Consider the following 63,328-nt stretch of genomic DNA (forward strand, 5'->3'; position numbering starts at 1 on the left):
AGTCCTGACAGTCCCTTCGACTCAAAATAAACCAATATCCCGAAATAGGCATATATGTTACTCTAGTAAATCCAACAGTTCACTGAACTGAGACATGTTGTGCTGAGAGAAGTGATGAGCACGAGCAGTTGATACTGAGCATGCGCGCACTACCGAACGTACAGGTATACAGCGGTTCTCGGATCACCAGTACAGAACTGAGAACTGTTTCTTTCGGACACGTTCGATACGGAGAACCGATGAGCTGATGAGCTGAGCATGCGTGCAATTTTTTCAGAGGGACGAAATGCATGTTTCTTAAGTATTTTATTGAACATCAATAAGTGTAACAAAATAAAACATGTTAGAAACATGTTTATCACATAGGCTACTACCTTTTCACTGTATTATTTTAAAGATTGGAAACAATGAATGGATTATAAAACTAAACATTTATTATTATACTAAAACATTATTTTCAGGAACAGATCATTTAATTTCTAAGTAAGTTGATATACATTTTTGACGTAAACTCTTTCCAAGGTTTTAAAGGGTGCAAATTAAATGTTTATAATGTGTTAATCAAAACATAACGTATTAAACATAGCCTACTGGAGTCAGACATGCATCAAGTTTTTAGTTTTGTCGACTGAATTAGCCTAGTAAGGTTTCAGTAGTTTTCAGCTCACACACAGGCATATGCTACGGTTCTCGAGTCAAGAACTGGTTGTTGCAGCAGTTCTCGGATCACCAGTACAGAACCGAGAACTGTTTCTTTCGGACACGTTCGATACGGAGAACCGATGAGCTGGAGAGACTGCGCATGCGTGATCGCACCGTCTCTGAACCGAACTTTCTTTTGGCCAACTGATGCTGTGTTTATATACTGCGTGCTGTGCTGTTACATGAGCACGGGTGAACCAAGGACTTGAATGAGGGGCCGAATGTAAGTTTAAGCGGCGAAATGTAAGTTTATTTAATTACAAATAAAATAAAAATGATGAAGACCAGTTTATTCACTTTAAGACATGTAAAACATCCGCGTTTGCGCATTGCCTTGGGCCTACTGGGTTCATTTTCAAAACGTAAATGTAAGAAACCTATCCAAGATGATTATGACGATGAGTACTATTATTTAACTGAAGTTATGATTACAAATGCCTTTATTTGAATGTATATTTATACGCCGGGATGATAGAATTGACGTCATTACGTGATGACGTAAAAGAACTGGTGAACCGGTTTTTTGAACCGGTTCATTGAAACGAACTGTCCGAAAGAACCGGTTCGCGGAAAAGAACCGGACTTCCCATCACTAATGTCAACTAACTCTCATTAGAGTATTAGTAGACTGTAGTAGACTGTCAGTAGACTGTTAGGTTAGGTGGTAGGGTTTGGGTTAGTAGAATAAGTTGACGTGTAGTCGGCAAGTTACTTATAGTCAGTAGAATGTCTGTTGGGGTACCAACAAAATAAAGTGTTGGCAAATATTAAGCAGACAGTCTACTAATCCTCTAATGAGAATTAGTTGACAAAGTTACTTATAGAATGTCTAAAGTGGACTATTGAAATAAAGTGCTACCAAAGTAATTAATTATTCTGTTCTCTTGTACTACAGGATAACAGTTCATCCTTTCATAATATAAGGAATGCATAATTCACTATCCTGTAGGCTACTTACTAATAATAGATTGGTCTGAATAAAGAATTATTTAAACAATCTTCAAAAGCACTAATTTTCTTAACCTGGTTTTGTTGAATCATTAAATTTTAAGGCTAATTAAATTTCCGTTTTCTCTCACACATACATTGTGTAAAACCAGCCAATCAGATGAGAGCTTGCCAGATCAAGAAAGCGCTGGTTTCTGGTTTTATAATATGCTTATATACAAATATATATAAACTTCAGAAATTATACACATAATAATATGAACTAATAATATGAACACTAAGATCTACATACCAAGCTTTAGCTGGAATGGCCTCTATTCCAACTTGCACAGTCAGGAATTGACTAACAATAGGTGCTGTGTAGTCTTTAGTCTTGGTCTAGTATAAAGGTACGGGTGACAGCAGTCAGTCAACAACCAGAATCAGCTTCAGCTTCTCCTTTGTGGAACTACTGAGGATCAGACAGCGCAACCATGAAGGGCAAGGTAAACTTAATTCCAGGACCCATTACATACAGTTTCACTCACATTACTTTGATATAAGTTATATAAAGTGAAAATTCATTAAAGATTAACTTTATTTTCAGGTCATCTTCTACGAGGACAGGAACTTCCAGGGTCGCTCTTATGAGTGTATGGGTGACAGTGGTGACTTCTCCTCCTACATGAATCGCTGTCACTCTTGCAGAGTGGAGAGCGGATGCTGGATGATGTATGATCATCCCAACTACATGGGAAATCAGTATTTCTTTAAAAGGGGCGAGTACGCTGATTACATGTCTATGTTTGGAATGAGCAACTGCATCAGGTCCTGCCGTATGATCCCAATGGTGAGCTCCATGAATGTATTGTTTTGTAATACACCCAAAGCCACATCCTAGAATCATGAAGCAAAAACCTGTAGGACATACATTTGCAGGACATAGTTGAAAATTCTAAAATCCATCAACTCAAAGCATCCTTTCAAAATGATTTATGAGGCAGAACTACACAGTTCTTGTTATTTGTTTACATTAGATGTTGCTTCTACGAACTAAACTTGAAAATAATGGACTTCTCTTTCACAACAGTACAAAGGCTCCTACAGAATGAGGATCTATGAGAGGGATAACTTCATGGGTCAAATGTACGAGATGATGGATGACTGTGACAACATTATGGACCGTTACCGCATGTCTCACTGCCAGTCCTGTCATGTGATGGACGGCCACTGGCTCATGTATGAGCAGCCCCACTACAGAGGCAGGATGTCCTACTTCAGGCCTGGAGAGTACAGGAGCTTCAGCAATATGGGTGGCATGAGATTCATGAGCATGAGGCGTATCATGGACTCCTTTTACTAGGGTTTATATTAATAAAATATTTTCTCTACAACACTACACATTCTGTCTTGAAAATCATTGATGTCAATAATATTTGCATTAGTAGCCCACAAACAACACCTCATAAATTAAACAGATCTATAAAGAATTTATATTATATTTCTGTTATATTATATAGTAAGATAGCAATCTAATAGGCTACTGTAAATATGATGGATGCAGGCTTTCAAATGACAAGGTCCAATCAAACATAAAACCCTGTTCATAACTGTGAAACTACAGACTGCATGAATGTCCTTAAATGTCCATATGGCAAAACTAAAGGGATAGTTCACACCAAAATCATTTACTCATCGTCTGTCATGGTTCATCGATCTGTGTGTTCATTTTGTGTATCTGTTGGTTGTTGTGGATGTGGGGTCTGAGTGTGTAGTGCTTGTTTGTTGCTTAGTAACCAGCTGATCACTTAATCAGTCCGCAGCTGCAGTAAGCAACTTCTGCTGTTAGCTGCCTATAACTAGCGGGAGTGATTATTGCTTGGTGTCGGTTCGTCACTCTTGTTTGTGCTCTCTTACCCAGTTCCGGTGCCTGAGTTTCCGGAGTTATTTCCTCAATCTCGTCTGTGTTTCCAGAATTCTGGAGATCATTTGGAGTTCTCCTTATCCAGTTCCAGTTTGGCATCTGCGCTGGGTTCATTCATATCACTCATCCTCTCCTGAGAATTTGTATCCTGGTCGCCCGCCTGCTATACGTGGTGTTTTGAGTATTATCCCTCTTTCAACCTGTCTTCAATAAACTGCTTGCTTGCATTTGGATCTACGACTCTCATTCTGACATCGTCATGTTATTCCAAACGTTTATGACTTTTTTCTGTGGAACACAAAAGATTATATTTAGAAAAAAATCCTCAGTATTTGTTTTCCATAAAATAGAGTCCAGAGGGTTTCATTAATTTGACATGCTACTCGACATAGGACGTACGGACAAGCCACAGGCACTGTCTGGACACAGGCACCGTCTGCCCCGATTAGTAGGCTATCATGAAACATGCCTGCTGAAACCATACGTTAAATTTTAATATATCCTGCTCACTTTATGACTTAAAATAATCTAAAATCTGAAGAATATTAAGTGCTTTACCTTTATTTTATTAATTACATTAGTATTAAGTGATCCTTAAAAGGTTTACAAATTCCAAAGTTAAACATTTTCAACACTTATAAACATAATACTTTTAATATGATATACATACAAATACTCATTAGGTAACGTTGTAAAAAAACATCAGTTAGGATTAGGGGTGGGTTTATGCGATAGAATATACAGTTTGTACAGTTTAAAATCATTATTTCAAATGAAAAGTCCCCAAAAACATGGCTGCCCACTGCTCCGGGTGTGTGTGTCCACAGTTTGCAGTATGTGTGTGTTCATTACTCACTACTCCTAATGTGTTTCCACTAACTTGAATGGGTTAAATGCAGAGGACATATTCCAAATATAGGTGACTATACTTAGCCTTCACATGTCACTTTCATGTCACTAAAGTGTTACCCAATTTTTATTGATTCAGTTTATGCAGAGTTCTACACTGAACAAAATTATAAACACAATACTTTTATTTTTGCCCCCTTTTTTCATGAGCTGAACTCAAAGATCTAAGACTTTTTCTATGTACACAAAAGGCCTATTTATGAAAACCAGTCAGTATCTGGTGTGACCACTATTTGCCTCATGCAGTGCAACACATCTCCTTCGCATAGAGTTGATAAGGTTGTTGATTGTGGCCTGTGGAATGTTGGTCCACTCCTCTTCAATGGCTGTGCGAAGTTGCTGGATATTGGCATGACCTGGAACACGCTGTCATATACGCCGATCCAGAGCATCCCAAACATGCTCAATGGGTGACATGTCCGGTGAGTATGCTGGCCATGCAAGAAATGGGATATTTTCAGCTTCCAGGAATTGTGTACAGATCCTTGCAATATGGAGCCGTGCATTTTCATGCTGCAACATGAGGTGATGGCCGTGGATGAATGGCACACAATGGGCCTCAGGATCTCATCACAGTATCTCTGTGCATTCAAAATGCCATCAATAAAATGCACCTGTGTTTGTTGTCCAAAAAATACGCCTGCCCATACCATTACCCCACTGCTACCATGGGCCACTCGATCCACAACGTTGACATCAGCAAACCGCACACCCACACAACGCCATACACGCTGTCTGCCATCTGTCCTGTAGAGTGAAAACCGGGATTCATCCGTGAAGAGAACACCTCTCCAAAGTGCCAGACGCCATCGAATGTGAGCATTTGCCCACTCAAGTCGGTTACGACGACGAACTGCAGTCAGGTCAAGACCCAGATGAGGACGATGAGCATGCAGGTGAGCTTCCCTGAGATGGTTTCTGACAATTTGTGCAGAAATTCTTTGGTTATGCAAACCAATTGTTGCAACAGCTGTCCGGATAGCTGGTCTCAGACGATCTTGGAGGTGAAGATGCTGGATGTGGAGGTCCTGGGCTGGTGTTGGTTACATGTGGTCTGCGGTTGTGATGCCGGTTGGATGTACTGCCAAATTCTCTGAAACACATTTGGAGACGGCTTATGGTAGAGAAATGAACATTTAATTCACGGGCAACAGCTCTGGTGGACATTCCTGCAGTCAGCATGCACATTGTATGCTCCCTCAAAACTTGTGACATCTGTGGCATTGTGCTGTGTGATAAAACTGCACATTTTAGAGTGGCCTTTTATTGTGGCCAGCCTAAGGCATACCTGTGCAATAATCATACTGTCTAATCAGCATCTTGATATGCCACACCTGTGAGGTGGATGGATTATCTCGGCAATGGAGAAGTGCTCACTAACACAGATTTAGACAGAATTGTGAACAATATTTGAGAGAAATAGGCATTTTGTGTACATAGAAAAAGTACATAGAAAAATGGTGGCAAAAAAAACAAAAGTGTTGCGTTTATAATTTTGTTCAGTGTATGTTTTGGATGAATAAATTGGTTGGGCCCACCTGCCCTTACAAATGAGCCACGGCTGGGTCCAAGTACTTTTAAAGGTACAGAATTCTGGGCTCTCTATCGACATCTGAAACTAAATACTGCAAGTTGCTTGGGAAGGTATACCAGTAGATACTTGTGATAACATATCAGAGCAGCTAGCTACAACAACAGTCACTAATATTAAGAAGTCCCACAAGACATACATTTGAAAAAAAATCTGTTCTTAAATAAATTTTAAGATGGATTTTTCTAAATCACATTTATTTGTATATCACTTTCAACATACAAATCGTTTCAAAGCAGCTTTGCAGAAAAATGCATTACAATTTAGAATGATCTGTTATCAGAGGTAACTATTATGTATTTCAGAAATGTACATATACAAATCACAGTTAGTTAAAATGTATTAATTTAAACAATGTAATATTTTAAGACAGAAACAATGAGCTCATTGAAGTTATGAATACTTTTTTGTTAACAAATGATTATGACAGAAAATTGGTGCATGTTAATCCATGGTCTTAATAACTGAATTGTAGCGGTCTCATCTCGTGCTCTTTCTTTTCTACACGCAGCTGCATAGTAAAAATTCCTGAGGTAAATTAAGTAAAATAAAAAAATTACAGAGCCTCAGCTGCTTCTTGCCACTTTTACTTTGTCATACCTACTGATACCTACCTATCTTTGCAGTGCCCTTTGAACTTAACACGTAGCGAACGGTCCACTTACGGTCGAATGGAATGCATCTTTAATCTAATAAATGTTGACTGCTTTGGTAAACCGAATTAATAACTTCACCACTTCCTGTGTTTTTTTCTGTGACTAACCGACTAATATAATTTTGGTTGATTAAGCCTCTTCTCGTCGACTAACTGTCACATGTGCACTGGTCCTCCCTTACTGCTGCACTCCCTCACTCACACACAGGCTACATTTCCCAGCATCCCTCCTGGTTCTCACCATGCACTCATTCAGTAATCACATGCACCTTACTCTCATCAGCGCAATCATCAACCAAAGCATTTAAGCACACACCTTAGTAGCATTCATACATTAATGCATTTGGCAGACGCTTTTATCCAAAGCGACTTGCATTGCATTTCAAGGCACACATTTTACAGTCTTATCAGTTCTTGCTTTCCATGGGAATCAAACTCATGCAAGCGCCAACTCTCTACTGTTTGAGCTACAGGAGAGCTACAGGAAAATTGTCTGGTCTCATTACAGACTATGGACTCCTTACCTGATAGACATTACATCCGATTACTTCCCTCCAGTTAGGGATTTCCTGATCCCAGTGTCCATTCTCCTCTGTTACTCCCAAGATCCTCTAAGTCACTTTCCATCTTCATCATCACTTCCCCGGGACACCATCCACTCAGTCACTCACCTGGATTTTACCTACCAGCAGCAACCGAGGTGTGTGTGCTTCCATTATCCTGGATCCAGCCAACACAATCTCCAAAGCATCCAGCAAAGATAAGAGACTGATTAATCCATTTGAATTCACCATTCAACCGGCTCAAAGTCTCAGTCATTTACCTTTTTGTTTCTTCTCTGCTGCTGCTTAAAATAAATGGTTAAACATCATCTGCGCTTCTCTTCTCTGACTATACTTGCCGTTACACTAATGTTTAGTCACCTTTTAGGGGTCAGCCCTACTATGTACAGTACTATGATCTGTCACACTTATTTTAATCTAATTTAGCGGTATAACACTAAATTGGATGATACTATGAAAATTTGGATGCATTCAATTTAACAATGCTAAAAAATAAACATGGTTACTTCTACTTTATCACTCTGCAAAGATATTAGAAAATAACAAGGAAATGAGGGGGGAGGGCAGAACATGATGTAACTACTGGAAATGCATTTTTTATTAGAAATAAACTCCAAGCACAATACTTAAACAGAATTTACAGAACTTAAAAAATAAACCCTACCTCAAAGACGTTTTAGAAGACAATACATCTTAAAACATTTTGTAATCATAGAAATGCTTTAATAAAAATGAAAGAATCGTCTCTCTTGTCTGTTCAGCGTCCAGTGATTTTACACTACTATAAACACATGAATTATTTGATAAACAAAACAAAAAATTACTAATTTTATTATCTGCCAATTACCTACAGGCAACAGAAACTGTCCATAGAGCAGCTTGTATTTAACTTGTATTAAATACAAAACAATCTTTTTATTCATTATGGCCTGCAAAATATTTGTTATACTTCTAATTTCCAAATGTAATTGTAAGCAGTAACATTCCTTATTCCTTGAATAAGTAAATTAGTTTTAAAAAACGTAATTATTTCAGTAGTAGTCAAGTAAAATAAAAATTAAAAATCCTAAAACAAGTATTGTAATGAGGTACAATTATACTTTAAAACCTCCTTCACGTGTGTTTAGTTAGTATAGTGCTTCATAATTACAATTTAAAGTTCAGAAATTCTAGAGTGACAAATTTGAGTAGTAAGGTCTAGATACTGTGCTTCAGCTTGAATGGCCTCTATTCCAACTTGCACAGTCAGGAATTGACTAACAATAGGTGCTGTGTAGTCTTTAGTCTTGGTCTAGTATAAAGGTACGGGTGACAGCAATCAGTCAACAACCAGAATCAGCTTCAGCTTCTCCTTTGTGGAACTACTGAGGATCAGACAGCGCAACCATGATGGGCAAGGTAAACTTCATTACAGCTAAGATTTCCACTCAGTTTAACTCCAAAAACATTTGATTTGTTAAGTTTCACTTTAAACAACTCAAAAGATCAACTTTGATTTTTCAGGTCATCTTTTACGAGGACAGGAACTTCCAGGGTCGCTCTTATGAGTGTATGGGTGACTGTGGTGACTTCTCCTCCTACATGAATCGCTGTCACTCTTGCAGAGTGGAGAGCGGATGCTGGATGATGTATGATCATCCCAACTACATGGGAAATCAGTATTTCTTTAAAAGGGGCGAGTATGCTGACTACATGTCCATGTTTGGAATGAGCAATTGCATCAGATCCTGCCGTATGATCCCAATGGTGAGCTCCATGAAATTTTTGTTAGTAATAAACACTTTTTAACAAACTACTTTTAATTGGAAACACAAAGCAGAGAGCAGATTAAAATTTTTGGGACATTGAAGAAAATTTTAAAATCTCGAAAAGACAACACTTTCAGAGAGTTTCGCTACACTGTAAACATAACTGACTTCTCTTTCACTACAGTACAAAGGCTCCTACAGAATGAGGATCTACGAGAGGGAGAACTTCATGGGTCAGATGTATGAGATGATGGATGACTGTGACAACGTCATGGACCGTTACCGCATGTCTCACTGCCAGTCCTGTCATGTGATGGACGGCCACTGGCTCATGTATGAGCAGCCCCACTACAGAGGCAAGATGTCCTACTTCAGGCCTGGAGAGTACAGGAGCTTCAGCAATATGGGTGGCATGAGATTCATGAGCATGAGGCGCATCATGGACTCTTGGTACTAGTTTTCTAGTATTTTCTAGCATTTCTTAAATTAATAAAATAATTCCTCTACAACACTGTCTTGAAACATCATTAAATGGCAATAATATTTTTATGAGCAGTCCACAAAAAAAAAAAAAACATGCAGGCCTTGCAAAATTTCAAAATCCCTGGTAGCCCTTCAGGCAGGCACACTTCAGATTTTGGTAGCACAAAATAAATTTAACTAGACTGAAAAAAAGACATCAATCAAAAACATTTTTAAAACACAACAATAGTATAAAAATAATCAAATTACAATCATCGATACAAATATGCATTTGGTTCTAACTGAACTGAAATTCATCCTGACCTGTCTTTTTGGCTGAGAACTGAAATACAGGCGTAAATCAATGTGCTCTTACCATTTTTACACATGCACACAGGTGTTTTCTTCACTGCATGCAATCTCTATCACTTAGCAACAGTACATTAAGTGAGAACGACACTCCTTTACAGGGGGTGGCAGCACCAGACAGCAGTCACTTTTGACACCAGCATGTACACATGACACTAGTTCAACACACATGAGACATTAGCAATGGATTTTACATAAATAATTATGACATATTGGCCACAGACAACAGCATTAAGAAAAAAAGGGTGAGATATGCAGCTGACATAACATCCTGTCGCACAATGAAAAAAATAAAATAAATTGTCACTCTCATATCCAATTCACAAACTTTGGATTCAGGTTCAAATTTCAATTAAACACAGCTCATTGTTTTGTTATCATGATTATTTGTGTTCCTCGACTCTCAAAATGTATTTTCTTCAGAGTCTTGTGCCAACCACTTACAAAGATCTCAGACTCTCAAACTCCCCATGCTAAATATAGTCAGAGGTTGCAATGTTAACCCTCTGGGGTCTGAGCTGTTTTCTGGGCCCTGGAGGTGTTCTGGCATGCTCTGACATTTGTGCTCATTTCTGTTACTTGTGACATTTTCATGGCTAAAGTCTGATTACACTGTATTCAGCACAAACTCTGCTACAATAATATATCAGCAGCATGTATGTAAAACTTTGTAGTTTTGAGATAATGACATTTATGCGTGGTTTATGAAAATACAAAAAAAAAATTCACTGAAATAAGGCCATGAAACCCATACTGATTATTTCTTCACAAGACTTTTGAAAATTGTATCACGTAGCCTAGAATATTTGCTCCAAAACTATGTGAAAATCACCCTGACTGCTCATTCAGATAAGACAATATATTGATTTAAAATTTGTACGACATGTTTTGTGTGAGAAAGCACTATGCGGGAGGTGTGATCACGTCATTAATATGTAAGCTTTTCAACACCTGAGAAAGACAAAGACCCTCCCCTAACGTCCCTATTAGGAGCTGTAACGAATGTGCAAGAATCATGATTCTGTTTTCCCTGCACACAAAAACTCCATAAACCTTGTCATTATAAATTTTGGGGGAAAGCTTTTAGCTTTTAACCTGGTAGATATAAATCACTAACTGGAGCCACCTGGTCTATGACTAGACCACCCTCCTGGGGTGTTTACGACACTCACTGCATCTCAGAGACACTCCAGAACCTGAAACTAACATTCCTCTCTGCACCAAAGAGATAACGAAACTTTCTCCTGCTACGTGACATCACACCCCCCCACACACACAAACATCCCTTTGTGTTTGAATTAGGATAGAATATCCTTTAATATATGTACAATTACATTATGCATGTGTGATTAGTTTTTGCTTTATAATAGAGGTGTAGTTTTCTAATGTGTAATCTTGAATCAAAAGTGTTTAGTTTAAGCTTGTCCATTTAGCTTGTCTCTGGCAATTGTTTTCCCCCCACTTTGCTGTTTTATAACCTTAATGGAATGTCAGCAAGCCAGGAATCTCACTGAGATTCTGGCAGTGGAGCAGAATTAATGTGTTAATCTTTACTCCTACTTAAATCCTACATTTTCTACGTGTATAACCACTTAAGAAATGTATAAACATGGATTTGATTTTCCCGTGTCATAGTAGCCGATATCAGGGCTTGATAGTCGTGTGAGGAAACTTTAAATGTGTGTAATTATGCATATCTCATGTAACTTTGCATTCCTATAATCTCCAAATGACGTGTTTCATATCTCTGTAATTCTCTCAATCTAACGGAGTTGAATTTCGATAACCAACCAAGCAGTAATTTGTATCATTTGACACATTTCATATGTCGTGAGCAAATCTTCTCAAATTCGATCTCACTCATGACTCATTCCAGTGGGCGTTGCCTGCAGGACAAAGAAACTTCTTCCCGCTCTGAAATCTCTGAAGGTTATTGGTTGTTCGCGAGAATAGAGGCGTCAACCCATCTTCTCCATAAAAGACAGACTCAGGAAATCTTCGGGGAGCACTTTTTACGAACCCTTTCATCTTCGGACTCAGCGAAGCACACGCAGCAAGCAACTTCAACTCAAAGAAAAAGACTCTTTTGAAGCGCAAGCCCTGCAGAAACACACGCACGCTGCTCTTAACGACACACGCACGCACGACTCTGCGTTCTTCAGCAACAAAGAGAACCATTTTGCAAGATAAGTTTATTGAACTTTTAATGTGATTTGATTCCTTGTTGTCTCAAAAGGTTACATATGTGAGTTTTGCCATTCTGTGATCTCTCTCGGATCACAGATTCTCATCCTCTCTCTCTCTCTCTCTCTCATCTGTTATCCGTTTGGTCTTGTAATGTTTACGTCCGTATGTTTCTGTTGTAAATATACTCTGTGTATACTCGTAGTTTCGATGTAGTATTAGTCCAATTATTAAAATTCCATATATCCTTGATTGTCTCTGTTTTAAATGCCCATATAACCAAGTCAATGAGATGTTTCGATCTTAAGCTACATGCTTTATCTTGTTACGATTTCAGTAACCTAAATTTTATAAGGACAGGAGAGTTGTTTCAATGGCCAGAAAACAGCTTTCTTTGAATTATAAGAAGTGATAACTTGATTGAGAAGTTGATAAGTTAATCTTACGGCTGGTTGCTGGACAAACAACTGTTTGATAATTACATTAATTTCCATTAAGGATTATCTCAAATAAATCGATCTGAGATAAGACTATTGATATATGAATGAGGAATTATAATTCGCTGTAATTGATTATTCATATGCAATCGATCTATTTTCAACTTCGATAAATTTTATGTAACTGTAAATATTTAATATATTAATCATATTCATGATTAATTATTAAAATTCCCTATAGAACATTTGAGCTATTTGTTAATGTACAACCCAGTGTTGCTACAGAGCCATCAGGCCCTATCATTCTGAGCAACCTTGCACAAAGAATGAGGAGATTTTAAAAAGAATGGCTTTTTGATTGTTTGGATTTATTTACAACACAACATAATCCAAAGATACAAAACAAATGACAAAAAAGCACTTATTGAAAACAATGATCCAAAGACAAAGACCTTTGTGCCATTCCTAAAAACATTGTACATACCTTTCATTTCCAAGGTGTTTGATTTTCACTTTACCATGTTCATGTACAGAGACTCATGTGAATATTGAAGTCAGCAGGACTCAGTGGCATCTGGGCCCTGAAAGAAAAAAAAAAGTGAACATACTGATATCAAGAGAAAGGCCTGCACAATTTTGGGAATACATTTTAGATTTTTCTGGTTAAAATTGCTTTTTAAAATTCACAGAATACACACACACACACACACACACACACACACAAATGTTTCCAACAATATATAATATAATGAACACCAGGTTTGTTGTGCCTTGTAGGCATAGGCTATGCGCAGTGCTGCATAAAATAATAATAAGATTATTTCTCTATTATTACCTCCAAAAGATTTCAGTAACAACTAAGCTAGAGAAAAATATAATGATTATCATATGTTACTTCAAATGTTTCCATTCGTTATGATGATATGAAATGAGATAATAGTAAAAACATGAAGCCGTTTGGTGCATTTTGCTTTTCAAACGCGATCGCGTTCCAAAATATGAAACATTACGGTTACCATATACATATCTACGTTTGAGCAGATATCCACAAACACAGTAACAGTAAACACGGGTCTAAATATTATATAATATTCACCATATATCTAGCGACAGTTCAACTGCAATGTGAAATTTATGCAACAATAACAAACTAATATTTAAGAATTTCTTACCTTACATCTTTCTTGTCTTCAAATCGCGTTCTTCTTCTTCTGAGGTAAATCCAATGTAAGCTCACGGCGCGTCTTTCAAACTCGACGAAAAGCAGAGACTTGTGAAGTTTTTTCGTGCTTTGTTTTTGAGGTAACGAGCGCGTTCGCGTTCCATGTGGAGATTTGCATGTTAATCTCTTTTGCGTGCGTGGGCGTGGTCAAATTAAAAATAATGAGGAAGCGTTTGAGAAGCTGGACATCTTGTTGGTTTTATACAAATTACTTAAACAGAGAATATTTGTTTTCAGTTTGAATCCGATCATTTAAAAGTACACACTTAAATGTTTATAAAGGTATATGGCTCATAAATGTGTGACAAGTATTCGCTGAGTTTGGTTTCAGTTTATAGACGTGCTCAAGAAAAAAAAGTTCACCGCGACGGGGAGGCAGAAAGCACACCCTGTTTATTTTCTTTATTTGACAAAAGCACAATGTTTTTATTTGATTGTAAGTGGACACATACAAAAGTAGAAATATCACAGATTCTTTTTTTATATTTCTTTTTTCTGTATGACCATAAATGACGGAGTAATTTAAGTTTATTGTGCTACAATGTGACGAAAATCCAGCAAAAAGCGCGGGCGCGTTTGTCGACCCCAGAGGGTTAACTAAAGCCATATGAAGTTTGGTTGCCTTTTTAAAGCCTTAAGTTCTAACCTGGATCACAAATTTTTCTTAACCCTAGTTTCCTAACAGTAAAATAAAGGGTCAGACAGCATGCAATTTACTGCAGTAACGTGTAACGTGTAAAGTGTAACACCGGCCCGAACAGCCCTGCACTCACCAAGACGTCGAAGCCATTCTTCGCCGCCCCTGGCAAGACTTCCATCTTCTTCCCCGGCCTCCTCCTACCGCTCGGCCGTCCCGATGATCCCACCTATCGGGAAATGGGCCGTAGCTGTATTGAGGCAAGCGCTGGGTAATTCAGACATACAGGCTTCGCGAAAAATGAACAAAGCGGAGCTGTATGATCTGTACGTTTCCTTACAGTCAACTACCAAGACTACCCACAGGCAGAGCAACGCCCACAGGGCCCAAAAGGCGCCTGCCCAGTCACCACCGTCGTTTTCCCGCACAGGATCCGGCTCGCTTCGCCCATCGAACCGCAGCAACAGGCCTTCAGCGAGCCTGAGCCCCCAGATTCTGCCATGGCAGGTCCACTCCCACCTCTTGATGAGGCCCAGCCCTCCACCACGGCTTCTGCTGCCGCAACGCCGCATGCAGCCGGGCCCAGCGGCCTCCCCACAGCCACTCAGTTTTATACTTCCACTGTTCATAACCCTTTTCCTTTTCAGTGGCCTCCAGCTCCCAGCACAGGCCCAACCATTTCAAAGTTTTACCCAACAGGTTACAACCCCGCCCACTTCCAGTGGCCTGCAGCTCCAGTAGCTCAAACAAGCGCGGGCCCGCATCCGCTTGCAGCTCAAGCCCACACTTCACCCTTCATATCCTCCAACTAACTTTCCTTTTCAAGCCACAGCGGGTCATCCAAGCGTGAGGCCGCCGCCGACATTCGCAGCCCCGGCTTATACCCTTCCCAGCTCTCTCATACAACCTAAATCACCATATTCTCTCTTCACCGCAACACCGATGCCCGTTCTGTCCAACGCCGTCGCCATGGAACCACTATCAGTATCCCAAAACATCCGCACACAGATCCTCTCAGGTGCGGATGTAGACCTTTCTTCTCTTCTCTCTCTACTCCCCGCAGCCGAACCAGACTGCCAAATAGATTGCGGGGATTTCTCCGTTACCCTGAAAAACACAAACACTCACTCATCTTGCGTTCTTTCATTTTCTGAATTTTCAATTGCTTTTTCTCGTTTCACTGAAATGATCTTTTCAGCTTTCCCCCACAGGCGGCGTGAACTGAACGATTATCAAGCAATCATAGCCGAGCTCGCGCTGTCCTATGGGGTGGGCACTTCTTAACGTACCATAAACTTTTTTCAGCCAAAAGTGCCGTGCGAGTCGCACAGTGGAACCAGTGCACATACTGGGGCACACTCGACCCAGATCTCCACAGCAGGGTGTTTTTAGGTTGCAAAAACTTTACTTGCGCGGTCTGCAGGTCAGTGGCGCACTCAACTGCATCGTGCCCGCAAGTTAACCCTTCCTCTCTTTCCTATTCGGGAACAAGCACCGCTAAATCCAGCTACGTGTCTGGTGCAGCAACCACCAGCACAAACCAGGACTTCTGTTTCGACGAAAGCAGACAGCCCTGTAACCATTTTAACTCGGGTAAATGTAACAGAGCGTGCTGCTGGTTCATGCACATCTGTAGCTTCTGTGGCGGCGCTCATTGTATGTCCAGTTTACAAATCTGTGAATAAAAAAATCTAAAAATTATTTGGCGACTCCTGTAAATATTTCGCGCATGCACTTCGAAGTAGCTCATCACCCGGACACTGAATTTACTCATTATCTGCTGTCAGGCCTAAAAAACGGCTTTAAACCTGGCCTAGAATGCCCGCTCTCCCAAAACATCATATGTAATAATCTTCAATCCACCCTCATAGAACTTGAAGTTGTAGACAAACTGATCAAAAAAGAAGTCGAGTCAGGCTTCATGATCGGCCCGTTTGACAATCCTCCATTTAATCTGTTTCGTATTAGCCCCATTGGAGTGGCTACAAGAAAATTCTCGGGTAAAAAACGCCTTATAATCGACCTGTCAGCCTTGCACAATTCCCCGTTCCCAGGCATAAACAGCTTGATCCCTCTCGATGAATTTTCACTTAAATACTACGACATAGATCAGGCTGTCGACATGATCAAAATTGCAGGTCGGAGCACTTGGCTTGCCGAAATCGACATTACATCTGCTTTCAAAGTAATGCCTATCCATCCAGATTCATGGCACCTATTCGGAGTTCGCTGGCTCGGGAAATATTATTTCGCAGTGCGTTTAACTTTCGGATGCAAAAGCAGCCCTAAAATATTCGACATGCTATCAGAAGCCGGTTGCTGGATTTTGTCGAACAACTACGCCGTTCCCCACCTCATTCACCTGCTAGACGATTTTTTTATAATCTCGCCTCCCAATGCTATCCCAGCCGCACACATCCTCACAGTCCAAAACGTTTTTTTCTGAGCTAGGAATTCCCATCACACAGGAAAAAACAATGGGCCCTGCAACATCCATCGAGTTCCTAGGAATTAATTTGGATTCAGACAAATTCCAAGCATCCCTGCCCAAAGAGAAAATCGACCGAATAATTCTCGTCTCTTCTACTCTCCTTGAAAAATCAAATTGTTCAAAACGCAAACTCCTATCCCTGCTTGGACATTTAAACTTTGCAATGCGCATCATTCCGCAGGGCCGCCCCTTCATATTTCATCTCCTCTCACTCGCGTCCTCTGTCCACTCGCTAGAGGACCTCATTTCCATAACTCAAGCATGTCACAACGAACTCAGGCTATGGTTAACATTTCTAAACCAGTGGAACGGCCTATCCTTTTTCTATAACAACCTTGTTTTGTCCCCCACCGATATCAAACTGTTCACAGACGCCACCCCCTCAATCGGTTTCGGGGGATTTTTTCAAGGTCGTTGGTTTGCGTCTCCATGGCCACCGCAGCTCCAGGACATATCTCAATCCTCAGCTCTATTCAAGCTTTACCCTCTCGTAGTAGAAGCCTTTCTGTGGGAGGAAGAATGGGCCGCAAGTAGCATTTTAGTGCATTGCGACAACGACGCAACAGTGCATTGCATTAACAAAGGCCATTCCCATTCACCTGCTCTTATGCCACTCTTAAGGCGTCTCACCTAGATTTCAGCTTGCGACCGATTCATCATAATTGCTAAACACATCCCTGGGTCAGAAAACCAAATCGCTGACTCCCTGTCTCGTTTTCTGTTTCAGAAATTCAGGATGCTGGCTCCAATGGCGGATAAATTCCCAACTCCAGTACCTCGCTATTCAGAACTAATATTCCCATAACCCACCCGTTAAAACCCCTGCTTGATGCATCGCTCGATACTATCCTCCAAGCAGTTTCTCCCAGGACCCTCCAATCCTACGTGACTGCTTGGAGATGTTTTAAAACATTCCATAGTCTCCTATAACATGCCTTTCCCCGATTTTTCTCTTCTTTCAATCACATCTTTTATTTCCTACCTTAATAGCGTTAAGGGCCTTCAAGTCGGGTCCATCAAAGGTTACTTGAGCGGCCTCCAGTTTTTCCATAAATTGATGTACAGCGCTCCTTCCCCTGAGATAAACAATTCACAAACCTCCCTCCTGATCAAAGGGATTCAAAGATCCCAGCCCACCCGCCCCGACGCCAGACAACCCATAACGTTAGACATTCTCACCAAATGTATTCACGCCCTCCGCACAAGCTACCAGCCCCTCAGTACTGCTCGCACACTCGACGCCATATTTATCCTAGCCTTTTTTGGTTTTCTTAGATGCTCGGAACTCGCTATCACTTCCAAATTCGACCCAAAAATCCACCCCACCATCTCAGACTTGTCAGTACTACATGGTGAAACAATCTCATATTTGATTAAACAAAGTAAGACCGACCAAATCAAAAAAGGTAATTTCATCTACATTTTTAACCTCTCATCACCAATCCAACCATACCAGTCAATTCTGGCATATCTGCAATGGAGAAGCTCTCAGGCTAAATCTCCTCTGGAACCCCTGTTCATAGACGAATCCAAAAAACCTGTGACAAGTTTTTGGTTCCAGAAACACCTCAAATCTGTTCTCCAACAGTCAGGCATTCCGGCAAAGAATTTTTCAAGTCACTCATTCCGTATCGGGGCAGCAACTTAAGCAGCCCAAAAAGGCCTCTCCCAACAGCAGATCCAAGCCCTTGGGAGATGGTCCTCAGATGCTTTCCAAAGCTATATCAGGACCAACCGGTTCCACATTAAAAAAGCTCACCAAACCCTCATTGATAAAAAAAAAAACTCCCGGTCAAGCACACATGTTCCTCTTTCCTGCTTTTTCTTTCTGTCCAGCGCGCATTTGGTCTCACAGCGGACGCAGCGAGAACTTTCCCGGTAGAGCACTTATGTTTTCTCTTCCGTCCAGCGAGCATTTGGTCTCACAGCGGACGCAGTGAGAAAATCTCCCGGTCAAGCACTCATTTTCCTCTTTCCTGTTTCCTCTTTCTGTCCAGTGAGCATTTGGTCTCACAGTGGACGCAGCGAGAACTTTCCCGGTAGAGCACCTATGTTTTCTCTTCCATCCAGCAAGCATTTGGTCTCACAGCGGGCGCAGTGAGAAAATCTCCCGGTCAAGCACTCATTTTCCTCTTTCCTGTTTCCTCTTTCTGTCCAGCGACCATTTGGTCTCACAGCGGACGCAGTGAGAACTTTCCCGGTGGAGCACTTACGTTTTCTCTTCCGTCCAGCGAGCATTTGGTCTCACAACGGACGCAGTGAGAAAATCTCCCGGTCAAGCACTCATTTTCCTCTTTCCTGTTTCCTCTTTCTGTCCAGTGAGCATTTGGTCTCACAGCGGACGCAGTGAGAAAATTTCCCGGTCAAGCACTCATTTTTTCCTCTTTCCTGTTTTCTCTTCTGTCCAGCGAGCATTGGTCTCACAGCGAAGAAAGAAAGGCGCAAACTCTCCCGATTGGTCGTTCCAAATTACAATTGCTCCCCGTTCGCAGGCCAGCAGGGCCCGTCAGTCCGGCGCAGTGAGCCGCCATCATGGGTCCTCTTGGCCAAGCATCCAGGCCCCTTCTCGAGATGCCAGCCCGCCAAACTCAGCACTTTTGGGGAGTACTCTGGGTTCGGGCCGAACTCCAAGCTCGGAGCCCTCCCCCCGGACAGCACGCCAAATATGCATTTAACTTTACCCCCTCAAATTGTATGTAAGTGTGAACTGAAATTATGTTTTATTAAAAAAGTTCGGGAGGAGCATGTTCAGATAATTAACACAAGTGGAAAGCACTCAGCAATCAATGGTAAGAGGTATATATACACTCAGCAGTCTCACCTCAATCCACTGACAGTTTTGCAGCATCCCCCCACCACCCCTTCTCCACGCTTCTAGCCCTAAACACTTACATACGGGGGGAGTACTCTGGGTTCGGGCCGAACTCCGAGCTCGGGGCCCTCCCCCCGGACAGCACGCCAAATACGCATTAAACTTAACCCTCTCAAATTGTATGTAAGTGTGAACTCGTAAATAACTGATTAAACTAATAATAATAAACTATTAAATAAAGCCTAATCCTTATATGGTGTAATAAATTATAAACTTCTGATGAGTAAGTTATTTTCTTTCTTACGTAAGAAAACATACTCGGTTACTTTCGTAACCTCGGTTTCCTAAGAGATAAGGGAACGAGTACTGCGTTTTAAACGCTATGGGAAAACTCCTTTCTCAAGAATAGCCTTTATTTTAAAACGCATTGCAGCTGCACAGCAAGAGAGCATGACAGCTCGATAGAGTGAGCTGATAGGCTGTGCTGCAGCAACTGCACGAACCTATGGCAAATCAGCAAAGGTAAACGGTCCAATCGGAGCACTTGGCACCTTGCCAAAATGAGCGTGCCAAAATAGGCGTGGCTGAAGAGTATAAATTCAGAGAAAATTCGCCATATGACAGGTTTAATCGACGGAAGCAAAGCACCTGATATAAGCAAAATAGCACGGCAGGCAACGCAGTACTCATTCCCTTATCTCTTAGGGAACCGAGGTTACGAAAGTAACCGAGTACGTTCCCTTACGAGAACGGTTCTCTCGTACTGTGTTGCAAACGCTATGGGAACCCCATTTAAAACGCCAGGCTATTCGCCGGTGACTACTCTGAATGTGTCCAGGGAGACCCGGGACTAATAACAGAGTAGTCTGATATATCATAGACCAGAAAAAAAACAATGTCTTCAATGGGGATCCCGCTGGACCATAACCACGAGGAGGCAATGCCTCTTGTGGAATGAGCTCTTACACCTATGGGACACGAAAGGCCCAGAGAGGTGTAGGCCAGAGAGGTGGCATCTACAATCCATCTTGACAGTGTGAGTTTCGTGACTGGCAGCCCCTTGGTGCGGCCCCCGAAACAGACAAAGAGCTGTTCAGAATGTCTGAAAGAGGCAGAACGCTCCAGATATATTCTCAGAGCTCTGACAGGGTAAAGCGTGAGGGCATCGCTATCTTCTTCCGACATGGGAAGAGCCGATAGGGAAATAACCTGGGCTCTGAACGGAGCTGAGAGCACCTTCGGTACATATCCATGTCTTGGTTTAAGGACGATTTTGGAGTCATTGGCCACGGAGCTGTCGTGGACAGCTCCATCAGCTCTGGGAACCAGACCTGGGTTCGGCAGAGGGGGGCTATGAGAAGGACTGCACACTTAGTGTTCTTGATCCGTTCGATGACCTGAGGGAGCATCGAGACTGGAGGAAATGCATAAAGTGGGAGGCTGTCCCTGTTCTTTGAAAAGAATATTGGGCAATGAGAGTTGTCTTCTGAGGCAAAGAGGTCCAACTCTGCTTTGCTGAAGATTTCCCACAACCAACGCACGGGGATGGAGAGACCATTCTTCTGGGGGAACATTGCCCCGAGACAGCATGTCTGCTCCTGTATTCATCGTGCCCGGCACGTGAGCTGCTCTGAGTGAGTGCAGGTTGGTGTGAGCCCATGACAGAAGCTGTTTGGTTATACAACAGGTAAACAGGTTGCGAGACCTGAGGCCGCCCTGGCCATTTATGTAGGATACCACGGCCATGTTGTCCCTACGGACTAAGATGTGGTGTCTCGCCAGATATGGGAGGAAGGATTTTAGGGCTAGAAAAACTGCTGTCATTTCGAGGCAGTTTATGTGTAGGCGTTTCTCCGAGCTCAAACAGAGACCGGAGGCAGGCCTGCCCTCGTACAGGGCTCCCCAACCGAGGTTGGAAGCGTCTGTTGAGATAACCCGCCTCTCTGAAACCACACCCATGTTCACACCCTGCTGGTACCAGCTGATGTTCCTCCAGGAGGCCAGAGCTCTGGTATAGCGCTGGTTTACCCTGATGTTCATGCGGCCCGAACTCCAAAGATAGGCTGGAATTTGCGGCATTAGCCATAGCTGAAGGGGGCGCATATGCAGTAGACCTAATTGGAGTACTGAAGATGCCGAAGCCATAAGGCCCAAAACCCTTTGAAACGTTCTGAGGGGTACATTGGAGCCCACTTTGAACGACGCGGCAAGCCGCTGTCTATTGTTAGAGCCCGGCCCGGCATGGGCCATGCTCTCATATGAACAGAGTCGAAAACTGTTCCCAGGAACGTGATTCGTTGGCTGGGGGACAGCACACTTTTGGCAAAGTTTACCCTGAGCCCGAGGCTTTCCAGATGGCCAAGGAGCCAGGCTTTGTGAGTGTGGGACTCCGCCTCTGACTAAGTCAGTATGAGCCAGTCGTCGAGGTAGTTTAGGATGCGCATTCCCCGCTGTCTCAGGGGGGAGAGAGCCGCATCCATGCACTTCGTGAATGTACGAGGTGCTAGAGCCAGTCCAAATGGTAGGACTGTGTACTGATATATCTGCCCCTCGAAGGCGAATCTTAAGAATGGCCTGTGACGGGGGTTGACTTGGATGTGAAAGTAAGCGTCTTTTAGATTTACTGAAAAGAACCAATCTCCCGGGCGGATCTGCGCCAGGATGTGTTTGGTCGTGACTCGTGAGCATCCTGAATGGCCGTACCATGATGGCCCTGTTCAGGTGTTTGAGATCAAAAATGGGTCTTAGACCATCGTCTTTCTTCGGAACGAGAAAGTAACGGCTGTAAAAGCCTGACTCGCTTAGTGACGCGGGAACTTCCTCGATCGCCCCTTTTGCTAGCAGACTCGTCACTTCGGAGCGGAGGACATGAGACATAGTGCTCCCTACCGAAGTGTAAGTTATAGCGCGAAAGCGCGGGGGTCTGCGGGCGAACTGAAGTGAGTACCCGTTCACAATGGTATTCATCACCCAATCTGACACATCGGGGATTGCTCGCCAAGCCAGAGCCCGATAAGCCAGAGGCTGAATTTATCTCTGAAGACGAAGCGCCCAGGTGTGGGGGCTCGTCCTGACAGAGGTTTATGTGAGGGAAAATGCTCAATTTGTGCTCTGTGTGGGTTGCTGTTAAAACAGCGTTTGTGTGCAGGGATGCGTGACAAATGACGGACCCATGTTCTGCATTTAACATGACCCCAGCCGCCTGAACTGAAGAGGGAGCTGTTAGATGCACTCGAGCGATCTTCGGGGGTGGTCCGGCCGCAGCGGGGCAAGAACCCCTCTTCCCATCGGTTAGGACGGCTTCTTAGGCTCATGGTCCAGCGGGAGCTTAGGCCGGGGACCCTGCCGCTTGGGGAGCGGGTAGCGTTTCTCAGGCTTGTAGCATGGGCCGGTCTCAGCCGTTGGCCGGGGCTGGTGGACTGGCGGCGCTGGTTCCCATTCAGTCGGTCAACTCGGTACAACACATGACTATGGGATATCGCGCTCTAGCGCCATCTGCTGAAGACACCTTTATTCACGCCTGAAGGCTATTCCCTTTGTTCTTCAGCTCTTCACCGTGCTGCTAGAACGCCATCACTGAATGTCTGAATGTCACACGGCATTTAAACAGACAAGTGACGATAACGCCAGCGTGCGTTCGGGCTCTGGTTCCCTGGGAATCCCCGAGTCTGTTGACAGAGGGAATCCCCCTGGGCAGAGCTACGTCACGTGTAGTAGTGATGACAGATGCATCCCTACATGGGTGGGGAGCCCTATGCCGGGGGAGTTCTGTAAGAGGAGAATGGTCATCAACGATGAAGGAGCGTCATATAAATTATTTGGAGTTGCAGGCAGTTCTTCTGGCACTGAAACACTTTGTGCAGCATCTACACGGCGAACATGTGTTAGTCAGAACAGACAACACGACAGTAATGTCATATATAAACAGACAAGGGGGCACACGCTCTCTTCCACTGCTGCAACTAACACAGACACTCCTAATATGGGCCAGCAAGCACTTAGCGTCGCTCAGGGCAGTGCATGTCCCGGGCCACCTGAATGGCGGAGCAGACCTGCTATCCCGGGGAGGACCACAGGTCAGGGAATGGTGTTTGCACCCGAGAATAGTGGCGCAGATTTGGGATCGGTTCGGCAGGGCCGAGGTCGATCTTTTTGCATCCAGGGAAAACACGCACTGCCCACTATTTTTCTCGATAATAAACAGCAGCGCCCCGCTGGGGGTGGACGCGCTGTCTCATGCATGGCCCAAAACTCTACTGTATGCGTTTCCGCCGGTAGAACTGATACAGCCCACTCTGGACAGAGTGCGTCAGGAGGGTCTGTCACTAATTTTAGTGGCCCCGCGCTGGCCAACGAAAACATGGTACGCATGTATCATGACGCTGCTGTCCGGGACACCGTGGTGTCTTCCCCAATGCAGGGACCTGCTGTCCCAGGCAGGAGGACAGATTCTACACCCCCGGCCGGAACTGTGGCATCTATGGGCTTACCCGCTGAGAGGCTGAATTTAGTGGCAGCAGGGCTCCCAATTAATGTTGTAGCCATGATGTGCTAGGGCACCATCAACAAGGGGGCTCTACGCGTCAAAATGGTGCATATTTGAACAATGGTGCGGACAAAAGTCTTTATCGCCATTTCAATGCCCGATCGCGGGAATATTAACTTTTCTGCAGGAATTGTTCGAAGAGGGTCGCTCACATTCCACACTAAAAGTTTACTTAGCGGCCATTTCAGCCTGCACAAAGATATTAATGGGGCCACGCCGAGCGAAGCGACTGAAACCCATTACAAAGTCGATAGTACCATCATGGGATCTAACTGTGGTTTTGGAGGCTATGTGTGAACCTCCATTCGAGCCCTTAGAATCATTGAATCTGAGGATGCTGTCTTATAAAACAGCCCTATTGCTCGCGCTGGCATCAGCAAAGCGCATTGGGGATCTCCATGCGCTGTCAGTGCATCCCTCATGCATCCAGTTTGCGCTGGATGGGTCTAGAGTGGTGTTGCGCCCGAACGCTGCGTATACACCAAAAGTCATGTCAGGGGCATATAGTTCGCTCTCGTTCGAGCTGCCAGCTCTGTCAAATCTCTCGATTGACTCAGAGGAAGACAGGAGACTCCATGCGTTATGCCCTGTACGAATTTTACGCAGATATTGAGCAGACGCAGGCAGTGCGTTCGGCCAACCAGCTTTTTGTGTGTTTTACCAACCCAGTTTGGGGGAAACCGCTGTCTAAACAGCGTCTTTCACATTGGATCGTGGAGGCGATTTCAATTGCATACAAGAGTAAAGGGTTAGCTCCACCGACAGGGGTGCGGGCGCATTCTACAAGAGGCATGGCAACGTCATGGGCTTTGTTTAAAGGGGTGTCAGTAGAAGATATTTGTGCGCCAGCCAGTTGGGCATCACCACACACATTTGTTCGGTTTTACCGACTAGATGTCACTGCTTTGACAGTAGCGCGGTCCGTGCTTACTGCAGGGACTTCAGACCAAGGACCGTCACTCTCTTGAAAGGGAGTCATGTGGCGGTGCTGGCCTCTTACGTTTAGTTCAGCGACTCGGCAGGGCGTGAATATATGTCCCATAGTCATGTGTTGTACCGAGTTGACCGACTGAATGGGAACGTTGAGTTATGGATATAACTACTGTTCCCAGAAGGAGGGAAACGAGGTAAAACACCTCTGGGCCCCGCGCAGTCGGAGGCTCGGTGAAGAGCTGGAATAAAACAAAGGGAATGACGCATTCGACTGCATTTATATGCTGTGGGCATGTGGCGCCGCCCACGTCGTCATGCATCATTAGCCTTTCAGGCGTGAATAAAGGTGTCTTCAGCAGATGGCGCTAGAGCGCGATATCCCATAGTCATGTGTTGTACCTCGTTTCCCTCCTTCTGGGAACAGTAGTTATATCCATAACTCAACGTTTCTCTGGCTGCGGCGTACTTCTAGGGCGTCGTGAAGCCGAACTAGAGCGCTTGGGCAAGAAGTGCTTCATAGCACTGACAGCTTTCTGAGCCTCTGTGAAGTGTTCTGCGAAGCCGCTGACTGAAGGGCCGAATAGACCTGTTGTGGAGACTGGTGAGTCGAGGAAGGCGGTTTTGTCAGCATCCCTGATCTCAGTTAAATTTAGCCACAAGTGGCGCTCCAGAACAACCAGGCCATGTTACGGCCGATGGCCTGAGCAGTGGTCTTGGTGGCCCGTAGTGCCAGGTCTGTAGCACTGCGGAGATCTTTGAAGGCATCCGGATGACCGGATCAGGCCCTGACTTGTCTATGGCATGGAGGAGTTTGGCTTGGAACACCTGGAGGATCACCATGGTGTGCAGTGCAGAGGCGGCTTGACCGGCGGCGGCGTAGGCGCGACCGGCCATAGCGGAAGTAGTCCTGCACGGCTTAGATGGGTGCGTCACTTTTGTTCTCCAACTGCCTGCAGTGGGAGGGCACAAATGAGCGGCGACCACTTCCTCTAGCGGGGGGAGCTTTACATAGCCCTTCTCTTCAGTGCCGTCAACGGAAGAGAGCGTGGCAGTAGAGAGAGTTTGCGCTGAAAAGGGCGCGCGCCATGATTTAGTAAGCTCGCTGTGGACCTCGGGGAAAAACGGAGTGGCACGCTGGGGAGGAGCCTGTTGGCGCCCCGGCAGGAACCATTCATCAAGGCGGCTTTTAGCGGGCTCTTCTGGAGAAAGCCAGTCCAGTCCCAGCTCGTCGACAGCGCGAGTGATAACGCGGAGAAGTTCGGCATCAATGCTCGCTCTGGTGTCAATTTGCTCAGTCTGAGAAGAGGGGGCGAGGTCCGTGGAGCCCGACCAATCCTCACATTCAGACGCCGCCACAGAAACAGCATCATCGAGGTTCTCTGCAGATCCGCCGAAAGAGACGAGTGCAGCCGCTTTGAGAGAGGGGCGTTGATCGCTCTTCGCGAATAACACAGGAGAAGTATCAGAAGGTGTAGGCAAGGCACACAAGGACGGACCCGGTGTGCACGCTCTCAGATCACCTCTTCTTCCTGCGAGGCTCGACGGGCAGCCCTGCGAGGAAGATGGGCGGGCCCGCTCTCTGACGTAGCGAGAGCGAGCCGGGATCAAAGCGCTGAGACCGGCATGCTGTCACAGGAAAGGCAGCCGCCTTTAGTGAGCGCTGCCTCGGCATGCTCAGGGCTGAGGCAGACTGCACACTGGGTGTGTCTATCTGACACATGAAGGGGAATCCCTCAGGATTCGCAGACGGGGAGCGGCATTTGAAACAACGCGCTCTGCTCTTTTAGATGGATAAAAGCTTAAAGTGTAAGTTGCAGGTTAACCACCACAACCAATTAATGTGTAAATTAAGTGCTCAATATGTATATATGTAAAACTTTCTGACAGACTGGAAGCAGAGATGTTTTATTTTATTAGAGATGTGGGCGTGGCCTTGAGACAACGTGCAAAATGAATGGAACTGAAAATATTAGTGCTTGCTCCTCAAATCGCAACTCTTTTAATGAATTATTTCGAAAAGCTAATGAAGTTTCAATGTTAAGCATTAACTTCAACAGTTCACATTTTCAAAACAATGAATAGTTTGTGTAATATAAATCGTCTGAGCTGTTTTACCTGATTGATTACAGGCATTCAGATAAATACAGCAGCAGAGCAAACAATTAGCGAATAACCTATACTCGTCTAGGCTAATACAGTTTATTATTATTATCATTTGTGCCCTAATAAAATGTTTTCTTTAAAATTCAAAAATTAAATTTGATTTTTTTTCTCTAAAAAATGTCTTGTTTATTTCGCATATAGCTATGTTTCTGTTAACTACCTACTGGGGAAAATGTTGTATTAATCTTGTAGTCATCACGTCAAACATTGCAATTTGTACTTGATTATATAACATATATTGAATATTACAGTGCATAAACCTTTAAAGCATAGTTCTGATGGTCCAATCTTCTTGGACATACTACCTGGTTACTATTTTTAAATTTGGATAGTTAATTTTAGGCATGCCATCATCACCAATGTCATAATCACTTAATTTTGCTTTTGTGATACATATATTCATCATCATGTACAGTTACTGTCCGTTAATAATTATCTCAGACACCAGACCTCACTTAATTCCGCATTGCTTGAGTTGATGAAAAGCATAAAACTGTAAAAATAAAAACAATCCAAATAAAACTAAAAAAAGATGATGCTTTATTCATTTGCATGCATGTCATGTCACCATTAACCAACATCAGTGAACTGTGAACATCAAAGTATGTTGTTTAATTTAATGAAATATTAACTTTATTAATCTCAGGAGAACTTCAAGTAAATGTTTTAGGTCAAGTTTGGCTGACAAAAACGTTTGGGAATCCCTGCCCTACAAAGTTGAAGATGAAAAATGGTATCATTGTATACTTGTATACAAATAATGGTTGATGAGCAGAATGGATTTAGGAAAAATAGGGCATGTATTGACCACATTTATGTCCTATCATCCGTGGTGAGAGCACGGCTACAGGAGGGAAAAAGTACATTTGTTTGTTTTGTTGATTTAAAAAAAGCGTTTGATTGGATAAACAGAGATCTCCTGGAGTATAAATTAATTAATTATGGGATTAATGGTAAATTTTATAAATCAATTAAAGCCCTGTATAAGGCACCAGTAGCTTGTGTTCAGGTGAATGATTTAAGGGCTGGCTGGTTGGATGATGCCTGATTTCCTACTCTGTTTGGGGTAAAACAAGGAGATGTTCTCTCTCCAACGTTATTTGCTCTTTATGTTAATGATTTGGCACAAGAAATTAAAATGGCAAATCTGGGAATAACTATTGAAGACCTTAATCTTAGTATTCTTTTATACGCTGACGATATTGTGTTGATTGCAGAAAAAGAAATTGAGTTGCAAAAAATGTTGAATATTATGAATGATTGGTGTACCAAATGGAGACTCACTATTAATTTAGAGAAAACACAAATTGTGCATTTCAGAAAGCCATCTACTTGCCAAAGTGATTATGCATTCTATTTTGGTCAATCATTGTTGAGCTATTCTGCAACATATAAGTACCTTGGCTTTGTTTTTCAAGAAAATATGAGGTTTTCTGTGGGCAGGAGAGTTTTAGGGGAATCTGCTGGAAGGGCATTGGGGTCTGTGGTTAATAAGATGAAGGTATGTCCGGATTTGAGTTTCCCTATATTCACGCGGCTGTTTGATTCTATGGTTGCACCTGTGCTGTTTTATGCTGCTGGGGTGTGGGGATTTATGGAGAGTCCTGAGTGTAACTCTGTTCAGCATAGAGCTTTACGTTGTTTTCTCGGTGTTCACAGGTTCGCTCCTAAGGTAGCTGTAGAGGGAGACATGGGTTGGGAGCCTTGTGTGGTGAGGCAAAGGGCTGAAGTGATTAGACTGTGGAATCGCTTGGTGAGCTTACCTGACTATAGACTTTAACTGGGATAAAGCCAATGGGCACCCCTGGACTAAAGATGTTCATGAGATCTCATATAAAGTAAATTCTCAAACTTTGTTTCAGAATAATTTACTATTTAAAATACCTATTATAAAAGAAACATTATTTGATATTTATAAAAAGCAGTGGGAGTTAGAAGTGTTAAATAAACCTAAACTGAGAATTTATACGCAGTTCAAGGTCTGCTTTTCCACAGAGCCCTATGTGAATTGTAAAATGAAAAGGAGACAGAGATCCCTGTGTGCACAGCTTAGAGCAGGAGTGCTGCCTTTGGAGGTGGAAGTGGGTCGGTTTAAAGGAGTTCCTGAGGAAGACCGGCTTTGTGCTGTCTGTGATTTGAGTTTGGTTGAGGATGAATTTCATTTTATGTTTTACTGTCCTTTGTATAATGATTTGAGAAATGTTTTGTTTGAAAAGATTCAATGTAAGAATCCTGATTTATTTTGGTTATCTGAAGGGGATATGTTGGGCTGGTTGTTTAGTAATGACTGGTTTAGTGTGGCAACATTTGTGGAGAAAGCTTGGACTTTAAGGCAAAGAACGCTCTATCCCAAGATGTAATGATATTGTCTATAATGGTATAAGGTCCGCTTTTCATTTGAAAATGTCAGTGTCTTATAAGCCCATGTGGGCTGGGCACAAATTCTGTGCATGACACTTAAATAAAATAAAATGAATGAATGAATGAATGAATGAATGAATGTAAAATGAAAAAAAAAAAAACTTTTGAATAAGATTTTCAAATGTTGAACATGATTTACACAACATTATGGATCATTAAATTTTGGATAATAATAAAACACATGACATGAAAGTAGGTTGTTTTTCAGTTTCATTATATATATATAATGTGCGTGTGTGTGTGTGAGAGAGAGAAGAGAGAGAGAGAGAGAGAGAGAGAGAGAGAGAGAGAGAGAGAGAGAGAGAGAGAGAAATATTTATTAATATAATATTTATTAGTATTATTAGTAGTAGTTCTTTATCTCAGATTCACTAAACTGCATTTGATTGTTAACTAAATACAATAAAGATAAACGTGATGTACTTGTTTCAAAGTTGTACGACTCATCCTTTCTTGGGACATATTTTGTGTTAACACATAACGTGTTAGTGGTATTATTATTATATATATATATATATATATATATATATATATATATATATATATATATATATATATATTTTTTTTTTTTTTTTTTTTTTTTACATATACAATGTAAGTCAACGGGCACCAATATTGGTTCTACTGGTTCCCAATGTTCTTCAGAATATCTTCTTTTGTGTGCCACAGAAGAAAAGAAGTCAAACTGGTTTTGAACGGGTGAGTATAAGGATGACAGAAGTTCTATTTTTGGACGGACTATACCTTGAATCTATTAGTAAACTGAAAACGGATAAATACTGCCTTCAGAGGACGCATTCCAAGGTCGGAAGGCATCAAGGCAAGTCCGATTGCAATGTTAGTTTCACTTTCTGTCTCCTGAGATACCTTCATCTGATCGATTTTTGAAGGCAGCATAGATGTATCCTTTGCTGCCTTTGATATTCCACAATTCAAAAATAAAGATAATATATACTGTATATATATATATATATATATATTTCTTTTGTCCTAAAAAAAACCTGAACATACCCTTAAAAAAGTGAACTCGAACATCTAGATGCTAAACTTTTGCTAGAATAAGTTCTTTTCGATTTTGCACAGTCAGGAACTAAGTAACAATAGAGGCTGTGTAGTCTTTAGTCTTGGTCTAGTATAAAGGTACGGGTGACAGCAGTCAGTCAACAACCAGAATCAGCTTCAGCTTCTCCTTTGTGGAACTACTGAGGATCAGCCAGCACAACCATGATGGGCAAGGTAAACTTCATTACAGCTAAGATTTCCACCCAGTTTAACTCCAAAAACATTTGATTTGTTAAGTTTCACTTTAAACAACTCAAAAGATCAACTTTGATTTTTCAGGTCATCTTTTACGAGGACAGGAACTTCCAGGGTCGCTCTTATGAGTGTATGGGTGACTGTGGTGACTTCTCCTCCTACCTGAGCCGCTGTCACTCTTGCAGAGTGGAGAGCGGATGCTGGATGATGTATGATCATCCCAACTACATGGGAAATCAGTATTTCTTTAGAAGGGGCGAGTACGCTGATTACATGTCTATGTTCGGGATGAGCAACTGGATCAGGTCCTGCCGTATGATCCCCATGGTGAGCTCAAAAGTAAAACTTATTTAGATCAATGTTATGTTAAATCCTGTAGCATGAATACCCTTTCAAAATGGCAATACATTACTAACTTGTTCTAAATTTAGTTTGACATTTCCTGTATTGATTTAGCTAAAACTTGCTAAATAGTACTAAAATTTACAACGGACTTCTCTTCCACTACAGTACAAAGGCTCCTACAGAATGAGGATCTATGAGAGGGAGAACTTCATGGGTCAGATGTACGAGATGATGGATGACTGTGACAACATCATGGACCGTTACCGCATGTCTCACTGCCAGTCCTGTCATGTGATGGACGGCCACTGGCTCATGTATGAGCAGCCCCACTACAGAGGCAGGATGTCCTACTTCAGGCCTGGAGAGTACAGGAGCTTCAGCAATATGGGTGGCATGAGATTCATGAGCATGAGGCGTATCATGGACTCTTGGTACTAGTGTTTCAATAAAATTATTTTTCTACAACACTAAATATTGTGCCTGCAAAATCCTTACTGCCACTATATTTGCATGTCTAATCAATCACACAAAAAAAAAATCTAGTGAATTAAACAGACTAACAAATAAAACAAAATTGGCTCATAAGTCTAGAACAGTGGATTCTTTCTCATTTTCAGCCAGGTTTAAATGAGGCAGGCTAAAATTGTTTCATTAACATTTTGTTGTTGTTGTTAAAAAAAAATGCTACTAAAAACCTTCCTCATAGAGGAAGTGCAAAGTCTGGAGTACAGTTCCAACTGTTGGATTTTTAGGGCCCAAGCATTGTTGGGGAGTAACTATAATTTAATTATAAAATAAATGTAACTGTAATCAGTTACAGTTACTGAGAAAAAAAGTAACTAAATTAAATGTAATTAAATTTAAGTTACTTATGAAAGTGTTAACAATTACAAATTAATTATTTAATTATTAAATTATTGAATTTAAAATGAATATTTTCTCTAAAAAGCTAGGAAATGTTGAATAATGTTAATTTGTTGCCTTGCTTTTTTTTGATTGGCACGATGCCTCCTGCCATTTTAAGGCCAGTTAGTAAAGCAATGCTATTTTGATGCTTTTGATTGGTTATCTTGTTTGAGTTTGCAGCGCACCACATCTGCCAACATCAATCCACATTGCCAGTGAAAGCTTTAGGCTACAATCTGTCTAAGAGTTGCTACCATGGTGAGTGATAAAAATGTGTTCCAATGCTGGAAATTATAAAAGTAATCAAAATGAAATCACATGTAATCAGTTACATTACTGTAATAAAGTAATTGGAATAGTTACACTACATATTTTAAATAGGGTAACTTGTAATCTGTAAAGATTGGTGCAGGTATGACATCACATTGTAGGCCAACCGGCAGTTAACTGATTGGTTTGTCGCTGGTTCCCTCGACAAAAACCCAGTATGATTTTCCTATAGGCTTTTGGATTATCGCTAAAAACAACCTCTGTGATCAATACAAGTTTAAGATACTTGCACGTTTTGTCCATCAAGATAATTATTTAATTCAATTTAATTCAATTCACATTTATTTGTTTAGCGCTTTTCACAATACTAATCATTTCAAAGCAGCTTTACAGACAATGCAGTCAACATTACAATTATCACAGATGAACAAAATTTTAATACATTTTGAAGCCTAAATGCAGTCATCAGAAGTAAAAAGCTAAAGGTAGGCTATAAACGAACTACACCACAGTCCCACGAATTCAACGTCACCATCACTAAGCTTCCAACAACTCTTTCAGTTTTTATCTAAAAAAAAATACCAGAACGTTTGAGTTAGAATGGTTTGTAAGAGCACAATTATAACCTTAACGATGCTGTAAAAACAGACTGAGCTTACCTTTTCTGCGTGATGACGTTTAATCTCCTCGACAGCCTCTGTAGTCCCATTTAGCCACTTGTTAGCAACCCCTTTTTCAAAACACGTAACAGCTTAAAAAAATCACGAATGGGGTAATATTGATTTATTTTATGTCGTAGAATAAAACGTGCAAGTATCTTGAGCTTGTGTTCACCACATACCTTATTTCAGCCATTTAACCAAAAGCCCATTAAAAAAAATCATTGACAGTGCTAAAATGCTAACTTGCTTCCGCGTTTTGGCCTACAAAGTGATGTCATATCTGCACCACTCTATTACATTTTCAAAGTAACCTTCCCGACACTGGGCCCAAGGCATCATGAAAATGGGCTTTAAAGGGTTAGTTCACCCAAAAATGACAATTCTGTCAGTAATTACTCACCCTCATGTTGTTCCAACCGCGTAAGACCTTCGTTCATCTTCGGAACATAAATTAAGATATTTTTGATGAAATCTGAGAGCTGGATCACTCCTCCATAGGCTGCTAGGTGACCGAAACTTGCTGGCCCAGAAAAGTTATTAAAGAGATCGTTAATATAGTCCAAGTGACTACAGTGGTTTAATCTTAAGTATATCAAGCGACGAGAATACTTTTTGTGCGCAAAAACAAACAAAAATAACGACTTTATTCCACTATTCATTTCCTTCTCTCTGGGCCTCTAGTTGGTTCACGTAGTGTTTTTGCGTAGCGCGTCTGTGTTACACGTCACCACGTAGGCTCACAATTGGCCGAAGCTGGTCATGTGTGTGATGCGTGTTGACGTGCAACTCAGACGCGCAGCGCAAAAACACTACGAGGCCCAGAGAGAAGGAAATGAATAGTGGAATAAAGTCGTTATTTTTGTTTGTTTTTGCGCACAAAAAGTATTCTCATCGCTTGATATACTTAAGATTAAGCCACTGTAGTCACTTGGACTATATTAACGATCTCTTTAATAACTTTTCTGGGCCAGCAAGTTTCGGTCACCTAGCAGCCTATGGAGCAGTGATCCAGCTCTCAGATTTAATCAAAAATATCTTAATTTGTGTTCCGAAGATGAACGAAGGTCTTACGCGGTTGGAACAACATGAGGGTGAGTAATTACTGACAGAATTTTCATTTTTGGGTGAACTAACCCTAACTAACCCAGTGTAAAAAATAAAAATAAAATACAGCACATATAAACAGTGATTATTTTGGGGTAGAAATGTAGTAATCTATACAAGTTTAGACAGATTCGTTACAAAGAAAACAATGAGCTCCTGATTCAAATACCATGTGGCTGATTTTTTTTTTTTATTAGAACTCTTTGCATCACATAGGGAAAGTCATTTTCACTGCATACAAGGGTCTATTTCATGCTTTTTAGAGCCATCCAAAGAAAACATGTACTATAATGCAAATTGACTAATTATATATTGCTGGCAAAAATCTTTTTTTGTCAGAATAGAGAGGTGCCTGTATGGAGAGTACACACTCTGCATACCCTGACTTCAATAGCATTTCAATGTTATTTCTACATCATGTATATCACTAATCATATATGTTAATAAAGAATCCTGTGTTTAAACAGAATGAACTGTGATGAGATGAATAAGCAAAGGGGTCGTTTACAGTTACACAGAACACACTGTTGCTTTTAAAAATGTGGCATGCAGTGCAGTGGAATGGGAAAACTCTTGAGGCACAATTTTAAAAATGCCACTCAATTTGAAAAGTTTTGGGCCACTCATGCCCAAGACACTTAATAAGCAGTGAGATGCAGCGTAATGGTCAGACACGTCTGTATAACACATATACAAACTGTTTAAAAGCAGCAAATGATGTGGCTGGCATTAATATAGCCTGCTGTTGAACAGTAACTGCTCTTGCCAGTAGGTAGGAATTTCATTCAACAGGTTCAACAAATCGTCATTGATTAAAGGCCTGATGAGGTAATAAAACTATTCAGTGAAAATTTAAGTTTAATTATGATGACAAGATGTAAACAAATAGCTGCTGTGATGCAGTCACCTATGATTAGGATCCATGTTCTCTTACGAGAGGTTCTCTCGTATTGCGTAAGTAGCTTACGCATCGGGAAAGTCTTCTTTCTTCGAGATCTGAAGCCAAAAAATTATCCTTAAAGGGGTGGTTGATTGCTATTTCACTTTTTTCATTTTAAATACTGTGTAATGTTGCTGTTGGTGCATGAACAGTATCTGCAAAGTTGCTCCGCTGAAAGTTCAACGTAAGCAGAGATATTGTCTTTTAAAAATCAGGAAGTTTAATGCCTACAAAAACGACTCGAATGGGACTACAACGAGATACTTCCCGGGTTTTATACGTAACTAACCCATACATTTACATCAACCCTCCCTCCAGAACATGTTCTGCTGTCGAAGAGGAGGAGTTATAGTGGAGAGCTGTAGCTGTCAGGTCTTCTGTGTTCAGGCTTCCTACAGACGCTGTAGTTCGTCAACAATGGTTAAAATTTAAGTTTGATTATGTTCCTGACAATTACAATCGTAGTTTAGCTCTCTGTGCTGCGCATTTTACCGAAAACAGCTTCCAGAATCTACACGAGTTCAATGTCGGATTCAACAAGAAACTATTACTCCAACATGAAGCAGTTACAGCTTTAAAACCAGAGGCCACAACCTGCAAGTAAGATTTAATCATTTTAAATGTATTTGCCTGTATAATTTAAGACGTACGTTTTAGTTTTATCAAGGATGTAAAAAAATGCCAGCGCTGGCTTTAGTATATGACAGATGCGTATAAACATTTTGGACCCGAATTTGTATATGTACAAATTTTGTAAACGTATTTTCCATGTATACTTTATGACGTAATTTTTTGATTTGATCAAGAACGCAAACCAATGCCAAAGCTGTTTGGTTATAGTAGCTAGTTAGTTCGATGTTATTTTGTGTGTATAAGAAACGTGTACAAACTTCAAAAAATTATCGCAACAGCGAACTTCAGCTGCTGTTATCACATGTACACCTAAAGAAAACGACAAACTGAGTAACCGGTAAGTTTTGTGAATAGTTAAACGGTTGTTCATTCTATCAATAAAACAATATCTTTAAAAAACGGTATTACTCAGTCATGTATTCAGTTATATTAAATGTTTAATCAGGGGGAAAGCGTATCTCAAAAGCTAACAAACAGCAGTAGCATTTTCAAGTAACAGCGTATGGGAATTCTTTGAGAAAATAATAATAATTAAAAAAAATTACCATTCAGAAACGTTTAGTAAGAGCCGTGTTTGCGGAGGTTCTGCTTGACTCTCTTCATCACCGCTCTCTGGGTCTGATTCTGGCTCAAACTGATGAGGCAATATTGACACCATTACATTTGACCGGGTCCGGAGCACATGCAACTGTCGCCCGTAAAGGTAATGGGCGTGAAGATTCCGGACGCAGTTTAGCCAATTACAACACACCGGCCAAACTAACCAATCTGAGCTCATTGCCTCTTTCTGAGGGAGTGGTTTCATAGAATCAGGAAGTCAACCGGTCGTTCAAATGACAGAGGAGGAAGCGGCTTACAATAAAGGTGAAATTTATGAAAAATAAGGCGTTTTTTAACAAACGAAACACGAAGACATGTTATATTGCAGCCCATAAACATAATCAAGCTAAGAAAAAAGGCAGTAAACCACCCCTTTAATTTTGTATTCATTGTCAACGCAGTGCAGCAGCCGACAAACCTAGGCAGGCTGTATAAGCGTGCTCATTGGCTGCTCGGCTGCAACTGCTTAAGCCTATCGGTGAGCGCTCTGAACGCGGCAACCAATGAGGGCGCTTCGCGCCCTCCACACCCTTCTAACCGTCAGAATGGGCGTGGCCAGCGTGTATATATTCAGCGCTCACAGGCTAAAATTCTGATTTTCTTGTCTTCAGCGAAGCACTTCGCATCGCTGGATCTGGAGAAGCCGCCGCCGTTGAAACCAGCGACCAGCAAGCCTAGGACAGCGCCTGAAGAAGCCGGCCGTTTTCGCCGCCTTCAGCCTTCCGTGCCTGCTACGCTATCCGGCGTCATATCCTTTTCTCTGCTGTGTGTTCGCCTACTGCAACACACCCTCTTCTCTAAAAGAGCACGGGGCGTTTTTCTAAAAATGCCCCGTTTTTCTTGCGGCTCGTGCCACGCCCCGCTCAGCAACGGAGACCGCCATCCCATCTGCGCTCTCTGCCTGGGCCGCGATCACGCCGCCACCGCACTCTCCACGGGCGGCTGCCCCGAGTGCGAGGAACTTTCAATGTCGACCCTGCGGGCTCGGCTTGAAGTTTTCGACCAACATGTCTCCCCGCCCGTCCCTGCTGGGCCGCGCAAGAAGAAGCGCCGCTCACAGCGACCGCCGGAGACCAACCAGGCGCACAGAAGCTCGCCGGATTCTCTCCCTCGAGCTTCTCCCTCGCCTTCCCCGCCCCCCCTCACGGCCGCGCAGCCGCCGGGCCCTCGCCCACGCCTCCGCCGCTTCAGGGGATGAGGCGGATGAGTTTGGTGAACGCGCCGCGGACAGCTGTTCTCTCCTGGCCTCTGACAGCGAGGAATGGTCCACTGCCTCCTCGTCAGTCCAGGATTCAGGCCGATCTCGAGCGGGCGAGGACGCGGAACTTTTACGCCTCCTCACGCGAGCTGTCGAACAGCTGGGCCTTGACTGGTCTTCCCCGGAAGAGCCAGCCCCGAACAGACTCGACGGCTGCTTCCTTCACCAACGCCACCGACAGCCGGCGTCCAGAAAAGCACCCTTCCTGCCTGAGCTTCACAGCGAGCTCTCTAAATCGTGGAATGCTCCATTCTCCGCGAGAGTGTCTTCACACGCCTCATCGACGCTCTCACAGGTTGACGGCGCCGCTGAGAAGGGGTATAATTCCATCCCCCCTGTGGAGGAGGCGGTCGCAGCGCACCTTTGCCCGCCCTCTCGTTGGCGCTCAAAGGCTGCCCTCCCGTCCAAAGCATGCAGGACCACTTCAGCCCTCGTCAGCCGCGCTTTCGCCGCCGCGGGGCAGGCCGCATCAGCACTCCACTCTATGGCAGTACTGCAGATCCTCCAGGCTAACCTCCTCCGTGATCTGGACGAGAAGCGCTCAGAGCCTGCTTCCCTTACGGATTTGAGGAGCGCTACGGACCTTTCCCTTCGCGCCACGAAATCCGCTGCCCAGGCCATTGGAAGGTGCATGGCCTCTCTGTCAGTTACAGAGAGGCATCTCTGGCTCACGCTCGCGGACATGAGGGTGTTTCTCAACGCCCCCCTCTCCCCCACCGGCCTGTTCGGCCCAGCGGTTAGCGGGATCGTCGACCGCTTTTCGGAGGTGAAAAAGACTTCAGAGGCAATGAATTTGTTTCTGCCTCGACGCTCCAGACCTGCTGCATGCCGTCCTTCGGACCAGCCTGCACAAAGCTCTGCCCAGCGTCCAGCTCGACCTCCGTCCTCGCAGCGACGACAGGGCGGCCGCCCTCGTTCTCGCTCGACCAGCCGCGCTAGACCACCGCCTCCCCGGGGACCCCGGCAGAGGATCGCGGTGAAGCCTGAGCCTCCTAAATCCTCCTAGCCCGAGGAGAGAAGCGACGATTGGGTCCCGCCGCGGCCGGACCGTCGTCAAAGCTTCAAGCTCTGTCAGTCCCCGTTGCCACGGTTACTGCAGACACTCATTTCGCAGCCAACGAGCCGGTGAACTCACCCTCTCGCCTGCACACAACCGCCGTTTTCACGGCGACCCAGAGAAATCTCAAAGAGAGTATTATGCCTGGTCGCGTGCCTCGCGCTGTAAGTGTTTCAAATGCAGTAAATGTGCCCACTTGACTGTGTTCACCTCTGCACACAAGCACTGTAAACCCCGTATCTCTCACAGAGTCCACTCGCATAAAGCTGGCACAAGCCGCTCGAATGTTAAAAGTAGGTCACGTGTCCACCCCGCTGTGCCCACACCTACTCACTGCCCGCTCTGTTACACAACCCCTCACAACCGGTCAGGTTATAAACACGGATGCTGTGCCCGCTTCCACACGCTCACACATCCGCTCTCTTACTTCGCCCCCGACGCCGCCTTCGAGCGTCGTGCTTCACACTGTTTGTTCCCCGTCAAAAGCCACCGGGACGCTGTGTGTAAAACGGCCGGTCACCGCTGTGAGCGACCCGCCGTATCCAAGCACCAAGAGCGCGCGCGTCACGCCCGCCCCTCCGTTTCGAGCTCTCGAGCCCGCGATCAGCGGCGATCAGAGCCCGGAGGCTATTCTGCCCCTGGCTGCACACGCGAAAGCGTGGGAAGCTATTCCAGGCGCGTCAGAATGGGTGCTGAGCACAGTAAAACGAGGCTATACTCTGCAGTTCGCTCGCCGCCCTCCGCGCTTTCAAGCGCGTGTCGAGACCAGAGTGAATGGGGAAGTAGCACATCTACTTCGAGCAGAAATAGCCACACTTCTGTGCAAAAGGGCAATAGAACCGGTTTCCCCTTCCATGAGCGAGTCGGGCTTTTACAGCCGTTATTTCCTCGTTCCCAAGAAGGACGGAGCTCTCAGACCAATTCTAGATCTGAGACGTTTGAACAAGGCTCTTATGAAAAGACCGTTCAAAACGCTCACAACCAGACAAATCCTCGCGCAAATTCGCCCGAGGGACTGGTTTATATCTCTCGATCTAAAAGACGCATACTTTCAGATCCAGATAATACCCCGTCACAGGCCATTCTTGAGATTCGCCTTCGACGGTCAGGTATATCAGTACACCGTCCTGCCGTTCGGCCTGTCTTTGGCACCCCGCACATTCACGAAGTGCATGGACACGGCTCTCGCTCCCCTGAGGGGTCGGGGAATGCGAATTTTGAACTACTTGGACGATTGGCTGATCCTAGCACAGTCAGAGGCCGAACTCATCGCCCACAGAACAGTGCTTCTAAGCCATCTGGACAGCCTGGGGCTTACGGTCAACTGGACCAAGAGCTCGCTCGTGCCCAGTCAATCAACCTCTTTTCTGGGTTTGGATCTGGACACTGTAGCGATGACGGCCCGCCTGTCGACACAGCGCGCGCGTTGCATTCAACGCCTGGCCGCGTCCCTCCGGCCGGGCAGCACCGTACCTCTCAAAACATTTCAGAGGCTACTGGGTTGTATGGCCTCAGCCGCAGCAGTGCTTCGGCTGGGTCTTTTACGAATGCGCCCGCTACAATGCTGGCTGAATGCCCGAGTGCCTCACAGAGCATGGGCTTCCGGCGGTATTCGCATCAGAGTGACTCAGAGCTGCGTTTCAGCTCTGAAGCCCTGGTTAGCGGCCGACTGGTACCAGCGGTGAGTGACAATGGGAGCTATCTCACACCGCAAAATTATCTCGACGGACGCTTCCACCTCAGGCTGGGGCGCTCTGTTCGAGGGCAAACCGGCTTTTGGCCTATGGTCAGACCGGGAAAAATGCCTCCACATAAACTGTTTGGAGATGATAGCGGTCGAGAACGCGCTCAGGCGCTTCCTCCCATTCATACGGGATCACCATGTGCTAGTCCGCTCGGACAACATGTCCGTGGTATCCTATGTGAACCGACAGGGCGGTGTCAGATCCAGGAACCTGTGCAGGCTGACAGAACGCCTCCTTGTGTGGGCTTACCGCTCGCTGCGCTCGCTGAGAGCCGCGCACGTACCGGGCCACCTGAATGTCGGTCCAGACAGGCTGTCCAGGGACAACATTCCCCCGGGAGAATGGTCTCTGCACCCCCAGACAGTCCAGTTTCTCTGGCGCCTATTCGGCAGAGCGGAAATCGACCTCTTTGCGTCGAAAGACAATGCTCAATGCCCGAAGTTTTATTCAAAGAGCGAGGACGCGCTGTCCCAGACATGGCCCAGCCTCCCGCTGTATGCTTTTCCTCCGATCTCCCTGTTGCCACAGGTAATTTCGAGGATCAGAGAAACGCACCACTCAGTGCTGCTTATAGCCCCGCGATGGGAAAACCAAACTTGGTACCCAGAGCTAGTGAGGCTGTCGCACTCACCCCCGTGGCTGATCCCGGTGAGAAAGGATCTCCTCTCCCAAGCCGCTGGATCGATCTGGCATCCCCATCCAGAGCGCTGGTCGCTGCATGCATGGGTGATCAACGGATACCCGTTGACCTGTCAGAAGGGGTCGTGAACACGATCACACAGTCGAGAGCCCCCTCCACGAGACGGCTCTACGCGTCTAAATGGTCGGTGTTTTCTAAATGGTGCGCTACTCAAAACCTGGATCCGCGCGCATGCGGGGTCCCGCGGGTGCTCTCCTTCTTGCAAGAGCTGTTGGAAAAGGGCAGATCCCCTTCCACGCTCAAAGTATATGTGGCCGCTATTACAGCGTTCGCTGAGACGACGCTCGGCCGGGCAATGGGAAGGAATGAGCTCATTATCCGCTTCCTCAGAGGCGCTAGACGGATGAATCCCCCGCGGCCCCCCTCGGTTCCCTCATGGGATCTGTCCTTGGTCCTGGCGGCCCTAAAGGCTTTTCCCTTTGAACCGCTTGAATCCGCGGATCTAAAGTATCTGTCGCTTAAAACCGTTTTTCTGATAGCTCTGTCTTCAGTCAAACGAGTGGGTGATTTGCACGCGCTATTTGTTAGCCCTGCATGTCTCGAGTTCGGGCCGAATGACTCGAAAGTCATTCTCAGACCGAGGCACGTTACATCCCCAAAGCGATTGGAACCCCGTTTAGGGCACAAGTTATTTCCCTCTCGGCTCTGCCAGCATCCGATAGTGGGGACAGTGATAACCTCCTATGCCCTGTCCGGGCGCTGAGAGTTTACATCACACGCTCCGCCGCTTTCAGGCGTTCAGAGCAGCTCTTTGTTTCCTTCGGCGGACGCACCAAAGGTCTTGCCGCCTCGAAGCAGAGCTTGTCCAGGTGGATAGTGGACGCGATAGCAGCAGCTTATGCCTCCAAACACCTGCAGTGCCCTCTGGGCATCAGAGCCCATTCCACTAGAGGCATGGCCTCGTCGTGGGCCTGGTCCAGCGGAATTTCTATCCACGACATTTGTATGGCGGCGGGCTGGGCCTCCCCGTCTACATTCGTGAGGTTTTATAACCTGGAAGTTCCTGCCCTACAGGCAAAAATATTGTCGGTATAAATGACATGTATGCTCTGCCCAGCTCCCGTGTGCAGACTACGTTCATATGCTGGCGCTATTCTGGTAACTACTCAGGGTGAAGTGTTTGACTCAGACCGGCTTATCCGTTCTGTTTCCTATTTCCCGTTACGCGCTGTTATCGGTGCTGGCCCGCGCTGCTGGCCGCCCGCATTATTTTCTGCCGCACGGGAATTTTTCTCTTCATGTGAGACCGACTATGTCGTTTTCTCCTACCCTTATGAGTGCTTATGTACTGTATGGGCTCGCTCCGCCGGCCCTACTGTTTGTACTGTTATGTTTATAGACCGGCCGCGCCGCTCTATTTCATATGCTGCATGAAGTGCATGTACTACGCTGGCCCGTCTCTCCGACCGGCCACATTTCCCAGCAGAGTGTTTTCCCCGGTTCCCCTGGGATTCATGGGCTGGATGCTCGGCGCTCACGGCGTTGACAAAGGGTTCCCGATGCGTAAGCTACTTACGCAATACGAGAGAACCTCTCGTAAGAGAACGTACTCGGTTACTAATGTAACCTCGGTACTCTCTAGAAGAGGGAACGAGTATAGCGTAACCTGCCGTGTCGCGCCACGAGCTTTTGCGCTTCAGACTGCGAAAACCAGAATTTTAGCCTGTGAGCGCTGAATATATACACGCTGGCCACGCCCATTCTGACGGTTAGAAGGGTGTGGAGGGCGCGTTCAGAGCGCTCACCGATAGGCTTAAGCAGTTGCAGCCGAGCAGCCAATGAGCACGCTTATACAGCCTGCCTAGGTTTGTCGGCTGCTGCACTGCGTTGACAATGAATACAAAATTAAGGATAATTTTTTGGCTTCAGATCTCGAAGAAAGAAGACTTTCCCGATGCGTAAGCTACTTACGCAATACTCGTTCCCTCTTCTAGAGAGAACCGAGGTTACATTAGTAACCGAGTACGTTTTCTTTTACGTACCAAAAATCCTAAGGGCACCCCTGTACATGACTACTTTTGAATTCTCAACCAAGAAAGATTATTTTTGCAATCCATTCAGCTGCAACTTTGAGGCTTTATGTCATCTAAATTCTGTTTGATGATATTGATCTCCAATCGTTTAATAAACTGTGACTTAAATTCAACACTCAAGCGTCTTGAGCATTAATACATTTAAGCAGCTTCATAATGATTAAAAACAATCAGTAGAAAAAACTGATTATGGTAAAAGATCTGCCTTTTAAATCTATTATAACATCATTGGCATCAGAAAGGTCCCTAATGGATCTAAGGTTTATTCACATTAAACTTATTCACATTAAACTGTTCTTCTATTGCAAATACTGAGAACTTGTCACTATATGCCAAAGAGCAATGGTGAGGCTTAAGGCAAGTTTGAACCCAAGTGGTAGATATAATGTGCTTTGAATTTGAAAAAACAAACTCGTCATCATTAGCCGAATGATGCAGGTAGACCGAACAATAATACATAAAGACAAAAGAGACATGATGATTACACACAACAGCTAATAACATAAAAAAAAAAAAACTAAAAAAAAAAACAAACAAAAAAAAACATCTAAACAATTAGGTTGTGAACCTAGAACAGACAGATGAAGAACATAACACAAAAACTTCAAATGGAATCCAGAAGGAACATAATAAAAATGACACATGTTCTCAAATGAATTTCTCTCAAATTACAGTTGGACTAAAAATGGATCCATCATGGTCCAAGTCTTGTGTATTGGAATAAAAAAAAAAAATAAAAAAAAAGAAACAAGAATATGAAACAAGACAAAACAATGGAAACTCCTTGTTTAAATCTTTGCTTAGTGTTCTGCATTTAATTTTTTTTTTTTAGCAAATTAGAAACTTTTAGAAAAAAAAAAAATAATAATTTAGAAACTCAAGAAATGCTAGATTCCCGAAAATGAAAGGACTAAGATCTACATACCAAGCTTTAGCTAGAATGGCCTATATTCCAACTTGCACAGTCAGGAATTGGCTAACAATAGGTGCTGTGTAGTCTTTAGTCTTGGTCTAGTATAAAGGTATGGGTGACAGCAGTCAGTCAACAACCAGAATCAGCTTCAGCTTCTCCTTTGTGGAACTACTGAGGATCAGACAGCGCAACCATGAAGGTAAACTTTATTACAGCTCCCAATCCATACAATTTCACTCAAATTACTTTAATGTGGTATTTTCCTCCCTTAAAACCACTAAGAGATTAACTATATAAAATTTCAGGTCACCTTTTATGAAGAAAGAAATTTCCAGGGTCGCTCTTACGAGTGTACCGGCGACTGTGGTGACTTCTCCTCCTACGTGAGCCACTGCCACTCTTGTAGAGTGCACAGCGGATGCTGGATGATGTATGATCATCCCAACTACATGGGAAATCAGTATTTCTTTAGAAGGGGCGAGTACGCTGATTGCATGTCCATGTTTGGAATGAGCAGCTGCATCAGGTCCTGTCGTATGATCTCTATGGTGAGCTCCATGAACTTCTTGACGCATTTATTAACTGACATTAGACAACAGTCCTAAATTTATTTAAACCATTTATTTTGAAATCAGAATGGCAAACTGTGTGAGATAGACCTAGATTTTTGTTGAAGTTAGACTTATGACTACATGTGATAATGGTTCTTCCTAATTCATTTATACATAACTGACTTCTCTTCCACAACAGCACAGAGGATCCTACAGAATGAGGATCTACGAGAGGGAGAACTTCATGGGTCAGATGTATGAGATGATGGATGACTGTGACAACATCATGGACCGTTACCGCATGTCTCACTGCCAGTCCTGTCATGTGATGGACGGCCACTGGCTCATGTATGAGCAGCCCCACTACAGAGGCAAGATGACCTACTTCAGGCCTGGAGAGTACAGAAACTTCAGCAATATGGGTGGCATGAGATTCATGAGCATGAGGCGTATCATGGACTCCTGGTACTAGTGTTCAGATGTTTCAATAAAATGATAACTCTACAACATAAAACTGTCTGAATAATCATTATTTCCAATATTTACATGTGTAATCCACCAAAAAACACACACACACACACACACACACACACACACACACACACACACACACATACACCTCACGAGACAGCCATAGCCTTGAGTGCAGTTCTCTAACATCGACAGTGCAGTTCTCTAACATCGACAGTGACCTGTCCTGGCTTGTTGTCTTTTCCTGCTCCTTTCCCCTTTCTCCTCCATCATTCATATTAGAAATATAACAGCAATGAGCCACAAACTGATCCAGACCCAAATGTACAGCAATTGTTTAAGGCCAATACCAACATTGCATGGGATATAAATCTAGACCTTGCTCTGAGGTTTGGGCTTGTTAAAGGTATACTCCACTTTTTTTGGAAATAGGCTCATTTTACAACTCCCCCAGAGTTAAACAGTTGAGTTTTACCGTTTTCGAATCCATTCAGCCGATCTCCGGGTCTGGCGGTACCACTTTTAGCATAGCTTAGCATAGATCATTGAATCGGACAAGACAATTAGCATCTCTCTCAAAAAAATGACCAAAGAGTTTCGATATTTTTCCTATTTAAAACTTGACTCTTCTGTAGTTACATCGTGTACTAAGACCGACGGAAAATGAAAAGTTGCGATTTTCTAGGCTGATATGGCTAGGAACTATACTCTCATTCCTGCGTAATAATCAAGAAACTTTGCTGCCGTACCATGAGTGCAGCAAGCGTAATGATATGACGCAGCGCCTGAAAATAGGTCTAATAGGTTAGACAAACTTAGTCCCGGCCACGTTGGAAGTTGACGAGCTGGGGATTATTTTCAGGTGCTGCGTCATATCATTACGCCTGCTGGAATCTCGCTAGAGAGGCCAATCTACTTCAAGTGAAACTAAACAAGCCAATGCACACTGGCGTGCAATCATTTGCATCAGCTGTTCAGCCACGCAGCACGGGTATATAATGAGCAGTAGGTGCGATTGCACTTCAGCTTTTTGCTTCGGGGGCCGAGCGTTTCAATACTGTTTTTTTCAGTGACTGTTTATATTAAAGGGGGGGTTGAAATGCTCATTTTCACTCAATCTCCTGTTAATCTTGAGTACCTATAGAGTAATATTGCATCCTTCATATCTCCAAAAAGTCTTTAGTTTTATTATATTTATAAAGAAAGATAGGCTGTACCGAGTCTTTCCGGAAAAAAACGAGCGTCTGGAGGCGGGCCGTGTGGGCGAAGCTAAAGCTGTGTAACCGAGCTAACAACACACAGAGACATGTGAAGCAGTTACTCACTGCCTGCGACCGCGAACCTTTATCATTGTGACTGCTCGATCCTTAAGCAATAGACGATCTGCAAATCCGTCGATCTGGGCTTTGTTTATAAAACAATCATCGTCGAAATGCAGGGAACAAACAGTCTTGCACAAAAACAAACAGTCTCTGAAAAAACAAACTCCATCCACTGGTCCCTTAGCGCTGGGTTCTTTAGGAATCTGTGCAGGGTTGTCTTGCCCTGGCAACCAAAAACACACTTCTTTGGTGATATTGACTTCCAAAAGCTGAGCAGAGCGCTTTGATGAGGTAACATACTGCTTTCGCTCTCTTCTCTCTCTGTCTGGTCTACGAGTGCGCGCGCGCCCGCGGAGAAGTGCCCTTAGGACTCATATAAGGAAATTCCGCCCCAGCTGACGTCACGAAGACCCATACTCGAAAAAAACTTTTCGAAACTTGTGACAAACCGGAAGGACAATTTTTGGCACAGAAATACTCCTTCAAACGTACAATTTAATTTTTGAAACTTTGTCCATGTTTAGCATGGGAATCCAACTCTTTAACAGTGTAAAAAACTCAGTATGCATGAAATAGCATTTCACCCCCCGTTTAAACAAGCGAGCTCTCCAGGAGGATCTCTCACGTCTGGTGTGGGCGATACAGCGTGGCAGCGAGGTCGACTTTTCTCTCTCTCTCTCTCTCTCTCTCTCTCTCTCTCTCTCTCGTTTGTGTTGTTTGTCACTGAGCAAAACAAAAAGACTGTTCTTACAGCTGGTACGGTGCACCAAGAGCGCTGAAAAGCCGTTCTTACGGCTGGTTAGATCACCGTGAAATAGAGACAGCGCACGACAGGCTGCACACTTCCCTGTCTGTGTCCGCTGCGACCGTTCCCATGCATGCTTTAGCACCAAGGAGAGCAGTCCCCTGAAAGAGCTTACATGGTTGGAGCACTTCTTTTTAAAGATGTCACTCTACCTGTGTGTTTTTGAATGCGGTCGTTACCTGGGATCATGGGATGGTCACGAAGGCTGCATCGCGTGTCTGGGCATTGAACATGCTGAGGCAGCGTTCGTGGATCGTGAGTCATGTCATCTCGGAGCTACGGTCGAGACTCTCGTTCCTGCAAAGGGGCGGAGTCCCTGCGCCTCTGCAGCGATCTAACCCTCCTTAGTGGGTTACTTCAGGCAGTAGTGAGTAGTTCCCCCTGGGAACCCTCATCCCTTCCACGTTCCGCAGACCATCCACGAGGTGTGTACCAGTCGTTTCCTTCGGCGCTCCCCACGATGAACAGATGCCGATCGCTGCATCGGAGGGTGTGTCAGACTCCTCTGCGGATGATGATTTGGCACTGCTGCACCCTTCGGGTGGGACAGCGGTGCCCTAGTCGGACCCAGAGATGATGGCCATGCTTTCCCGGGCTGCCCTCGAGGCTGGATGATTGGTTTCTCAGGGTGGCACGTGCTGGTTCTCAGCAACCCACCCCAGTGCCTTTCTTCCTGGAGGTGCATGAGGAGCTCACTGGGGCGTGGACGGCACCTTTCACTGCCAGAAACCGTCACGATGGCTCCTCCTCCCTCACCACCCTTGATGGTGGGGCGACTAAGGATTACACACACATCCCACCAGTGGAGCAGGCCGTTGCTATGCAACTGTGCCCTAACTCTACTTGGCGCGGAGAGCCGTGTCTCCCTTCCTGGGCCTGTAAGTACTCGTTGGACTTAACCCCCTGAGGTCGGCTATCGCGCCGGCGCGATAGGCTCGTTTTTTTCCGTATGAGTGCAAAAAAAAAAAAAAAAAAAAAAAATTAATTTTTATCTTATATGCTTGTGTTATACATCAATCGATCCTGTTTAGTGTGTATTTTTTTTGTGTATGTTCATAATAAAAACAAAGTGTTGTGCTTTTCGCCAAATAAAGAAAAATAAACATGATGCGAGTTCTGCCTACTCTCCGTCAGTGTAGTCCATTCTGAAACCCGTCCGAAAATGAACTGTAACTCAGCGAATACTCAGTCAAACAGGCATACAGTCACACAGGCATGAAGCTTGAATTCTCTTCTTTTCAATGAAGTAATTTTTATAAAAAACAAATATTCACAGTTTATGTAATATGTATGCAAAGAGAGAGATGTCAGTCGTTCTCATCTCAGCTAATTAAGTTTTAATGTGCTCCGCCCACGGAGAGCGCGAGCTATTCAAACGCAAATGTGAGGTGATCCAAACAAACCTGTGAAACGCCCACATCAGCTGGATAACACACACCGCGAGTTCACTTTCAGACTTATGTACTTTACGATGCTGTGAGGAATAATACTATCTTGATAATAATCCTGCAAAAATTTACCTCAGAAGTTCTGGAAGTATCATTTCGAGGAGCAAACGGATCCCGAGGAATTAGGTCAGTTCTGTTTGCTTTGTTCTAATCGGAATGAATGAACGCAAAGATGCGTGCTGTTGTGGAGCTACTACAGCTGGCAAAAATACTGTTTAAATATTGATCGCGTTTCTGTGTATGAATGAATGAACGAACGAACGCACAGATGCGCGCTGTTGTGGAGCTACTACAGCTGGCAAAAATACTGTTTTAATATGAATCGCGTTTCTAAGAATGAATGAACGCACAGATGCGTGCTGTTGTGGAGCTTCTACAGCTGGCAAAAATACTGTTTTAATATGAATCGCGAATACAAAGAAAGATTACACTGGAAATATTGTTACAATTTTAAATGTTGTTGTAATTGTATAACCGTAAAAAAAAAAAAAAAAAAAAATATATATATATATATATATATATATATATATATATATATATATATATATATATATATATATAAGGATAGATGTAAACAAAATCTTAAAAGGTCATTATAAGCCTTCTCTTTAAATAATTTTATTATGCTTTATTAGTGACACATTTGGGAAGAGAATATATTCCAAATCTGAAAATACAGTATGAGAACAATTAACTGCACAATTAGTAGAAATGTTTACCTTGGATATTGTACAATTTGCAAGCAAAATTTGTGGAAAAAAACAACAAACCAGTTATATATTGTCCTTGCATTCTTGTGGCTCATTCTTGTGGCTACACACCTGAATGAAAGGCTCATTACGTATGCAGCCTCATTATGCGGGCCCCATTGACTCCACAGGTGTGAATCACGCCCACCCGCATATGGCCTTTCCAAACAAAAAGTGTTTTACAAGATTTAAATCAATGTATTGTGTTATGTGAATGATTAGGCAGGATGATTTTCACATAATTTTGAAGAAAAAATTCTAGGCAACGTCATCCATTAGTCAAAAGTCTTATTTACATATATTTAGAATGTGTTTTATGGCCTTATTTCAGAAACTTTAGTTTTTTGTTTTTGAAAAAACCATGCATAAACATTATTCTATCAAAAATACAAACATGTACATGCAAGTTGTTCACATATTATGGTAGCCCTGTTTGTGCTAAATAGAGTGAATTTACACCTTTGCCATTAATATGTTTATAAGCATCTGAAAAAAGCACAAATGTCAGGGCATGTCAGAACATCTCAAGGACCCCAAAAACCCCCCAGACCCCAGAGGGTTAACCGGCAAGGCTTACAAGGCCTGTGGGGAAGCCGCCTCTGCCATACATGCCATGGCATTGTTGCAGGTCCTTCAGGCCAAGGCACTGAAGGACCTGCACGAGGGTGGTCATGATCCCCAAGTTCTCCAAGAACTTCGTGCCGCGTCGTGCAACGACTGCGTGGTCGGTGGGTCGTGCGATGTCCACTATGGTGGTCCAGGAACGCCATCTCTGGCTGTGTCTAGCCGACATGAGGGAGACCGACAAAGTCAGGTTCCTTAACTCCCCCGTGTCCTAGACTGTCCTCTTCGGCGATGGGGTAGAGAACTTCGCCCAGCAATTCATGGCTGTACAGAAGCAGACTGAGGCGATTAAGCATATCCACCCAACCGCCTGCGGTTCCTTAGTCTACTCATCGCCGAGGGCGTCCTCCTGCGAGGAGCCAGTTGCAGGCAAAGCCAGAGGTAAGTGGCCCTAGGGCGGGTGACCCGGAGATGGATGGGACTGCTCTTCAGGAGATGGTGACTGCACCACTCCCTCCCCCGGAAGAAGGCCGGGTGGAAAATCTTGTGTTCCCTTTTGTTTGTGTTCTGCCGCTGGCGTCAAAACCAGCGGTATCCAAATTTTCAATAAAAGAGCAATTTCTTCCATCTCTGGGTCCGAAGAGCGCCCAGAGAGCAGTGGGAGGAGAGAATCCTCACCACTCTCATCCGCCTTTTCTATCGCCAGCGGGCAGCAGAGTGCAGTTCGGGAAGGCAACCAAGCCTCCTCCTGCGCCTCCTGCCCTGTGGAACCAGGTAAGTGTTGCACAGCACACTCAGACCCCGCTATAGGCCGCCTCCCAGAAAGAGCCTCCCGAGCCGCGTCCCCACGCTCCACCTCGTTGCCCCACTGCGGGTACGCCTATGGTCCCTTTGATCCCACTTGTACGGTCTCTGCGAAATTGGTTAGCTCTCCCTAGTCCATCTCGCTGGGGCATTCGGACCATCAGGCTTGGCTATGCGATTCAGTTTGCCCGGCGTCCCCCCAAGTTTCAGGGCCATCCACTCCACTATAGTGAGAGCAGCCGATGCCCATGTCTTAAAAACTGAGATCGCAGTCCTACTGGCGAAGGACGCGATAGAGCTGGTCCCTCCAGCCGATATGAGGTCAGGGTAATACAGCCCCTACTTCACTGTACCCAAGAAAAGCGGTGGGTTATGAACAAATCTGGACCTGCGAGTTTTGAATCGAAACATTCACAAGCTCAAAACGTTCAAAATGCTCACGCAGAAATGCATTTTCGAATGCATCCATCCCCGAGATTGGTTTGCTGGAATCAACCTGAAGGACGCGTACTTTCATGTCTTGATTCTTCCTTGACGCTTTGTGTTCGAGGGCCGAGCATATCAATACAAGGTCCTGCCCTCCAGGCTGTCCCTGTCTCCCTGTGTCTTCACGAAAGTCACGGAGGGGGCCCTTGTGTGTCCGGTAGTTTGAAGCGTTCTTTCGGTTCTTCCGAGCGTGGGTCGCTCGCGGGAAATTCAAATAGTTTACTTGTAAGCGGAGTTGCCGGAAATTCAGTCTAATTCCATTTCACTCATAGGTAGAAATGAATGAGTACAAGACTAAGACAAGGCAAGAAGCCGGAGATACGACTAATACAAAAAACTAAGGAAACAAAAGTAAAACAAACTTGGAGAGGACAAACTTGAAGAAGAAGAAAAACATGAAGAGAGAGAGATGAGTGTAATGATGAGTCAGCAGAAGTGGGATCCATGTGCAGCTTTATTTAAGATAGTAGAATAACAACGGACAGAGGTCAATCACCAGCAACAGAGATATCAAAGGCAAGGCAGAAACGTTCATGAGTTCATGCACTTGATAAGCCTCCTCGCCATCCCTGATGATAGGAGGGGGTCTCTGGTCACTAGCCTCATCTAGGTCCTCCTCTCCTCTCGATCCACCAGCGGGCTTGAGTAGAGAAACATGAAAGGTGGATGAGATATGGTAATTGGAAGGAAGAGCCAAACGGTATGAGACTGGACAAATCTGTTAAATTATTTTGAAGGGACCCACGTACCTGGGACTGAGTTTTCGGCAGGGTAACCGGAGTCGAAGATCCTGAGTAGAAAGCCAGACCCATTCACCAGGGCGATAATCAGGATGAAGATGGCGGGAGCGGTCAGCATGTTCCTTCTGGCGCCTTACCGCCCTTTGAAGATGCACATGTGCTTCATTCCAAACATTCTTACTCCTCTGCAGCCAATCATTTACCGCAGGTAGCTCGGTAAGTTCTCCCGACCACAGGAATAGAGGGGGTTGATAGCCCAGGACGCATTGAAAAGAGAGTAGTCCGGTGGAAGGTTTTCTGAGTGAATTTTGTGCATATTCTGCCCAGAGCAGATAACGACTCCAGTCTGTTTGGTTACGGTGACAATAGGATCTGAGGTAACGGGTAAGTTCTTGGTTGAGGCGTTCCACTTGACCATTAGACTGAGGGTGATAACCCGAGGTCAGACTGAGATTGACATTGAGCTTCTGGAAGAATGCGGCCCATAAACGAGAAGTAAACTGAGGTCCTCGATCGGAGACGATGTCTTCCGGAAGACCATAGAATCGGAACACATAATTACACAAAGTTTCTGCTGTTTCAAGGGCAGAGGGGAATTTGGGTAGGGGAATGAGGCGACAGGACTTGGAGAAACAGTCGACTACGGTGAGTATTGTGGTATGACCTTGGGAGTTTGGGAGATCTGTGACAAAGTCGATAGCAATATGGGACCAGGGGCGTTGGGGAATGGGTAAAGGTTGGAGTAGACCAGCAGGAGCTTGGTGAGATGATTTGGTCATTTGACAAGACAGTGGTAAAATTCTGGATGAAAGTGATGATGTCAGATTGTAATGACAGCCATTTGTCAGCGATTGTTGACAAGTTGACTGGTAGCATTGATGCCTGGGTGACCAGAGCTAGGAGAATTGTGCACCCACTGAATAACTCTTCTACGGAGTGTCGTAGGTACATAGGTACGACCTGGGGGACAGTCAGGTGGAGATGGTTCAGAGTTCTGAGCATCAGTAATCTCAGTCATGAGGTCCCACTGTACCGGTGCCACGATGATAGTGGAAGGAAGGATCGGTTCTTTAGTAGGTGGTGATAGTGTGGATTCATGTTGTCTGGAAAGGGCGTCTGCTTTGACGTTCTTGGAACCAGGTCTGAAAGTAACAGAGAACTGGAATCTGGTGAAAAATAATGCCCACCTTGCCTGTCTTTGATTGAGTCTTTTAGCTGAGCGCAGATATTCTAGATTTCGATGATCAGTTAATACCAGGAAGGGATGCTTGCTTCCCTCCAGCCAATGCCGCCATTGCTCAAAAGCTGCCTTCATGGCCAGAAGTTCCCGATCTCCAACGTCATAATTTTGTTCAGCAGATGTGAGTTTTCGTGAGTAATATGCGCAAGGAAAAAGTTTGGACGGATTGCCTTGTCTTTGAGAGAGTACTGCCCCGATGCCTGTGCTGGATGCGTCAACCTCTACAATAAACTCACGTTCAGGGTCAGGATGATGTAATATAGGAGCTGTGGAGAAGCATTTCTTCAATTCTTGGAAGGATCGTTCGGAAGCTGACGACCACGATAGACAATGCCCTCCCCTCTTAAGCATGGAAGTTAGAGGTGTTGCAATGATGCTGAAGTCTCTGATGAAGCGTCTGTAAAAGTTGGCGAATCCCAAGAAACGCTGTAACTCCTTAACTGTATTTGGTTGGGGCCACCCCAAGACTGCATTCACTTTGCTGTCGTCCATGGTGACTCCCTCGGAACTGATGATGTATCCGAGGAACGAAATTGAGGTTTGGTGAAACTCACACTTCTCTGCCTTGGCGTAAAGTTGATGTTCAATGAGGCATTGCAGAACGGTTCGGACATGGCAAATGTGATCTTCCAGGGTGTCGGAGTAAATGAGGATATTGTCGATATAAACAATGACCCACTGATTGAGCATGTCACGGAATACGTCATTGATGAAAGCTTGGAAGACAGGAGGACTATTGACCAGCCCGAAAGGCATAACCAAATATTCATAGTGGCCTGTTACCGTGGAAAAGGCAGTCTTCCACTCATCTCCTTCACGGATTCTTATCAGGTTGCATGCACATGTTTTTTGAAATACTTGGCAGTGCGAAGTTGCTCCAGAGCTGCAGGAACTAACGGCAGTGGGTAATGAAATTTTACAGTAATTTAATTGAGACCTCGTTAGTCGATACAAGGTCGCAGCCCACCATCCTTTTTTTTTACAAAGAAGAACCCTGCTGATGCCGGAGAAGTGGATGGTCGGATGAACCCCTTTGCCAGTTCTTCATTGATATAGTTTTTCATAGCCTCAGATTCAGGTTTTGACAAGGGAAAATCCTGCCTTTGGGAAGAGTGGTACCTGGAAGCAGTTCAATGACACAATCACCAGAACGATGAGGAGGTAGTTGAGATGCCTTGGTCTTACTGAAGGCCTCTACAAGATCTTTGTACTCTAGGGGTAGGTCATGGGTGGAAACTGGTTGCAGCTTGGAAGTTGTGGGTTGGGTGTTCAGGACAGGAACTGGTTGGATACAGTTAAGACATGAGTCAGACCATTGTACAATTTGTCTCTCAGCCCAGGAAATGTGAGGATTATGTTGTTGTAGCCAAGGGAATCCAAGTATAATGGGGTTACATGGTGATTTAATAAGGAACAATCGATTGATTTCCGTATGTAAGGTCCCAGTCTTCAACCCTCTGGGGTCGGCAAACGCGCCCGCGTTTTGCTGGATTTTCTTCACATTGTAGCACAATAAACTTAAATTACTCCGTCATTTATGGTCATACAGAAAAAACAAATACAAAAAAAAAATCTGTGAGATGTCTACTTTTGTATGTGTCCACTTACAATCAAATCAAAACACTGTGCTTTTGTAAAATAAAGAAAATAAACAGGGTGTGCTTTCTGCCTCTCCATCTCGCTGAACTTTTTTTTCTTGAGCACGCCTATAAACTGAAACAAAACTCAGCGAATACTTGTCACACATTTATTATCCATACATATTTATAATCATTTAAGTGTGCACTTTTAAATGATCTGATTCAAACTGAAAACAAATATTCTCTGCTTAAGTAATTTGTATAAAACCAACAAGATGTCCAGTTTCTCAAGCGCTTGCTCATTATTTTTAATATGACCATGCCCACACGCGCAAAAGAGATTGACATGCAAATCGTCCACGCCTCACACGAACGCGCTCGTTACCTTAAAAACAAAGTACCAAACTTCACCAAAGTCTCTGCTTTTCGTCGAGTTTGGAAGACATGTAGTGAGCTTACATTGAATTTACCTCAGAAGAAGAACGCGATTTGAAGACAAGAAAGATGTAAGGTAAGAAATTCTTAATTATTAATGTTATTGTTGCATAAACTTCACATTGCAGTTGAACCATTACTGTGTTTGTGGATATCTGCTCAAACGTAGATATGTATATGGTGACCATAATGTATCATATTTTGGAGCGCGCTCTGCGTTTGAATGTTCATATTTTGGAGTGCGCTCTGCGTTTGAATGTATCATATTTTGGAGCGCGCTCTGCGTTTGAATGTTTCATATTTTGGAGCACTCTCTGCGTTTGAATGTTTCATATTTTGGAGCACGCTCTGCGTTTGAATGTTTCATATTTTGGAGCGCGCTCTGCGTTTGAATGTATCATATTTTGGAGCACACTCTGCATTTGAATGTTTCATATTTTGGAGCGCGCTGTGCATTTGAAAAGCAAAACGCACCAAACAATAGGCTTCATTTTTTTATATTGTAATCAATATATTTTTTTCTAGCGTAGTTGTTACTGAAATCTTTTGGAATATTTAATTTATTGTTATTATTTTATGCAGCACTGCGCGTAGCCTATGCCTACAAGGCACAACAAACCTGGTGTTCATTATATATTGTTGGAAACATTTGTGTGTGTGTGTGTGTGTGTGTGTGTGTGTATTCTGTAAATTTTAAAAAGAAATTTTAACCAGAAAAATCTAAAATCTATTCCCAAAATCGTGCAGCCCTACAGTTTCTCTTGATATCAGTATGTTCACAGTTTTTTTTTTTTTTTTACAGGGCCCAGATGCAACTGAGTCCTGCTGACTTCAACATTCACATGAGTCTCTGTACATGAACATGGTAAAGTGAAAATCAAACACCTTGGAAATGAAAGGTATGTACAATGTTTTTAGGAATGGCACAAAGGTCTCTGTCTTTGGATCAATGTTTTCAATAATGTGCTTTTTTGTCGTTTGTTGTGTACCTTTTGATTATGTTGTGTTGTAAATAAATCCAAACAATCAAAAAGCCATTCTTTTTTAAATCTCCTCATTCTTTGTGCAAGGTTGCTCAGAATGACAGGGCCTGATAGCTCCAAATAGGGCTATTAAGGGGAGGGTCGTTGTCTTTCTCAGGTGTGAAAACCATACATATTAATGATGTGTTTATGCCTCCCGCATAAAGCTTTCTTACACAAAACACGTCTTACAAATTTTAAATCAATATATTAGCTGTGTCCCAATGTTGAAGGCTGCATCCTTTGAAGGACGCAGACTTCAAGGATGCAGCCTATGCGTCCTCTGAAGGACGCACCATGCAGCCTTCCTAGGATTTCCTAATTGTACAACCAGGTGTTCCCGATCACCGCTCCTGGCGCCAAGCAACGGTGCGAGAGGACAGCTGCTATCCTGATCATTCATTTTGATAACTGAGTAAACAGCTATGGAGCCAGAATTGGCTATTGTCATTTTTATGGTTTATATTTTACTGGAGGACATGGTGCGGCTTTTTAGCCCCGGCGCTGCCGGATTATGTATTTTCGGTTTAGCCCTGTTTGAATACAAAACCCAATTGAATATAAAAAGTCCAGTATTTCTCGCGCTCGTCATCTGCAGCTGTTACGGTTGCCAGGCGACAAGAACAATCCTCGTAGGCTAGACGGGTCCGAGCGCGTCAGATGCGCCCTTTGATATGGGACGCTGCTGTTAGCAACAATTTGTTAATATTGTGACAATAAGCCTACATTTTGTAACTTTAATTTTCGGAACTGCATATTTCGTTAAGTATTCACTTACAAATGTTAAGTAACCTACTGAAGTACTTTTTTTCCCTCACATCACAATATGATTACATTAAACTACACAAAAGTATATAATGTAACAACCAGATATTACTGTATATTGAAAATATACAGAAGTAAAATGCAACATAGTCTACGCAGTAATGCAGTAGTAGCCTAATATATGCAGTAGTTATTAAAAGTACTTTTTTTTAGAAAGCCGTCAATTGAATCAGCCCTGCAAACCTGTTGGTAGCCAACTTAGTGGATAGTGGAAATATGCACTCAAACGCTCTGGAGACCATCACAGATGATGTCCCACCAGCAGGAGGCCTTACCAGGGGCAGCCCATCCCGGTCCAGCAGTTCAGCTCAATAGAGTCTACATCATTTTTTTCTTATTTTATGTATTGTAAAATTAAATGTTTATGTTGATTTTGATATGTTTAACGTATTTTGTAAATAGTTGGAAAAAGTACTTTAATGTAGCCTATAGAACAAATGATTTTCATTTACCAATTTTATTTGAAAAAATAAAAAGGTATAGAATTTGTTTCATGCAGAAAGTATTACTGTCATTACAAAAATAAACAATGTCCAGAACAATTTATTCTCTTTTATTTACACAATTAAAGTTGCATAAAAATAAATGTACATAATTTTTATTTTAAAAAATAAAAGTGAAAAAAATTAAACAAGAATATGTAGAAAATGTATATATTTTTCAATCATTCTCTCAAGAATAGAAAACAGCCTGTCCATCCTCTCCCTTCTTTCCTGTGCTCTCCTCGCCTCTGCCTCCCTCTGTAGTTGCATTTCTTCTCCGATCAAGTCCAAAAACCCGTCCTGTCTCGCCACCTTCGTGCTGGTGCTGGTGGTCCTGCTGGTGCTACTGGTGGGGCTGGTGCTGCTGCCCCTGGCTCCTCCTCACCGTGGGTACCCACTACTGAACTCGGCCCTGGTGTGTCCTCAGGGATTGAGGCGATGAGGACAGGGGGGTTGGTGCAGTGCCTCTGTCCCAACACCTCATCCATGAGGACAAACCAGGGCCAAGTTTCAGCAGTGGGTTTCCCACTCACACCCTCTCCTGTCCCAGGACACTTGCAATCCTAATGGCAGAGCAAATGAACCATGGCTTGTTAACAACAACAACAGGACAATACATTTTTAGCTAAGATGTGTGTATTACTTTTCTTATATATATATATATATATATATATATATATATATAAACCCATTTTTTCCTGAATTGTTCTAAAAAAGCAGAAAAGGGTACTTAACACAGAGGAGCAATCTTAAGTGCATTGTTAACACTGAAAAATATGACACATCAAGACACGCATACAAAATACTTAAGAAATCATATTTCTGTATACTAAAATTTGTTTAAAACCACATAGCTTGCATGACAGCACTACAAAAACACATAAAAGTGAAATCCCATTGCCTTATCTACTGCTTTTCTTATTGTTTTGGGCTTTATTGGGTGAGTGATATTTCTTATAATACACAAGTGCAAATATTACAAATAGGTCGTTAAACTAATAATGTTATTACCACAAGTTTTGCCTTAAACTACCTGATAAATGTAGCCACGCAATGGTGACGAAGGAGTTAAGAAGAAGTTTATAAGAAACTTTAACTCTGGTTTTGCTAGCTTTTTGAGTAAATGAAAACATAATACTTACATTTAAATGTGAATTTGCTGTCCACCACCGATCTCTAGTCTCGGCCGCCTTTAAAAATAGATAAATAAATGCTGTCGTCAACGGCGCGCAATGGCTTATGGGGTAGAATAGGCCGCTAAGTGTCCATTTATGTATCCTTCTTTTCACGGGGAAACGAAGGGTGCATTTGGCGTCGCTTTTGAATCAGGGAAGCCTTCGTCGCGGCGCGATGACGCAACCGGCCTTCGAATACGGCCTTCGGAGGATGCAGAACTGAATTGGGACAGCCTTCATCGAGCCGCGTGACGCAATCGGCCTTCAAATGCGACCTACCAAGGATGCAGCCTTTGAATTGGGATGTCCTTCGTCGCGCCGCGGTGACGCAATCGGCCTTCAAATACGGCCATCCGGCCTTCAAATACGGTCTTCGAAGGATGCAGCCTTCACTTTGGGACACAGCTATTGTCTTATCTGAATGAGCAGTCAGGGTGATTTTCACATAGTTTTGGAGCAAATATTCTAGGCTACGTGATACAATTTTCAAAAGTCTTGTGAAGAAATAATCAGTATGGGTTTCATGGCCTTATTTCAGTGACAATTTTTTTGTCACGCATAAATGTCATTATCTCAAAACTACAAACTTTTACATACATGCTGCTGACATATTATTGTAGCAGAGTTTGTGCTAAATACAGTGTAATCAGACTTTAGCCATGAAAATGTCACAAGTAACAGGAATAAGCACAAATGTCAGAGCATGTCAGAACACCTCCAGGGCCAGAAAAGACCTCAGACCCCAGAGGGTTAAGGATATGTCGCCAGTGGTGTACTGAACACGACCGGTCCCCAGCGGGCGTCCATCTAACGCTGCCACTGCCAAAACAGAATCACATGGAATAAAAGGGAATGTTATGACTTTTGGCAAAGTCTGGGTCAATAAAGTTAGCTGCAGCTCCAGAATCAATCATGGCCATAGCATTGATTGTTCCACCATGAACAGTAAGAACTACTGGCAATTCCATATTAGAAGATGACTGGGACTGATAACTCACCGTCATTGGGTTTCCTTGAGATGGACGTGTGGGACAGGACGCTCTCATAAGCCCTGGTTGCCCGCAGTACAGACACAGTCTTTGACGGTAATGACGCTCCTTTTCTTCTGAGGAGATGTGAGTGAAGCCGATCTGCATTGGTTCATGGTCAGAAGTGATTGTGGCAGCGGAGGAAAGTGCAGAAGGAATCCTATTAGGACATCTCGAGCGGATCAAATTATCAGTGTGAATTGCTAGTTCAATGAACTGGTCAAGATTCTTGCCCTCATCACGGCAGGCCAGCTCAGACTGAAGTTCCACACTTAATCCTTTGCGAAATAACAATTTCAAAGTATCATCTACCCACACTGTTTGAGCCGCAAGAGTGCGGAAAGTGAGCGCATACTCAGCTGCCGTCTGTCTGCCTTGTCGAAGAGCCAGCAGTTGTTCTCCCGACTCCCCTTCCAAACTGCCGTGGCCCATTCTAATGCTCTCCCCGTCAGTAAAGAGCATACAAAGACTAAATGGCCTTCATCTGTGGGATATAATGTAGGTTGTTGGGAAACAAACAACGAGCATTGCAGTAAAAATCCCTTACATTTTGTTGGAGAACCATCATATTTCTCAGGGAAAGCTAGCCTTTGGCTGGCGGTGGATGACATCATCGGTGCATCATTGGCGGTGGGGTTGCTCGATGGCTGGCTTGTTTCATGCTTTCATGCTGGCTTATTTCATGCCATTATTTCACCAGTTCCTCTGTCACCGAAGTTAACCGGGTGAGTTGGCGCTGGTGAGTAGCTAGAATAATTTTTGGTTGAGTGGATACCTCGGTAGACAGACGATAGATAACCGCTGGATCGGGGTCTGGCAAAGTCTTCTGTAATGATGAGTCAGCAGAAGTGGGATCCATGTGCAGCTTTATTTAAGATAGTAGAATAACAACGGACAGAGGTCAATCACCAGCAACAGAGATATCAAAGGCAAGGCAGAAACGTAATCATACAACAGGCAATGGATCAGGGCAGGCAGCAGAAAAAAGGATAAATCCAGGTAAACAGGCATGTAACCGCACTGGCATTAGTAGTACATTTAACATTTAGCTCAAATGATCTATAGGGAATTTTAAAAATTAATCATGAATACGATTAATATTTTGCATATTACAGTTACATTAATTTATTCGAAGTTGAAAATAGATCGATTTGTATATATGAATAATCAATCACAACGAATTATAATTAATCATTCATATATCAATAATCCTATTTCAGATCGATTATGAGATAACCCTTAATGGAAATTAATGTAATCATCAAACGGTTGTTTGTCCAGCAAATCGGCCGTAAGATTAACTTAACAATTTCTCAACAAAAATTATCTCTTTCTTATAATTCAAAGAAAGCTATTTTCTGGCCATGAAAACAACTCTCCTGTTCTTATAAAATTAGGTTACTTAAAAGTAACAAATCAGCTTTGTAGTTTAAGATCAACAAATCATTGACTTTGTAATTATGAGCTTTTAAGACAGATGCAATCAAGGATATATGGAATTTTAATAATTGGACTAATACATCGAACTAAGGAATACAAAATACTACAATTTACACGAGTAAATATGTATGTACAGGACACGTAAACAAATACAAGACTAAACGAATAACGAAAATGAGAGAGAGAGAGGGAGAGATCGGACAATGAGGGAGATGAGACCGGAAAATGGGAGAGATGAGAGAAAGTGAAACTAACAGGTGCGATCAAAGAAAAGATCACAGTTAGGCAAAATCACAGACCAGGTAACCTTTGAGAGACAACAAGAAATCAGATTACATTAAAAGTTCAATAAACTTATCTTGCAAAATGGTTATCTTTGTTGCTGAAGAACGCAGAGTCGTGCGTGCATCGTTAAGAGCAGCGTGCGTGTGTTTCTTTAAGAAAGCAGGGCTTGCTTCGGTGAGCGCGGCCGCGGGATGTTCAAGTCTCTTTAAAGTTGAGGTTGCCGGCTACGTCCGCTTCACTGAACGTAGGGAGAGTCCGAAGACGAAAATAAAGAAAAGACTTAGAGAAAAAGAAAAACGGAGAACGCTCCCAAAAAGGGAGCCATATGGATCTTCTCGCTGACGAAGAGGGTTCGTAAAAAGTGCTCTCGGAGATTTCCTGAGTCGGTCTTTTATGGAAAAGATGGGTTGACGCCTCTGTTCGCGCAAACAACCAATCACCTTCAGAGATTTCAGAGCGGGAAGAAGTTTCTTTGTCCTGCAGGCAACGCCCACTCGAATGAGTCATGAGGGATATCAAATTTGAGACGATTTGCTCAAGACATATGAAATGTGTAAAACAATATACATTACTGCATTCTGCTATCGAAATTCGACTCTGTTAGATTGCGAGGATTACAGAGATATGAAACTTGTCATATGAAGATTATAGGAACACCAAGTTACATAAGATATGCATAATTACACACATTTAAGGTTTGTTCATTCAAATAAATGTCATAAACGAAGTGAATATAACCTGTCTGGTAACAGGAGTATAGGAGATACATATGACATGCTTATATTCTAAGTTTAATATTCAAAGTTTGTGTATGTGTGTGCGTCGGAATGTTGGCTTTCCGTTATCTCTCTAGCAGAGGAGCTTGATGAGCCACTGAAAGAGGAGAAACATTCTTCAAAAATACATTTCAGAGCTAAACACTAGAAAAAACACTAGAAAATCATCATTATATGATCAAACAAATTAATAAAACGTGCATACAGGAAGGACAAATACAAATCTGCGTTACATACATTAAAATTATATTTCTATCCTGAATAACACACAAAGGATGTTGTGTGTGTGTGTGTGTGTGTGTGTGTGTGTGTGTGTGTATGTGTGTAGCAGGAGACAGTTTCGTTATCTCTTTGGTGCAGAGAGGAATGTTAGTTTCAGGTTCTGGAGGGTCTCTGAGGTGCAATTAGTGTCGTAAAAGTCCATTTGCTTCAGTCTCTCTGGAGCCGGCGTATGATTTGTATTTTGGGAGTCAGGAGGTTACAAGCTTTAGTAAGCTTAGCAAAGAATGTTTTGGGAGGGAAAGTGCTTAGAAAACACAGAGAGTCCGAATTTGTTCATTCAGAACGAACGAACGAACGAATGATTCATAGCCCATATATGCTACAGGCAGAAGATCAGAAGGGCAGGCAGCAATACAGGAATACGAGGAAAACAGTCCAAGGTCAAACACAAGAGATCAATATACTGGGAAACACGCTCAGAAATGTCTGCAATAGCAAGAACAAGACTTCGCAGTGAGTGTGTGAGTGTGAGTGTGAGTGTGTGTGAGTGTGAGTGTGAGTGTGAGTGTGTGTGTGTGTGTGTGTGTGTGTGACACAAATAGTCCATGGAATGAGGATCAGGTGTGACTGTAATCAGTAACAGGCATGGAATGATGGGAAACGTAGTCCGAGTCAAAGTTAGTACTCCAGTGAGGGAGCCCTCTGGTGGTGATCAGAGGGAGCCACAGAGGCTTGATTTGTGACATTGAGCACCGTCAT

At 43.5% G+C, this 63,328-nt stretch overlaps 4 protein-coding genes across 4 annotated transcripts; all 4 read left to right on the plus strand.

Annotated features, from left to right (window-relative positions):
* Positions 1 to 2,123: 2,123 nt before the first annotated feature.
* Positions 2,124 to 2,992, plus strand: LOC308691803 (gamma-crystallin M2-like; the record flags this gene model as incomplete). The annotated part of the gene is made up of 3 exons (XM_081367364.1): positions 2,124 to 2,135; positions 2,231 to 2,479; positions 2,720 to 2,992. The coding sequence occupies 3 exons, from the start codon at positions 2,124 to 2,126 to the stop codon at positions 2,990 to 2,992; spliced, it is 534 nt and encodes a 177-aa protein (XP_081223490.1).
* A 5,773-nt stretch (positions 2,993 to 8,765) lies between these two features.
* LOC308692580 (gamma-crystallin M2-like) lies at positions 8,766 to 9,476 on the plus strand (the record flags this gene model as incomplete). The annotated part of the gene is made up of 2 exons (XM_081368717.1): positions 8,766 to 9,017; positions 9,204 to 9,476. The coding sequence occupies exons 1-2, from the start codon at positions 8,823 to 8,825 to the stop codon at positions 9,474 to 9,476; spliced, it is 468 nt and encodes a 155-aa protein (XP_081224843.1). The 5' UTR covers positions 8,766 to 8,822.
* A 21,552-nt stretch (positions 9,477 to 31,028) lies between these two features.
* LOC308692579 (gamma-crystallin M2-like) lies at positions 31,029 to 31,736 on the plus strand (the record flags this gene model as incomplete). The annotated part of the gene is made up of 2 exons (XM_081368716.1): positions 31,029 to 31,280; positions 31,464 to 31,736. The coding sequence occupies exons 1-2, from the start codon at positions 31,086 to 31,088 to the stop codon at positions 31,734 to 31,736; spliced, it is 468 nt and encodes a 155-aa protein (XP_081224842.1). The 5' UTR covers positions 31,029 to 31,085.
* Positions 31,737 to 44,312: 12,576 nt separating this feature from the next.
* LOC308691804 (gamma-crystallin M2-like) lies at positions 44,313 to 45,142 on the plus strand (the record flags this gene model as incomplete). The annotated part of the gene is made up of 3 exons (XM_081367365.1): positions 44,313 to 44,318; positions 44,425 to 44,667; positions 44,870 to 45,142. 3 exons carry the CDS (start codon positions 44,313 to 44,315, stop codon positions 45,140 to 45,142), a joined length of 522 nt encoding a protein of 173 aa, XP_081223491.1.
* Positions 45,143 to 63,328: the final 18,186 nt, after the last annotated feature.

The sequence above is a fragment of the Scardinius erythrophthalmus genome (genome assembly GCF_964197995.2).
Source record: "Scardinius erythrophthalmus genome assembly, chromosome: 6".
NCBI classification, from domain to species: domain Eukaryota; kingdom Metazoa; phylum Chordata; class Actinopteri; order Cypriniformes; family Leuciscidae; genus Scardinius; species Scardinius erythrophthalmus.